The 71479-nt window shown below is 39.5% G+C and overlaps 4 protein-coding genes and 1 long non-coding RNA gene across 7 annotated transcripts; 2 read left to right on the top strand and 3 right to left on the bottom strand.

Annotated features, from left to right (window-relative positions):
* Positions 1-4205: 4205 nt before the first annotated feature.
* Positions 4206-11812, bottom strand: pax1b (paired box 1b). Of its 3 annotated transcripts, none has more exons than XM_018660139.2 (6): positions 11658-11812; positions 9972-10559; positions 8005-8135; positions 6555-6816; positions 4573-4637; positions 4206-4474 (listed from the first exon to the last, which is right to left on the bottom strand). In XM_018660139.2, the coding sequence occupies exons 1-5, from the start codon at positions 11659-11661 to the stop codon at positions 4579-4581; spliced, it is 1044 nt and encodes a 347-aa protein (XP_018515655.1). In that variant the 5' UTR covers positions 11662-11812; the 3' UTR covers positions 4206-4474; positions 4573-4578. The 3 variants fall into 3 exon arrangements, with proteins under 3 accessions (XP_018515655.1, XP_050927615.1, XP_018515656.1); XM_051071658.1 differs by having other exon boundaries at positions 9972-10554; positions 11658-11780; XM_018660140.2 differs by lacking the exon at positions 4573-4637.
* Positions 11813-17510: 5698 nt separating this feature from the next.
* Positions 17511-19794, top strand: nkx2.2b (NK2 homeobox 2b). Its single transcript, XM_018660141.2, has 2 exons — positions 17511-18005; positions 18596-19794. Exons 1-2 carry the CDS (start codon positions 17726-17728, stop codon positions 19129-19131), a joined length of 816 nt encoding a protein of 271 aa, XP_018515657.1. The 5' UTR covers positions 17511-17725; the 3' UTR covers positions 19132-19794.
* Positions 19795-24302: 4508 nt separating this feature from the next.
* On the bottom strand, positions 24303-28948 carry LOC108872470 (uncharacterized). Its single transcript, XR_001959227.2, has 3 exons — positions 28875-28948; positions 27477-27675; positions 24303-25734 (listed from the first exon to the last, which is right to left on the bottom strand). It is a non-coding gene; the product is annotated as an uncharacterized LOC108872470 (long non-coding RNA).
* A 633-nt stretch (positions 28949-29581) lies between these two features.
* Positions 29582-32575, top strand: nkx2.4b (NK2 homeobox 4b). Its single transcript, XM_018660151.2, has 2 exons — positions 29582-30801; positions 31343-32575. Exons 1-2 carry the CDS (start codon positions 30300-30302, stop codon positions 32005-32007), a joined length of 1167 nt encoding a protein of 388 aa, XP_018515667.1. The 5' UTR covers positions 29582-30299; the 3' UTR covers positions 32008-32575.
* A 341-nt stretch (positions 32576-32916) lies between these two features.
* xrn2 (5'-3' exoribonuclease 2) lies at positions 32917-65736 on the bottom strand. Its single transcript, XM_018660150.2, has 31 exons — positions 65501-65736; positions 64561-64688; positions 64340-64451; positions 63941-64052; positions 63428-63486; positions 63241-63330; positions 63044-63116; positions 62655-62705; positions 62333-62490; positions 62151-62225; positions 61534-61667; positions 60859-60916; positions 60624-60731; positions 60469-60513; positions 59612-59755; positions 59406-59450; positions 57626-57720; positions 55878-56013; positions 51696-51803; positions 51165-51254; positions 50951-51023; positions 50687-50770; positions 49897-49994; positions 48851-48930; positions 48662-48718; positions 47332-47400; positions 46212-46340; positions 43771-43889; positions 37162-37222; positions 34724-34937; positions 32917-33256 (listed from the first exon to the last, which is right to left on the bottom strand). The coding sequence occupies exons 1-31, from the start codon at positions 65573-65575 to the stop codon at positions 33194-33196; spliced, it is 2943 nt and encodes a 980-aa protein (XP_018515666.1). The 5' UTR covers positions 65576-65736; the 3' UTR covers positions 32917-33193.
* Between the last annotated feature and the right edge of the window lie 5743 nt (positions 65737-71479).

Below are 71479 nucleotides of genomic sequence, written 5' to 3'. Positions count from 1 at the left end.
TTTGATGTGCAGAGTAAGTACACAACTATCAGATGATCATCACACGTCGTTTTAATGCTTTGCATTTTAACTATGTCGTGTTATCTGCGTTCTGAGGCTCTTTGCTCGCACAGGCCCACAACAAAAATGCAATAAAATGATCTTTAAAATGATATCTAATGGTTTTTGAACGGGTTTTACACGTTAAGCTGTCAATCACGACTAGTGTGACGTTTAGGGGCATTATGGGTAAACGTCTGTTTACGTCTGTCAGTTTCACCTGTGCAGATTACGTCTTTTAATAACCATAACAAACAAATGTTTTAAATGAACTGCAGAGTCTCTAAAATACCGAATGTATCTCATAAAAGGTTTGTGTTTTATTTGTTTTTCCTACAATATTGATTTGTGCCAACTAAAGCATGAAAACAGATATTTATCTTCATGTTTAAGCAGTTGAAAGCACTTGTTAAATGTTGCAAAGGTCTGAAAAGGCTTGTATTTTTTTTTTTTATATTTGACCAAAACCACAACCTTCTCCTAACCATAACCAAAGTATTTAAGGAGCTAAATCCTAACCAAAAGCAGGATACACAGTAAACCTCAGACTTTGGCCTCCAAGTCCTGAACCTTGTGAGCCTGCCTTTCGCCCTGACCACCTCTGTGTGTGTGGTACAACACCATTGTCTTCTAGGCCTGGAAAAATCTTTTCTGCTGGTCATAAACAGGAGGGATTTATTTAGTGGTGGAGGAAGTATTCAAATGGCTCATTGGTCTAGATTCTTGCTTTGGGTGCGAGAGGTCCTGGGTTCAAATCCTGGATGAGCCTGTGATAAAGGAACTCAGCTCCAATACTGTGAATATACTCCATTAGAAGTAAAAGTCCTGCATTCAAACCCCTAGGAGAGGTAGTGTCAGATAAATGTATTTAAAGTAAAAGTATTCATTATGAGTTGTGTTACTATAAATGATATTTTTAGACCAAGTGCGATCAAAATGTTTTTAGATTGTTTCGGTTGCTGACAAACTGTTGCTTCAATGAAACCATGCAGGAAGTTAAGAGGGGAAAATGTCTCTTTGGTGGAACTGCAAATACAAGACAGGTGGGATGCAAATGAGATGAAATGGGCTAAACAATGGGGGTTCCCACAGTGCAGGTGGATGGATTATCTTCTCACATAACTTCCAAAAAATAACAGAAAAAAATCAAGTAAAGTCACGTTTTAAATGTAAGTCTCACACTAAAGTAAAAGCATTTATGAGAAGGAGTGAACTGTCATTACCTCAGAAGAAAGAAAAAAAAAGTTTTTTTGACAAGTTAATCCGTCATAATTTATAACTGATGTTCACTGGGTTGCAAAACAAAGCAGAGTTGTTGTTTTGCAGTAATTAGCCAGAGAAGCGCTTTGTGCACGGCCACGGTACACTGGTAAAGACTGCAGCCAAGTATTCAGACGAAACCATGCAGCGTTCAGTCACGAATCTGAGAGGTGTTAACAACAATGCAAGATTCATCCGTAATTAAGAACTATAGAGATAACATCAGAGATCATGAGTGATAAGTCAGATATACATCAAGTCCATTGCTGAGAGTGAGAGTCCACCTGAGATTTATCTTTAGATATCACTTTCTGTTGGTTTTGGAAGACCATCACAGTCTCCAGACTTCATGGAACCGGTTTTGGGACGAACTGGACAGATTAAATTTAGTCCAACAAGGAGATTCAGTGATTAATTTTTCTAAAACCTCCAGTTGTTTATTTGTTCTATGCTTTAACGTCAAAGTAAATTGAGACTTTAAACTACATAAAGTTCAATAAGAACTTGAAGAACAGAGGCACATTTATGTACAAGTCTTGCTTTTGTTTTTCTATTTGAGGGACTAGCAGAGACAACTACATGAACAAATATTGTCCTCGACGTTGACAAGAAAGTAAAAGACATTTAAAGTTAATATAACTGTGGTTGTCTATATGAATGACCTCTGATTCAGAGCACAGGTTTTGTGATTTCGGCAGCTTGACTGTGGTTTCATGCTCGGTTGACTTTCTTCTCAGCGGCGCCGCCTGGTCGGTCTGTGTGAGCAATGAGGTAATACAGAGTACGACGGCTTTAACATAGCGAGGGTGAAGGCAAACCGAGCAGAAAGAAACATCATCGTAACAGCTGCCAACAGCCATGAACGCAACAAACGTTTTGTACATTTAAAGGTGCAGAAGTCACAGTTATCATGTACCGATACAACCACTTATATCTTCAAGATTTGTAGATAACGTACACATTTTTTGAGTCCCATTTTATCACAGCAAACTCCAGCTGTTATCCAGCTGTTGGAGTCATTATGCAGAGATCTGTCTGAATGGATGTGGTGGTCAAATGTGATCTGACTGCTGAACATGTCATGTTACAGTGCATCATCTTAAAGGAGGTTTTGTGTAGTTAAGTATTAATCAGACACCTCAGACATTGTTTTACCATCTTTCTCTTTTGGACTTTGTGTTGATTAGGTTTGAATTTCTGTGTGTGACGAGCTTTTCTTTTACTACTCAGACACGATGGCTGTTGCAGCTTGTGATAAATATCCAGTTCTTCTATTTTCTTTTTTGCAAACAAACAGGAAAATGTTAAATGCATTGTAATGGATTGTACGTATGTCTTTACTGTGAAAATGCAATGTACTGTGTTTTAACAGAACTTTGATTAATGTACATTTTGATCAGCAACAGCAGACTCAGCAATCACGTGTTCTAAACACACACACAAAGTTTGACTTCCACTTTACTTATTACTGAACGATGGTAAAAACTACAAACATTTGATCCAGAGGTCAAAGTTGTGACTCCAGGTGTTAGTGAAGCTGAAAGCTGCTGGCTCACTGAGCGACACCAGGCAGATAATAATAAAGACCATGAGGACTTAGCTCGCTTCCTAAATGACTCAAACTCTTCCTAAAGAGGTCGTTTTTAAACAATGAGCTGGTGTTTGTTCTGTCAGTCAGCGTCTCAGCAGCTCTCAGATTGTCCAGGTATTAATGGACGGCCTGTGTTTACTCTGAGCTGTTTGCTGACGGCTCATCTTCATTGGCCTTTTTAACCTGCAGGAAGCTTCACCTGAGCTGCAGTGGCTACAGATAAGGACTGGTTTTCTGCTGCAGTACAAATGTTCCTTAGATCCTTTACAATCATCAGTTAATTGCAGGGGTCATCCCCTAACTAACTGAATACTATTAGGCTTTATTTAATCATAAGCATTATAGAAACATTTAATAAACTGGTCTAAGTGTTAATGTGTTTGTGGACACACATTAGTGGAGGCTGCTGTAAAAACAAAAAATGATTTACAATAGAACAGGAAAAGTTACAATTTCTTGGCAAGTTAATGAGTGAAGTTTGATGTTGAACTCGTTTCTACTAAACTGGTCAGTAAACAGTTGCTAATGCTAATGTTAGCTATGTAGCGATAGCAAAAATTTACATATAGCACCTTCAAAGTAAAGTTTAACCAAAAAAGAAATTTTAAGAAATAAATTACTTTAAATGTGAATCAGAATTTCATCTGTTACATGCAGATGCAGTTTTAATATATTTTGTATATAAAATATAAGAATACATAATATAATATGTGATTATGAGTGAAAACATCACAATTTTTTTTTGATTTCTTGTAATTTGGTTGCAATAAGTTTAAAGGTTTGGACTTTTACTCAACAATATGACAAGACTTTTAATATTATGATGATAACAGGATTACAGGGGGTTAGTCTCTGGATAATATAAATCAGGAGAGATTAAATGGTAGGAAATGTCAGGAGAAAATTTAAAATTTGTGTAGTAATAACACATGCAGTTACAACTGGTGTGTTACTCATACGAGATTTGGTGATACCAGGCTGGAATGACCGTGTTTGTATATTATATTTCTTTTAGTTTTAGTCACAGTTTCAGATCGTCTAACGTGAAGAGCTGCACAGGTTCAAACATAATTTCAAATATTTATATGTTAAAGTATTAAAGACAGTGAACGTTGCTGTGAAATGCATTACATGTGGTTCCAATTTGCTTTTTGAACCTTTAATTATCCAGGGAAGTCTGATTTCTTTGCACTGAGCACTGCTTGTTTGTTTAGGGCCTTGCTCAAGAGCACATCAGCTGTGATACTCTTTCACTTTCCCCACCCAGATTTATCCTGTGTAGAAATATGTTTGCTCATCACCACTGAGATACATGTTCTGTTGCATTATTAAATCTTTATTAAGCACATTCATAGAAAAATATACTCACAGCTCTGCCAATGTATTTTACAAGATGATGCAACTCCCAAAGCAGTTTAAACTTTTTTCTTTTCAGGGCAAAAATATGGAAACAGAAGGAGTTCCAAGGTGAAAACAGACTTTAGTTATTTTAAATCCTCCTTAAAGGAAATAAATGACAAACGTCTTCTGAGTTTCCTCCGTGTCGTCACGAGGCTGAGGATAATCTGTGAGGTTTCGTGTCCTCTGCAGAAAAAAAACAAGAGAGAAAAATTTGTTTTCATGTCAGAATCTGAATCAGTTCAACCAAATGAAACACGTCGCACAACTTGTGTTGGACCTACCATCGGCTAAACGTTTTCAGCTAATCTTCCTTCATCGCGGCGCCATCTCAGGTTGTCTCCAGTTTCTTTACATACAAACCATCAGTTATTCATGTGACTTATAAATTACTGTAAACACCAAACACCACCGTCTTTTCAGAAACGTTTGGGACAGAATACAATATTCCCTCCTGACAATATATTAAAAATGTCATTTAAATAATAAAATAAACAACATTTGAATTGATCATTTTCCTTGATTCATCGACGCTGGAAAATAAAATCTTTGTTTTCTAAACTTTATAACACAGTTTGTAAACGATATACATTAAATGCAATAAATCCTCCTTCATGAAGGTTATAATGTTCAGTTTGTGTTGATTCAACTGTTTGAGGCTGCAGTTTGTGCTGCTGTTGAATTAATACAAAGAGCTGTGTCTGTTGTTTAGTCTCTAATCACTGATTTGAATGTGGTGGACAAAATAATAGGAACACCTGTCCTGACAGTTAAATCAACATCTCAGTAAAATCTTCATGCCAAGTTGTAGCTAAGTGTACCTGATAAACTGACAGCTGAGTTTATTTATTTTACAGCAACGTGTTTATTTAGCACACATGTAACATCAGTGAAGTGATAATTCATTAATTTCCTCACACATTTCACTGGACAGTCAAACCAGCCTGATCACAGACTCTTATTATTTAAATAAGTTTCTCTTCAGCCATGAAAACTGATCCAGGACTGGAGCCAGTCTCATGATTATGAAGCAAAACTACAAACAGATAAATAAATAAATAAATAAAGTCACTTTTGTGGTTTTTATTTGATAAACATGAGCAGGGTTTAATTGCTGCTAAAATATAACAGCAGAATCAAAACATCTAATGTTGTTTTGCTCTAATATTTTTTTCTTATTTTGTCTTTATTTTCTATTAAATGATTTATCTCAGACGAGAGTCGAACTAGGATGCTGTGGTTTTACATCACACACACACACACACACACACACACACGCAGGAACATATTATCTGTTTGTTAGGTGAAGCTGAGCTGTGGTCAAACTGTGATGTTCCTTCCTTGATAAGTTTCATTTAAATATTTATTTTGAGAAATTCAAAGAGGTGAAACTATCAGGTGTTCTGCAAATCTTTAAAGCCAAAGATCAGACAGTGTAAAATAAATGTGAGGCTTTTACGTCATTTAAACCTCGACATGATGAACTTGGACGACGCCACTGATAATCATCTGTTTGTTGATATTTGTCGAGAGCTGGTTGTGTTTGTTGTGTGTTTACGAGCAGCTGTAACGAGGCCTGGAAATCAGATTCAGGATCATTACTTCAAACTTTTCTTTTTCAGTTAAAATTTAAAACTTTTCAGACGCCTGTGAAAACCCCGAAACGTATCATTTCAATTTATCCTGTAAACGTTAACATCCTGTATGTGTGTAACCAAATCAGCCACACGCTCATCTGCTGTGTTTGTAATTATCACTAATCACACAGCAGATATGACGCGTTATATCGTCTGTATTTTATCCTTGTGCAAAGACAAAATCAGTTTTTTTCTCATCTCTTTTCTTCTGTGTAATTCAGGAGCATTTTAATGTTGACCTGACCGACCGGGTCTCTGACAAACACACACATTAGTGGTCGTTGAGCAGAGAAATCGCAGCGTTTGGCAGAAAGTGAAGCATTTTTATAGCTTAAAACGCAGCATGGAGGGACTGAGGCTTTTTAGACGAAAAGTTTTTTAAGATTTGTCATTTTCAGCCAAGCCGCAAAGTCAACTTCCTCCTCAGCCTCCGTTACCCCAGAGGACTAAAATACAACTGTGAATATCAACAGAGGGCTGGGAGGAAAATATGGAGTTTGGGGGCAAAGAAAAACAGATTTCTGTTTATTCGGAGTCAGATAAGACGGGTCAGACTTTCGCTGTCATTTCAGCACAACTCCCCGAGATCACGTTAGTCGCAAACGAGGTAGCGTTTGAATCCATCTTACCTTCTCTCTGTGAAAGTTTGAACGATGTCGTGATGTGAAAATCTGAAGACTCCAGTGGTGCTGCAGAGCCAGGAGGAGCCAGACTCGGGGCCAGACTCGGGGCCAGACTCGGGGCCAGACTCGGGGCCATACTTGGAGCTAGACTCGGGGTCAGACTGGAGGACTGTGGCTGCCAGTGGTGTGCAGTGTAGCTGGCCGCCGGGCCTCCGTACGTACAGTACTGGTTTGGTGCAGAATAGGCACAAGCTGAGACGTAACCAGACTGAGGAGGAGAAGGAAAACAATCAGGTTAATAAACATAAATTAACTCGTTCCAAACACGACTAGTTTGTTTAGTAGAGTTAAAACCCTGAGTTTGACCTGCTGGACAGAGTGTTGGACAGGCTGACCAAAGAAAGACATACATTTAGCTTTCTATTCAATGTTTTTCCTTCTTGTTTCTTTCCAGACTAAAAAGATTTCTCTACATTACAACCTCCTCACCCCTGACTCCGACTATCCAGGTGTCCCAGTATTGTCCAAGAATGTCCTCACTTTACAAACATGTCTTAACTTTCTGAAAATGTCCTCATTTCTAAAATGTTCTGATGCCTTTTCTTGTGAGAAACATCACTGACATGATTCCAAGATCCTTTTTTTAATCTCAAATTAAACCTCAGCCCACAGTTTCCCACCTTCAGAAATTGTCCTCACTTTCCACAAGCTTCAAAGTTGTCCAACACATGTCCTCATTTCTAAAAATGTCTTCACTTGTTTTTCCCCCAAACATCCATATTTTCCACACACTTCCTCACTGTTTCATCACAAATTAAAACTGTCCTCACTCCCGTCTTCAGGTCCTGAATTTCCTGTTTTTGTCCTCACTTTCCAAAATCACCATCATCTTTCCCTGAATGTCCTCGGTTTCCAAAACACACACCTCAGTCTAAAAACAACAGGTCGTCTCACACACACAGAGTCAGTAAAGCTTCCTCAAACACAGGATTACTACAGGCTAACAGCTGCTCTACACCACAGGTAACCATAGCAACCACGAGTTAAACACTTTAAAACACAGCCTTTATTTATTTTTTAATTAATTTTTTTCTGATATATAAAGAAAAACAGGAGGAGTGTGTGTTCTTCAGTGACTCTGTCTTTATAACTGATCCAGAATCAGCTGTTTGTCCCAAAAACAAGCTGGAAAACATTAAGAGCAGTGAGGATGAGGATGATGAAGATGATGGAGCCAATCAGAGCTCTGATTACGTCCAGCGCCACAAAATAAAAACAGAATGAGCAAATGGAAAAATACCAGAGACTGAAGCAAGAACACAAACTCAGACGAGTTTTACTGATTTATTTATTCTGTTGTTAGTCCCTGTTTTTACTGCTGAATTAAAGATCAATAATTTTACTTTTTTATTTTCTGAAACTGAGCGAAGAAGCTTTACTGATGTGTTGTATTTACCTGCTGTGGGTATTTGAAGTCTGGATCGTTGTTGATTTTCTCTGCTGTGTTTATTCCAGAGGGAAACGGTCGACTGGTCATACTGGTCCAGTCCTCCGCTTTGGCCGAGTGTCCATTAGATCCAGGCAGAGCTGAAAAGACAGAGTTTGTTTTAAGAATGAATTATTTTATATTAAGGTCTCTGTGGGAACCAGTCAAAGTGCAGTTATATTCATTCTTTAGATATTTATTCACTTGTTTATTTAAGATACAAATGAAATCTTTATTATAGAAATATAACAAGCTTTTGATTATTTTGATTATTCTGAATATGATTCGATTTAATTTCTTTGGATCAGGTTAAAATAGTTTATTAACTCAGAAGTTTAAGTAAAAAATAAAAGTTTTTAGGAGGGATTTTGGAACAATTAAAATAAACAACAGGTAAATATTTATTTCATCACATAATCTTAAGATTATTGTTTGAGACATAGTTCCAAAAAAACATGAGCATTTTTCTCCTTTTTCTCCGTTTCTGTATTTGATGTGTAAACTGTCAGTTTATGTTTTGTCTATATTATGGTATAAAAAAGAAAAAGAATCAAAATAATAAAAACTGTTGACAGATTTTTTTTTACTTTAGTCAGTTTAACGTCAGATTGAAACAATATGTTTTATTTTGTTCCACAGTTTAATAACAAACAGATGTTTTTACAGATGTGTGTTAAGAATGATCTGCAGCCCTTTAACAGACAAAAAAGAACTTTTAATTAATTTAAAACCTTACTTTTCTCTCTTTAACAAGTGGCTTAAATTGGTTTCAGTGTTAATCTGACCTTCATTCTTTTTAACGACTCTGACGCTCCAAATTTTCCTTTCTTCTATTTCAAAATTAGAAAAAACATTTTTTGATTTTGTTTTTAAATTTCAATTAAGCTGCAGTATCACAGTTTTTAGGACATGGCTGTTTTATTTCTCAGATTAAATTCAAAATAAAGTTATATTGCACTGTGCTGTTTGGAGTAAAACAGGAACATTACAGTGAATAACAGTTAATATGAATCAGTAACCAGGAGTTTCTGGTGAAGAGAATAACTCAGATTTTACTGTGTCGTCCTGTCGTTTATCAGATCATGTGACTTCAGGATCCCTCTCTCATATAAACCAAACTGTGGATGACGATCAGATTAGAATTACAGACCTTTTCAATTCTGCTTTTAGTCAGATTTCAGGACCTGGCTGAATATTACTCCATGATTTCACAGAAAAACAGAGTTAAAAGAACTTCTAAATATATATATATATATATATATATATATATATATATATATATATATATATATATATATATATATATATATATATAATATCATATTCTTTGATATTATGCAGGGCATCAAAATGCTTCACAGAAAGAAAACACAACAAAGAAGAAAAATAACATTGATTAAATGAAAATATTTGTTTTTCATTAATTTATTTCCGATGCCGTATTGATGTTTGTCTGGTTTATATATTTCATATAGCAACACTTTAAGGCTTATTTTCCACATTATATCAAAATAATACAGTCTATATAAAGTAGATTGGTACTTTTCTTTCTGCTTCTAAAAACAGTTATCAACAAGTGTTTATTTTTTTAGGTTGATTCTGGTATTAAATTTAAACTGTAGCATCAACATAAACAATAAATGAATTTCTGTTTACTGAACAGAACTTATCCCTGACAGTGTAAACTTTGGATAAACCTAAATTAATCTAATTATTAAACAATTAACTGAATTAAGTTTTGTTTATTTTTTAAATCGAGGTCCTAATGATTAAAAACGTGTAGCCTGGTTTATTTTTTAATTTTGAATTATTTTTGAATTTTTAAATCTCAGAGCATCAACATTTACCAGCTGCTGTGTTTATGTCATTTATGTGTATTTTATGTTTTCGTTAAAACTGGTTTTTAAAGGTTTTTATTAACGGTTTTCTCCACCGACCTGCCGGGTCCATGAAAGCCCTGATGCCCAGGAAGTTGTGCCAGTTCCGCGGCAGGCCCACGTGCCCAGCGGGCCCGCTCCCGGTCCTGGTCCCGGTGTGGGGCCCGGTGTAGGGGGAGTACGGGTAGACGTGTCCGTACTGGATCGGAGCCGGAGCAGGTTTGTCGTTGTCGGGCTGACCCGGCTGCGACAGAGTCCCGATCTTATTCCTGAGGATGCGGCTGATGGAGCTGACCGACGGCACGTTGTACTTATCGCAGACCCCGTCCGTCAGCAGCCGGTCCCGGATCTCCCAGGCGAAGATCCCCGGGTCCCCCTGCTTGTAGTCCCGGATGCTCTTGACCACGGCCGGGGTGGTGACCCGGGGCTTGCTGCCGCCGATGGCTCCGGGCAGGATGGAGCCGGTCTCGTTGTAGCGGGCCAGGATCTTGGACACGCAGCCGTGGGAGACCCGCAGCTGGCGGCTGATGTCGCAGGGCCGCATCCCGAGCTGCGCCAGTTCCACGATCCGCAGCCGCACCGGGTTCGGCAGCGGCCGGCCGTTAACGAACACCCCGCCGAGCTGGTTCACCTCCCCGTAGCTCTGCTCTGAACACACGGGGTTTACAGCCCGGAAGTACAGGGAGCTCTGTTTATTATGATTTTAACTTAAATAATGAAAAATGTGATGTTTACAGTGAAAGATTAAAAACACTAAATATTTAACTTACAACCAAATAAAACAAAGACAGATGTTTTAACTCGATAAATAATTTAAATTATTAGAATTCATTAAACGAAGAAGAATTATTAGACGAGTGTGAGGTTTAATAAAAATATTGTAGCTTGTAGAAAATAAAATGAAACGTCAGGATTTATAAAATTAAACTTTGTACAGGCTGTAAACTTCTTCTTGTTCTATTATCAGATATTATTTTATTGATATTATTTTTATCAGTTTGTTCCTCATTGACCTTCATTCATGTTGTGTTCTTACATAATTTAAACATTTAGCTAAAGATTGTTCAATAATAATAATAATAATAATAATAATAATAATAATAATAATAATAATACAATTTTACAACTCATTTGTTTATAAGTTAGACCCTGGTCACATTTTCTATCAGTAAGTGGTCAGTAAATATTTTTTAGCTTTTCCTCAGCAGCCTTTTTAACATTAACAAGGCTACTTATAGCATAATAATGATAATAACAATAATTTAAGCATCTTTCAAACATAAAGATGAAGCCCTGCAGGAGAAATACTGAAGTGTAAATTGTAAATTAGAGACAAAGATAAAGAAATGAGTCAAAAAATTAGAAGCAAGCAGCGAGAAGCTTCTGCTGCAAATCTGTGCTGAAATTATGACTTTAAAAATGAGATATATGAAAATGATCTGTTTCCTAAATTATCGTTGGGTTAAGGAGATTATGAGTCCAGATTAACAGGATTTCCTTTAAATGACACAACCAACATGTCGTCTTTTAAACGCTGAGGGATAAATTAACCTAAATGAAGAGTTAACGATGCTGCAGCAGCTGTTTTTCCTGTAGTTTAACTGCTGTTGGTTTAAAGGACTCCAAAACTTCTCCAAACCATCAAGCACCAACTTTTCCAAAACAAATCATCCCAGATAAAGATGAATCTGTCTTCTGCCCTGACATGAATTCACTCTCTCTGCAGTTGAGTTTTTGTCGTCTCACCCATCAGCTGCCGTCCACTGCGTCTCACTGCTCCACCATCCAACGCTACGTCTGCAGCCTGAAGCTCTGAGCCTCCTCTTTCGTCTCCTCCGTCTCCTCTGGGTGGAAATCATGTCATCATTTCCTGTTTGCAGAGCAGGAGGATCATTTTTTTGGCACCCAGATGACCGAGGGTTCCTGAAGGGCTCTTTAAAGCTGCGTTTTCTCTCCTGTGAGGTCGACGTGTTTACACTGAACACATCATCTCTGAACCCTGCCCCTCAGGGCTCAGTCACGCTGCAGTTTTTCCACACATTCAGACGAGACGCCGCCAGAACAATCAACTGTTACTGTTACTGCAGCTGTCTGAGAGGATACACAGAAAAGATCATTTGAATAGAAACCTTCACAGTGTGTAACACCTGAACACCACCTGTCGTCAGAGCGTGAGAACGAGAGCAGGAGAGTAGAAACAGAAAGCTGAGGGAGACAGATGAATGATTAGAAGATGGAAAGAAACAAAATGCCGTCTTTTGTTGAGGTTTCCAGTCTCTTTGTGGTCGTTTGGTGATTCTTTGATGCCACTTTTTGTCTCTTTTGTGTTTTATAACTCACGTCCCTGGATCTGTAGCCAGCAGGTCCATCTGATGATCCATCCATGCACAAGGTTCAGAGCCCAGATCTGAAAACCTGATGACACCAACAGTCAGACAACAAACAAGCAGTTTATTTAGATAAACCTCTTTATTTGGAGGTAAAACAGCAGGTAACTCTTCATTGTACATCAGCACAGATGCAGTAAGAAATACACAGAGTGGGTCTGTGTCATTTTCCCTTCTAAACAAGTCTGACCAGCCCCAGAGGTTTGTTTCATATTTAGGTCACGTGATGACGGGAAGTTTGTTGACTCATGGATGGATTATGAGAAAACGAGCCCTCCACCCCCTCCCATACAGGAATACAACATCCAGACTTTTCAGTCATTTAGCAGCTCTCTGTGGTTGTTTTCGTCTTTTTATTTATGGTTGTTTTGGGATCCTAACGAATGGGATCATGTGATATATCCTCTCAGTTTGTTGCTGAGATGTTCACTTTACTTCCTGGTGACATACCTGGAAATTTATGACCTCAGTTCGAGGTTGGTCTCAGGTTTCTTTACACTGAAAATACTCACTGACTTATTATTTGAAGATGTCTCAGTTTATTTTTAATGCAGCAACGCCCCCTTTTGGTCTTTTCCCTTCATTACAGTTTCCCCCTCACTGGGGACTTTTAAATGTGAAGGAATACATCTTCACACTTTAACACAAAATTTGATCAGTTGATAAATTTCCGGTCGGCTGATTCTAATTAACTGTAATTGTAGTAATTATAATTAAGTGTCTTTTCAGGTTATGTAATCATAATAATAACTGACAGATGGATAAATATTTCTCTGTGAATAAGTGACGCAGGAAACTCACCATTCAGAACTTTTTTAAAATCAGTTTTTCATATAATTATCACCAAATTACACGTAGCTCTTTATGGGAAACATTCACTAAATTTTTAGGAAATTATCAGATAATAACAGACCTGAGTGATTATAGAATATTATATTCATTTTAATAGGAGAGGTTACAAACACATAGAATGTGAAATTCTCGTTTTCAGGCAATTGCACACCTGATCTTTTCAAAATAAATGAGGAACCAAGGCATCACCACAAACATAACCACTCTGATTATGATCAATAATAAAATGTGATGAATAATGAATGGCGTCTGTTTTCTTCAGTCATTATGCAGGAAAATGCATCTGATTTCTGGTCATATTTTGGTCTGTTGGGATATTTTCTTTTATTTCTTTCTCTATATTTTATTTATACTTTTTAAAATAGTCTTTCAGATTCAGAAAGAAGTTATAAAAATCAATAATTACTAACCTGTCTGCATGTCTCTGTGTTTTCTCCACATTAACTGGACCTGTGGTTTCAGTGCTGAGCTGCAGTTCCTCGGTCAGACAGCAGGGGGCAGCCTGAGCTCAGAGATGAACAGGTAACCTGTGTGAACAGGTGGACAAGTTAAAGTTTATTGAAAGCTGCCATCAGGAGTTTTGGGATGCTCTGCCTCTAAAATGTCAGATTAAAGAGTTATAATCTGAGACTTGTCATTTTATTTTTGTGTTTTAAAGAATTTCTGATTTGATCCTCAGTCATGTAAAGTCGTTAATATTTTATAGTTTAATTTCTCCTTCAGAAATCCAAATATAAAGATGCTCTTCCTACTGTGCAGCCTCAGAAGATACTTTTCCCTCCTTTTCTTTTTCAGTCTGGAGCTGTTTTTTATTCATGTGATTCTGTGACTCAGTCAGTGACAATAATTCATGATTTTTCCACCATTAAAAGCAAAGTTAGGGGGAAAATAAAACCTAGAAATCAGAGTTTAAAGGAGTTTTAAAGAATCAAAGAGTCAACTATTCAACCAAACCAACACTTAAAACAAACAGCAGACCTGAAAAACACTGGGTCAATGCAGCTGGATCTGAGTCCCATAAATAACACTTTTATTTTATTTAACCCATCAGTTTTATCTCTCATTTAATCTGTTTTTTAAGGCGTAATGTGAAACTTTTCTGTATTAAAATGTCTAAAAACGACTACAGCTGTGTTATATATGTTGTTGAGTTGTGTGCTTATAATTTTTAAACCATGGTAACACTCCATTTCATTTGGTTGCCTGTCGGTGGCCTCATATCCCCTGTGAACATGTGTCAGTGTTGTTGTTGTCAGAGGCGTTAAATTTATTTTTAAATCAGTTTTAAGCCTCATTTCTTTTCGATCTTGGTGGTTTTTAACTTTATATTTTAACCAGATGAAGGATTTTAGTTGTCAGACGTCTGGATGTGAAGTTATCAGAGAGAGAAGCTGAGTTAACGTTAGCAGCAGCTCAGCTCCACCAGACTGCATCAGAATTTAACCTGCTTTACTCAGTGTTTTTACAGGTTTAAATCATCAGGTCTGTTTGTTTTGGAGAGGAGGAAACCTCTGAGGAGAATTCAATGATGAAGACAACAACTCCCATGATCCCATGCTACTTAACAAAGTCGCCAAACTCTGTCTCTTATTATTTTAATTAAGAGACTCCTAGCAGCAGAAAATGATGTGTTTAATGCGTTTAAATAGTTTGTTATCAACCTTTACAATCATTTTATCGTCATAAAAATGTTCTTTTTGTTCAGTTTCATTTTAATTCCAAACATTTGTTTTCCTCTTAATTTATTTTAAACATCGTTTTATTCTATTCTTTTTATTTTATTTCAGTTATGGTTTTGATTTTTATTCTTGGTATTTTCATATTTATTTATCTTATTTTCTTTAAAATCTCTGTTTTCACATCACATTTAATTTAAATGAATTTTAGTTATGTTGTTTTTAGCTTCTAATTTATTGCATTTTGAAAATTCTTTATTGTTCTCGGCCTGGTTTGGTGTTTTAGGACAAATTTATTAAGATACTTTTTCATGTTTTATTCCGTAATTATTTTAATTTTATTTAAATCTACTCAGAGCAGTTGTGAAGGTGTCGACCAGTGGAAATGTGTTAAACTGTGTGTGTGTGTGTGTGTGTGTGTGTGTGTGTGTGTGTGTGTGTGGTCATGAATATAGAAGACAGTCTATTGAAGGCTGCAGTGTGAATACCATGACAACTCCCAGCAGCCTCACATGTATTCCCAGCAGTGTGTGTGTGTGTGTGTGTGTGTGTGTGTGTGTGTGTGTGTGTGTGTGTGTCAGTCGGACCATTATAAAGTGTTCAGGGGGAATAAATGGGATAAATGTGGAGGCTGTGCGGTCTTTGTGGCCGTCGGCTGCTGGTCGTGTGTTTGTTTGCAGAGTCCGACCACCCAGCAGGATCCAACACACACACACACACACACACACACACACACACACACACACACACACAGCTCAACTCATTGTCACACACATCACACATCCAACTGGAAACCAAAACTCAACCAAACATACAAACCCTGCCTCCTGGAGATGAACCTAAAAACCAGAAAAATCCTAATGGAGTCTGGTTCAGAAGCGATGGGGTCCGTCCTTCTACGACTTAAAACACACACACAAAACACAGAAATCACAAATGAAACATGCACAAATAATGATTATTTTATTACTGATTAATATGTTGCTGACTCTTGATTATCCAATTAATCTGTAAACAGAAAATGTGGTTAAACGTCTTGAGTCTAAAACCCCAAAATATTCAAATTTACTCTGATGTCAGATCAGGAAAAGCATCACATTCTCACATTTATCCTTTAAAAATGACTTGCTGTTGCAGCTCTAACTTCTGCACAGAAACCTCAGAAAAATTCAGCTTACATTATAAAACTGTGACAAAGTTTTTCATTTGATAAATGACTTTAAAGTATTTGTCATGTCACTGATAAACTGTCAGTGATTGAATCTTATCTTAGCTTAGCATAAATACTGGAAACAGAGGGAAACAGCTAGTAACATGTTTATCCTGAAACAGAAGCATAAAAAAGTGACTGTGATACTGAGGGAAACAATGGACCAGAACATCTGTCCCAAAGCCACCACATCCTGGTCCAGTAAACTGGTTTTAGGACTGATAATAAGTCAAAGTTTAAGTGTATAACATGTTGAATATCAGACTTTTTACTCACATAGAAACACAGAACTTCCACTCGTTCTTTTTCCTGTTAGTGATGGTTGTATATGGCTCTGTCGCCACAAATAAATGTATTTTGATCGAAGGGTTTATGGGACATCTATCACTCAGAAAATACTCTGAATCTTCTCATCTGACTCTGAGAAACAGTTTATTTCCCAAAATGTGGTTAAATGTAAAGTTTGTTTTCCCTCGGTGTGTAGTCACAGTGTTTTACAGAGGATTACAGTGGTTCTTCAGATTAACACAACCAGAGAATTATAATAACAAGCAAACAGCTGCTGTAACAGAGTAAAGAGAGAAGAGAGTGGATCAGTAAACACTGAGACTCTTCAGTTAATCCTCGCAACAAACACTGAGCTGCTTCTGTCTCTGCTGTTTGATCCACGATCATCATCATTTCTAAAGGCAGATAAACGACTTTATCAGCTTTTCAAAGCATTTTTCAAAAGTTAATTATATATTTTTATTTTTAGTTCTATTTCTTAATGAATTTTAACGTGAATCTGGGGAGTTCAACAGTTAAAAATGTACTCATGATGGTCACTGTATAAACTGACTCAGGTTTTTAAATGTTAGATTTCATTAGTTTACAACAACAAACAAACAATAATAAAAGCTAGAACCTTTTTCAGCAGTATGGTCATTCCTGGCTTAGAAAAGACTTTAAGATGTTTGATTTAGAAAATCAAAGTAATGACAATAATTTCACTAAATTACAGAACTGGTTTGTTAACATCATCATTAGTCTCATTTTGCTGAATTTTTAATCCTTCATTTACTTTTTTAATTTATGAATTTAGAATATAATGAAGCATTTTATTACAAATGTGTATAAATCAAACCCGCTTTTGTCCCATTTATCTTTCTTATTTATTCTTATTATTTCTGGAACAATGCTCCTTTTATGTTGTATCAATAGATCTCATACAATGAGAAGATTTATTCCAGTGGAAACACTGGAGTTTTCTGTGGTTGCTTGGTTAATGAACAGGAAGCGGATCAGTGACTGATAAATGTAAATGACTCGTTTCCTTCTGTTTAATCCTCCGTCATTAAACATTCATCTCCTCCCTGAACTGATCCCGTTTTTTTTCCTTCACACCTTCATCCACTTGATTCCCGGGACCCGCCTCCTCCGTCCTTTTTAACGGCTACCTCTCTCTCTCTCTCTCTCTCTCTCTTCATGTCTTCCCCTCATGTATTTTTCATGCTGTTAAATCCTCTCCTCGGCTCGCGCAGCTCCGGGCTCCCGCTCCATTTAACGGCATCCATGGACGCGAGCCCTCCACAGTCCGCTGCTCTTTAACGCGCTGCAGCCGGTGAATCATCGCGGCGGACACAAACCCGGAACTTTATTTTTTTTACTCTCCCTCTTTTCTCCTCTCTTTTTCCTCCCTCGTGCGTCATGTCTTCTGGCACCAACACAAAAACTGGATTCTCCGTGCGGGACATCCTGGATCTGCCCGATAAAACGGGGAGATGCGCAGGCAGCGGCAGCGGCGGCGGCTCCGCCACCGAGGAGACGGAGGAGGACGACACGGAGGAGGCCTCCGCGGAGGTTTCGGGCGCGGGAAACTCGCAGAAACTTGGATTTAGCGGCCGGAGTTTGTGCGAGCGCGGCGGCGGCGACGGCGGTGAGAGCCTCGGCAGGTGGAGCCGCGGATCCGGTAACCTGCACTTCTCACGTGAGTAAATCTGTTTTTAAACATAAAAATGTAAAACTTGATTTATGTCTCATTTCTGACTCTCTCCTGCTCGCGCGTAAAGACCGAACCAATACAAACCACATGAATCCCACAAACTATCGATATCTTCTGTAAATATTGGGTAAATCTCTCTTTGATCAGTAAAGTTATAAAAATAACTTCACATCATCAGTTCATTTTCATTTCGCCCAGACAGCCCCGAAAACCCTGTCTCCGTTTATCTCAGCAGTTTACAGGATGTTCTTGTTTCCCATTAATAATAAGTGTAAACTCGTATCTGTTGTAGATGTTTAGTTTCTGTCCTTTTATACCGAGCAGAGCAGGTGGAGAGCAGGTGGAGAGCAGGTAGAGAGCAGGTAGAGAGCAGGTAGAGAGCAGGTGGAGAGCAGGTAGAGAGCAGGTGGAGAGCAGGTAGAGAGCAGGTGGAGAGCTGTACATTCAGACGCACGATGAACTTAAAATCAGTGTTTTTCTGAGGGGAGTTCTGCATGGAGTTTGTAAACAGAGTCGATGATGGAAGTTTACATTGTCCAGAGAGTAATCAGATTACTTGTCATCTCACCCTGCAGTGCACGGTCTCTCCTTAAAGTCCTGCACCGAGCCTAAATCCCCCGAGCTCTCCCCGGACGAGTCCCCGGACTCGGCGGGCGGCGAGGCGCAGAAGAGCCGCGGCAGGAAGCGTCGCGTGCTCTTCTCCAAGGCGCAGACCTTCGAGCTCGAGCGCCGTTTCCGGCAGCAGCGGTACCTGTCCGCCCCGGAGAGGGAGCACCTGGCCGGGCTGATCCGCCTCACCCCGAACCAAGTAAAGATCTGGTTCCAGAACCACCGCTACAAGATGAAGCGAGCCCGGGCCGAGCGCAGCCTCGAGGCGCTGCAGCTGCTGCCGGCGCGCCGGGTCGCCATCCCGATCCTGGTGCGGGACGGGAAGCCCTGCGACCGGATCTTGGCGCAGGACTTGGAGGTGCCCCTCAGGTCCGGCCTGGGCCTGCCTCTGTGTGCCTACTCCCCGCTGCTGCACCCCGCTTACGCCTCGGAGCACCCCGGCCTACCACAGCAGCACCCAGGGGTGCAACAGCTGGCACACATGTACCACTGGACCTGGTGAGTCCAGATCAAGACTCTGACTGAGGGGGGCATTTCTAAATGTACGAAGAAGTCCACGTTATAAAGTCGAGTTCGGCCTTAATATGATTGGTTCTCTCCTCAGAATAAACCCCCATCAAAGGGTAAATTATATTATTCAAAACGTGGGAAAATTACAGCTCTTTTGAATGGAGTTTGGTTCAATTCAAGATTTGTTTCCATCAGAAAAATCGTATTTTCCAGACAGGACAGTTGTCCTGAAACAAGGCAGAATAAAATGTGAAAAAAGTTCAATCTTAAAGTCTTTGGTGGTTTCTGGTTTAGTTTTCTTCTGGTTCAAACGACCAATTCCCCTTAAAAATGACATTTTTCTGCTTCATGAAAAATCTGTTAATTTATTTTTCCTTACAGAACAAACACTTTTCCCCTCAGACGCACAAAACGTGTAGAACTGCACTGCTTCTTTTTAAATATGTGGATAAAAAGACTCAACGCATCATGAAGCAGATCAAACCAAATGTTTGTTTTTCAGAACTTTGTGAGTTTTATTTGTTGGTGTTTTCACTGTGTTTGCTGCAGAAGAGTCACTTTTATTGCGAGAAGATGTTTCCCTGTGTGTTTTATAAATCTATTTATAATGTTGATGTGAGTTGTTTTGTAATAAACTGAATATTTATGACGGTGAATAACAGTGTCAGTGGTTTTATTTCAGCTTTTATCGAAGGTTTTCAGAGCTGGAGTCGCTCTGAAATGAATCTATTAATCTTTACAGAGACACAATCAAGATTTTTTAAATCAATAATAAGCAGAATACACATTTATGTATAGTTTTATGCACATTGAGACTGTCTTCACTTTAACTTTAAAGTAAAAATTCACAGTTTGGCTCTTTAATTAACGAGGTCTCCTGTTTCAAACTTTGCTCTGGTGATTTTGGAGCTGAATAATAGTTTTAATATCCTGTTTTGTCAGAACATAGTGAGTTAAATCTGACAGTAGGCCTTTTAAAGAGAAGGTAGAAGTAATATTTTAGGAATAAATAGATGTTATGACTACAAATTTATAATATTTCTAAAATATTTAAACCAAAAATATTCTAAAAGTTCCATCTTTCTTGAACGGAGTTTGGTATATTTGAGGCTTTATTTGTCATTTGATTTATAAAGGAACTTTTTTTCTTTCTATCAGCTGCTGTCTTCGTCTCTGAACAATAAACATCAGAGTAAAGTGAAGCTTTTAAAGCAGTGGTTCTTTAACAGGAGATCAGGAACCTCAGAGCGGAACCAGGTCAGGACTCATGAGACGATTAAAATAATGACACAAAAAGAGGCTTTTCTATTTTTCCTCTCAAATGTTTGTGGTTTCCTGTAAAATCTTAAAAAATCCTTAAAAAGTCAAAAATAGTAAATGTCTCAGAGGTTGGAAACCTCATGTCTTTGGTTTGTTTAGAAGCATTACGTTATTTCAGGTGGTGATTTGATTAATCCTAACTTTGTTTTCAGGACACGAGAGTTTAGTGATATGATAACATATTTAAAGGTGTCATAATCTAGATTTAAGACCTTTGTTTTTTCATCTTGGAGAATATTTTCAAATTAATTTATGCTGCATCTTGTTTTTAAGGAATAATACAAACAGGTTGAACAGCTGGGAGAGAGGACAGGACGTTAACGGTTCCTCAGTGACTCATTTTCAACCCAAGAAGTTTAAATCTTAAAAGAAAAGTTTATCATTTAGGAAATTATTTTCTTCTTGAGACGAGTTGTTTATTTAATGAATATTTACCTGGTGATAGTGATTCAAAGTGACCATTTAATCCTTAAAAATCTAAAAATATTCATCTAATACTCTATTAAATGTTGCGTCATAAAAGTGGAAATTGTCCTTTATAATAAACATTTCCATCATCAGAAGTTTGTTTTCTTTTGAAACGTCTGGTGGGATTAAAATCATCGTCACTGCAGCAGATGACTTCATTCACTGCAAGAAAACCAGCTATTTACTGTGTTGTGACAAAGGAAAGAAAGACCCCCCCCCGCCTCTCGCTGGGGTCAGAGGTCAGCTCATCTCAGAGGGATGATGTCAGAGCATTGAGACAGTTATAATGTGTCACCTGCTGCTTTAAAAGAAGAGAAGAAGAAGAAAAGGAGGAAGAAAAACACCAAAGCTTTGGAGTTTAAAGGACCAATCTGATGATGTTTTTTTTTCTTTAAGCTCATTTAACATTTTATCAATTCAAGAATAAATCTGATGTTTTATGTTTTTATTATTGTCAGGATTTAATCAGCATTGATTCTGTATTTTATGTGATTTGCAGTAAATTGGCTAAAACCTGTAAAATCATCTCTTTAAACAACTTCTCTCTTGTTTTATATTACTTAATTGTATAATTGCTATATATAATATGTTGTGGTCTCTATCCCATCTCTGTTTATTTATTTAAGTGTAACTTTAGTTGAAATCTTTTCATTTTAACATTATTTAGAATTCATGTATTTTTAACTTTGAAAAAGCTGCAGATGTCAGACTTCATGCAGCCAGCAGGTGGCAGCAAAAGCCTGATCAAAACTTCAACTTTTCAACTTCAAACTTCCATAGTTGTGAGGACTCTCACTGACATCCTAACCCAAATCATCACTCCTAATGTTCTCACTTTGCAAACAGATAAAACACTTCCAGGACCCAAACAGGAGGAAATAGAGCATTTGTTGGGGACTATTTTCAGTGGGGGACTAATCCACATTCAGTGTTGTAGTGAGTATTTGTGGCAGCAGGACGGTGTGTGCGACACTGAGTCAACATAAACTACAGTGTGTGTGTTCATGATGTTCAACAGTGTGGCTCACTGATGTGTTTTAATAGTTTTTGGACGATAATGGCTCAGAGGAATAAGATATATCAGGGGCTGATACACACATTAGACTTGTTAGAATATGACATTTGTTGTTGGTTTTGGTCTTTTCCTGAGATTTGTTGACAGTAAGAAAAACACAGAACCTCACCAAAAGATGTCAGTGCCTGTAAACTGGCAACACACTGCAAAAAAACCCTCAAATATGAATTAAAAGATTTTAGAAATGAGCTTTCATTGGCTTAAAACAAACAAATTTAGCTGCCAGCACAGGCGACATTCACTTGATAGGATTCCTTAAAACAAGCCTGGATCAGCTTCGTGTTTCTAGATAACAACACTTTACACATACCTGTAGGAGGAGAGGGAATCACAGCAGAGGGTCCAGGCTGGATTTAAACCCGGGTCAGTGCAGTGAGGACTCAGCCTTAATGATGTGCTCCTGGTCATTATCTGCACTTAACATGTGAAGACATGAAGAGGATGAGAAATAGTGTTGTCAGACAAAAAACAGCACATATTGAATTTGTTTCATGTATTTCATTAGATTTAGCTGTTTGCAGTGTAAACAGTTTCTCTGACAGGGTGCTAAGTCTCCATCTACTGGTCTGGAGTGTAAATAACCAGATACAACTTCACCCTCAACAGAACAGAACAAATGAGAGGATGACGACCCACAATTCCTTGCGGCAGGAGCGTTAAAAGCGCGGGAGAAACAACAGATTTTCTATTTTAAGCTAGCAAAACAAAAGTCCTTAATGACTCACTGAGCTGAAAATCCATATAGATTTCTGCTCTTTCAGATCCTCTTTGGGAATCATCATGAAGAACAGACACATAGTTTTTTCAGCCATTAATATCACCATGATAACAAACAGCTAAATACATGAATGTGAAAAAAAAACAAAAACATTTTCCCTACTTAAGAAATGTATAAAAAGGCCACAAACATCCTTTACAGGAAACTATATACTTCTGTCTGAATATAATCTACTCTGAACTCTTACTCAGTTCCTACTTTTACATTTTGATGGCTCAGCTTTCTCTATTTGTTGTTTCTCATTGAAAAGATTTACAGGATTTTTTTTTTCATCACTCTGGTGGAAATGGGTAAATAAATACTCAGATCCTTAAGTATCCTGCTGCTTAAATAATGTTTTCACTTCGTGGCCTTTTCTCTAATCTTTGATATTTTATTGATTTAATCTCTCTTTGTTGGAGCTGTTCATCTAAAGCAGGTTAGATTTTGATATTTACTTTATTTTGTTGCTGTAATGGGTCACAAGCCAAAATCCATTGGGTTGCAACTGTGATGGAGAGAGTCCTGTCCTGCAAAAAAAAAAAAAAAAAAGTCCAATATTTCAGATGAGATGAAGCAGAGTAGAAGTATAAAGTGGGAGAAAATGAAAATAATCAAGTAAAGTACAAGTATTTCTGTGTAAATGTATTTAAGATCAGATAAGATCAGATAATCCTTTATCAGTCCCACAATGGGGAAATTTACATCGTTGCAGCAGCATAAGTGATTGAAAAAGTTAGAAAGACATAAATACAAGTAAGGGCAAAAATAAAAACAAGATAAGGTTATAAAAAATATACACAACAGTATAAACATGACAATGTAATAAAAAATATTAACAGAAGAGAAATATACAACTTTATACATAGACAGAAAATGAACTAAATACAGATATTGCACATTTTGAAATGGAATTGCACAAGTGAATTTAGGTACAATTGAATTTAGTTACTCATATATCAAAAGGCATATTCAACAATTTAGATTTTTAAATATTATTATATCCATGAAATGCAATAAACATTAAAGAAAATGAATCTGTTCTGCAGATGTTGAAATCAGTTTGGATTAGTAAAATAAAGACTGACCTCATGATGGCGCTCTGGAGCTCCAGTGTGTCTCAGCAGAGAGCCACACACACACACACACACACACACACACACACACACACACACACACACACACACACAGAGCTGAAGACATGTGAGTGTTTTCCATGTTTCTCATGTTTCTTAATGCGTCTTTAGCAGCCAAGTGGTGCAGAGACGGTGCCTTGACCTCCGTCGACCTGCACACAGACTCACTGAATGATTTCTGAAGACCACTTCTGGACGCGTGACCTCTGACCTTTCCCTGCAAACTGTAACCAGGTCAAGATGGAAGGTTTCTAACCCCCTCCAGTACGCCTGAAATGTGGGAACACAATGTAACCTATAATAATAAACTGACAGTGATCTGATGTGTTGTAGGGAAAAAACAATAGAAAAACAATAGAACAGAAAAATATCACTGGAAGCAACATTAAAAAATAAGATGAATTTACTTTATTATCAATATGAACACTGTTTTAAAATATGAATGAAAACATCTGCAGAATTTAACGCAGTGGTAAAGATAGTTTTTCTCTTGTATTCCATAAAAGATAATGAAGAGATTTGTTATCTTGTACAAACATTTTATCATCTTAATAATAACTAAACAACACAACAAAACATTTCTCTTAAAAGCACCCTTCTACAGAGACGCTGCAGCGCCAAAACAATATATTATTTGTTGTCACTACAAAATAGTAATGTGCACAAGTTGGAAATAAGTTAGTTAAACATTTTGTGTTTTTATGCTGTCATGGTTTGATTGGTTTGATTAGTGTTTATTTTGTTCATTTTGTCTTCCTGCATGTCAGTGTTTTGTTTGTTTCAATCTGTGTTTTTGTTTGTTTTCTTGATGGATATGTGAAAAATACTGTGTTTTATCATGTATAAACAACAACAAACTGATCTTTGGTGATTTTGGGGAACAAGTTATTATCTTGTGAGCAACTGATACAGATTTGCAGTCATGATCAGTAGTATATATTGTGCAGTATATATACGGTTGAAAACATTAAAATATTTACATCAGTCCTCAGTCTCCTGCTTCTTGTTTTCCTGTAGCTTTTTTGGCTGAATATGTTTATAATCAGTTTTTGCATTTGTGCAGTTTGTGTTGCTGTTGTGTTGCATTATTCAGAGGTGTTTCTATTATTTTGTCCACCCACCGCAGACTAAACACAGTGCAGAAAGTGAACTTTATAACCTTCATGAGGGTAGCGAGGTGTTCCTAATAAACTGACAACTGAGTGAATATTAAAGCTGCTTTGAAATGTCCAGCTTCAGCGCCCCCCAGTGGTCGTATCAGAAAACACACTGTGGAAACTAAGTCAGGGACACTGAAGGGTTTTAAACAGAAAACTACACCAGTATTCATGTGGATGGTCTCATTTTTCTACAGGAAAACACAAAAAGTTTTAGACAACAATCACACGACAATTCAGTAAACAAGCACAATAATCCTGTTCACTCTCATCCAGATAATTTGGTCTTTAAAGTGCGCTCTTATTTTGAAATAAAGGGAAAATGAGTACAGAGTTAAAACACTAATGTCCTTTTTAAGAACAGGGCAAATGTGCAGACTGGGAAAACAAGTAAAACACTGTATTTGTCCTTTATTTCAGCTGTGAGTTTCAGCTCAGAAAGAAAGAAAGAAAGAAAGGGGACACAGGTTGTTTTAGCTTCCAGGAGTTGTGACATTAAATGTGGATTTTTCTATGTTTCAGGAGCCAGGTGGTCTGGACGTACCCTCCTCCCCCTTCCTCCCTCCTGGTTGGAGTGGGGCTGCCTTTTTCAAGAGGCGTTCAGGGGCCCCAGCTGCTTGGCCTAATGCTCCTCCAGAGAGCCAAGGATTAAACTGAGGGGAGACGGACAGAGAGGCAGAGTCTGCAGAGGGGAAATGAAAGGAAACGATGAGGCAGGAAATGTAAGAGAGGGAGGGAGGAGAGAGAGAAAAAAAGATGCATACAAATAGAGGTTGTAGTAAGTGTCTCCCCCACCTCCCCCACCTTCGACATGAGTCAACGCCACAGGTGGTTTGGCTCAGATCATGTGAGAACCAGGGTTTCAAGGAAAGAAAGAAACTGAAAAAAATAAAGATGTGTTGCAGGTTGAAGGTAAAATAAAATCTAGAAAGTGCAAAAAAAAGAAAAAAGAAAAAATGCTGTTTATTAAAACAGCCAATCAGAGCTCTGCAGGTGTGATTAGCAACAGCTGCAGGTAGCGACCTATAGCTACATCCATCCATAAAAAATAGAGACTGAAAAAGTGTTTCTAAAGTTTAGTCCACCTGATTTATATCAGTGATACAGACTAAATGTTAGCAACACGTCTCAGTGTAACAACTCAATTCAACAACAACACAAACTGAGTCCCAATAAACCATCGTGGCAGATGTACTGCTCTATCTATAACATGGTGTGTTCCATTACATCGGAGGTCGGAACTCGGAGTGACGTCACTTCCGAGTAAACGGCAGTCAGAAAAACATGGAGCGCTTTCTTCAAAACGATCTGCTGCACCTGTAGAACACCTCAGCTGTTAACAGCAGATTTTAATGTAAACACTTCAGAATGTTCTTTAAGAGCCGTTAAGTCGTGAACCGTTTCAAACGTATCCTGAACTAGCCATTGTCATCGCTAACTATTATTAGCAATATCAGTTGATAACAACACTGCGCTGCTTTTTCACAAACAGTGTAGAAACACGGATAAAAACTGAACAGTACCGTGTGTGTGACTGACTTAATGTGGAACTAATATGACAGAACTGATAAAACAGGAAAATTAGCAGAGTGTTCACTACTATTGATACGAGTGGCAGCCATCTTGAATTTCTATGTTGGGGTTGCTCCGACTTTCCGAGTTGGAATTCTGACTTCAGGGTGCGTTCAGTTGAAATTTCTGACTACCGACTATAACTGGAACACACCATTAGACTGCTTTAGCTTTAGCCACAGGTGGAGGAAGTATTCAGATACTTTACTTTGGTAAAAGTACCACTACACTCGTCAGGTGATTTATAGGAGAGAAAAAAAATAAAGTTCAGATTCATAAATCTGTTTCCAGTGTTCAGACTTTTCCTGTAATCTTTGATTTCTGATGAAACGATGGATCATTTACTGGAATAAAAACACAAGAAAGATTTAGAGAATTAAACAAAAACCTCCAGTCACTGAAGGAGACGAGGAAATATAGAAAAATATGCTTTTATTTAGAACATCTTCAGTAAACTTCAGAAACTGAAACACTAAGCTTCTGGTTTTTATTCTGGAATAAAAAAAAATAAAGTTCTGATATATAATCTAGTTAAAAGAACTTCTGAAATCCAGTTTGCAGGTGTTTTATCTGGAGCAGCTGCAGCTTTTTAAATAAAATCAAATTCAAATTCAAATTCAGGAAGTGTCCTCATGTGATGTTTAAATTCTGTCAAATTGTAGGGAAATTGTAAATTCCTCTTCATGGCTGCGACAAAAATCTTCCTCCTGGTGTTGCTGCAGATTAACACTCGGACCTGGTTTGACAAAGTCTCTGTGAGTTTGTGCTTCCGAGGAACTAACATGAAAAAAGATTTTTTATTTTATTTTTTATTTTCTTGATTAGAAACCTGGAAGAAGAGCGTTCACTCACCTTCTCAGACTGATGACATTCGTCTTTACAGAGGGAAGTTAAACAGCTTCAGACTGACGGAGCCTTTGAGCAGGAAGAAAGACTCTCTCTGCTGCATATTTCATAATGGTTCAGATTTTATTTTAAATTCTCCTACAGAAAAAAAACATACTGGATCCAGGTCCAGGTTCTTGGTGTTCTGGTCCATGAGGATCTGAGGCTTTGAAAGAGAAAAGAAATGAAAATGTCAGTATGGGCGTTTTTAAAAACAGGATAAACCAAATCTGAATAAACAAAGACTCTAAAATAAAAAATAAAAATAAACAGGGTACAAGGAAAGCTAGGATTTTAGAAATACTGACGTCCATGAACGCCTCCAAAATCTGCCCATAACACAAAAACATCTCTGAATTTTTGTCTTTATTCAGTTCAGTTCTGTAAACTGTATTTTAAATCATCATCATTTAAATCAAAGTGTTCTCCACACTGAGGAGGAAACGTCAATTATTTGTTGTCTCAGCCTGAAAGTTCAGATTTAAATCAGAAACAGTGTGAGCTTTATAATGGTAGAAATCAACAATAAATAAATAAAAACACTACGAGCAGCCGGGATGAGAGGATGAACAGAAACATTATGACAGTGCAGGAGGATAAAGCTGTTAGCTGTCATTAATTAAAGTCAGAGCCAATTTAAATCTTGAACCTTTAAATAACTCAACATTAAAAGTTACAGAAACATCATTAACTGGTGTTTAATTTCAGAATAACACAGACACATGAAGTTAAAACAACTGTCATTAAACTTGAACATATAGATACTGCAGCAGAGTTCCTGTGTCCAGGTAAAGACAGTTAAAAGGCCTCAGCTGTAATTAATTCACCTCCAACTGGTGATAAACACAATGAGAATATTTGATATTTAAACAGGAGCTCAGACACTTTATTAAGTCTGTAGGCTATAACACACTGCAGTGACATGTAGACTGTATTTAAGTTAAAACGCTCTCAGTATAAAAGATGATATTTTGACCATAAACTAACACAGATACATGAGATTCAGTGTTTTAGAATGAAAACACTTTAAACTCATGATTATCCACATTATAACACAAACATCAGTAAAGTTCTAAAGTTATTAAGCAGGAGTCTGATTCACGTTAAACTCAGACAGGAGATAAGAGACATGTTTATATTAACGCGTCCTTTACAGGTAAAATATTGACCTTAAACTCATCACACACTAACACACACATCAGATAGAATATTAGCGCGTTATCAACTGTTGACAAAGTTTCTGATCAACGAAACTCAGCATCAGAAACTGTAAAGCACGTGAAGCCACAGCTTTCATCTTTACACTTTAGAAAATTAAACTGCAGCTGTTTCACATCTGTAAACACCTGCAGACTGTTTCTGTACCTGTCCCCTCTGGGCCTGCAGCAGCACGAAGCCCCGGTCCGGGTCCGGGTCCGGGTCCCTCCTGCAGCTGAGCGGTTCACCGGAGAGAAACAACGAAGACTCGTTTTTAATCCGAGGACGTGAAGTGACGTGACGCCGCGGGTCAGCAGGTGATTGGCTGCTCGGACTGTTCACCGCGAGGACTGAACCGAACCGAACTGAACCGGACTGAACTGAACCGGACTACAAGCATTTTATAAAGTTAAATAAAGTTCAGTCAAATTAAACTAATAACTAAAGTTAAAGCAGTGAATCTGTTTATAATGAATTTAAATTGTTTTTAATAAACTGAAGCTTCAGTTAGAATCAAACAAACAATAATGAATTATAAAAAATGAATCATTAGTAAAGTGAGTGTGTCACGTGCTTCAGTAAAAGATTAGAACAGAAGTAAATTAAAGACAAACTGAGTCAGCAGGAAACAAAGGCTGATTAAAGTCTCATTGTCTTCTCTGAAAAACTGAAGTTTGCTGCAAATTTTCACTTTAAAAAAGAAAATAAAAACTGTTGAAGACTTTTCTTTAAATAAATGAATAAATATAAAAAACATTAATTAATTAATTATCTTTTGGTTTTAGGCAGGAAATCAGTTTTTATCTGAACTTTGGTTTCAAAGTGAAAATAACTTCACTCCGTTTCTCTGCAGGAAACTTAAATAAATGAAACGATGTTTGAACTAAAAGTCTGGAGCTGGACTCAAGCAGCAGTTCAGATCGATTCGTGCGTAATTGGAAAAATGAAACTGAGACAAGAGACCTGCGTGCGCGCGCGCACACACACAAACACACACTGACACGAGCACGAGAGGCAACAAAAAGCAGGTGAAGCTGTGAAGGTGAGTCCAGACGGCAGGTGTGGAGAAGCTGTGGCAACTTAAAGCGAAGTTTAATCTGCGTCTACTTCAAATGAAATATTAACTCTTACAGAGAGCTGATCGATTAATCTCTGATCATTATTGACAATATATAGCTGTGTGGTAATGTTAGGGAACTGTAATCTGACTTTAACAAAGTAAATCATCGGAGTTTGGAGGAATGTGGAGTTTGTGTTTTCGTCTCCGGGTCAGACTCGTAAAAACCAAACAGCAGCAGCAGCAGAAGAAAACAGGTCCAAACCATTTTCTCCACTTACCTCTGTAATGTCAATTGCCATTGTTGGCGGCTGTGTCCGCGTCGCTCCGCCCCTCCATGTGTTGGAGTCTGAGTCCGGCGGGATAAGGGCAACTCGTCTCCTCCTGCAGCCGATCAGCTGGACTTCTTCCCAGGGAGGCAGAGGAAGCAAGAAGCCGGAGGGAGGGAGGGGGACGCAGGCAGAGAGCCGCCGGACGAACCCGCTCACATCCAGGAACAGGCAGCAGGAGCAGAGGGCGCGCGGGGTGGCCGCACCATGTCCTTGAGCCCAAAGCACTCCACTCCCTTCTCAGTGACAGACATCTTGAGCCCGATGGAGGACAGCTACCGGAGGTTCGGAGGCATGGATCCCGCCGCGGGGAGCCTCGGGTCCCCGCTGGGCGCCTACCGGCAGCCGCAGGTCTCCCAGCCCGGTATGCATCCTCATCAGCAGCCGCAGGCGCAGCCGCAGCAGCATCAGCCGCCTCATCTCCACCACCATCACCACCACCATCACCATCACCACCTGTCCTCCTCCTCTTCATCCTCATCCTCCTCCTCTTCCTCAGCCTCGGCCGCCGCGCTGGGACCCGCCGGGCCCTATCACGTGCCCCACGGGGTGCCGCAGTTCTCCGGGGCCGTCGGCGGCTTCTGCAACGGCGGCATCGGGAACGTGGGAGACCTGCCGTCCTACCAGGAGACGGTGAGGAGCGGAGGGGCGGCGGCAGCGGCGGCGGCGGCGGCGTGGTACAGCAACCCGGAGCCGAGATATCCGACAAGTAAGAGGAAGTTTCCAACTTGAAACGTTTCTTTTTACTGTGAGAAAAGTTTGTGCAGATGTGACCTGGACAGTCAGAGCTCTGTGAAATGAAATGTGTTTGATTCACAACAATGAGACGACAGCAGCCGTTTACATTTGATCTACATCTCCATTAACAGGATTATTATCCTCCTCTGTACGAACGTACAACAAATAGTTTATAATAATCGAAATGTGTCTGAGGCACAAAACTTTATTTTTTCTGATCCTCTAGTGATTTAATATTTGAAATGTGAATTAACAGGCCTGTTAGATCCAAAACCATCTCGTTATTTCGCTTTTTTGTGCTTGTAAAAGAAATAACTTCTCGTTCTGTTACATTTTGGGGATAATTATATTTTTAATTCGATGTTTTCTGTTGTTTTTTTCTTTCTAAATCTCCCTCTCTCTCTCTCTCTCTCTCTCTCTCTCTCTGAATGAATTGTTTTCTTGGCTGAAATGTTTCCAGCTCAGTTTTATTTTTCTTCCGCCGAACACACACTAATTCTTTTCCCTCTAAGTTTCCAGATTCATGGGCCCCTCCGCCGGGATGAACATGTCCGGGATGGTGGGCGGTCTGGCCGGGATGGACTCCACCGCCAAGTCCATGGTGACGCTGCACGCGGCGCCGCGCAGGAAGCGGCGGGTGCTCTTCTCTCAGGCGCAGGTGTACGAGCTGGAGCGGCGCTTTAAGCAGCAGAAGTACCTGTCGGCCCCGGAGAGGGAGCACCTGGCAGGGCTGATCCACCTCACCCCGAACCAGGTCAAGATCTGGTTCCAGAACCACCGCTACAAACTGAAGCGGCAGGCCAAGGACAAGGCCACGCAGCAGCTGCAGCAGGACGGAAGCGGAGGAGGTGGAGGAGGAGGTGGAGGAGGAGGCCTCCGCCGCTCCTCCTCCGTGTCCCCGGTCCTCTCCAAGAACGGTAAGAGCTGCCGGACCAGCTCCGGCGACTGCAACCAGACCGGGAACCGGCAGAGCAGCTCGGAGGAGGCCATGACGGCCCCGCAGCAGCATCAGCAGCAGGTGAACCAGCTGTCGTCCACGGAGGAGCTGGAGGATCTGTCTCCCAGTCCGCCGCTGGGACTCCACGGTCAGATCAACATGACGCAAACGGACGCGGCGCTCATTGAGTACACCAACAGCATGATCGGCTCCAATTTACTGTACGGGAGAACTTGGTAGGGGCACGAGGAGGCGGGCTTGGATTCTTTGGAGAAGCGGCTGGAGGACTAGCTCCAGGTTCTCTCCTCTCCGTACCGTGCGTAAAGTTCCGGTTCCTTTACGCACACAGGGACTCAAAAGACACTCGGTGGTTTTGAGCAACACGGTGCAAAAATAAACTGTATATTAGAGGCGTGAACCTGGTCTGAATGTTGAATTATTTTCTCCCCTCGAAACGAAATATTTGTTCAGTCTTTGTTTTTGTAAGTGACAGATGTGACCGCTGCTGCGTCACGAGACAAAACCGTGAAATCTAATGTGAGGAGATTCAGGCCGAGGCACGTGCACTGCGCCTCTTTCATCTCTACAATAAATTCAACTATTGTAGGTTTATATATGAAGTTAATAAAAAGTGAAGCAATAGAAACCGGTTTAAAACAGAAACAAACAGGTGATTTATCCCGGGAGGAACGACGCAGCTCTTTCTCGATTTGGAAATATTTTCGTTGAAAGTAAGTCATGAAATATTCTTTGTTAAGCTGATTTTAATTTGTTTCCAGTACTGAATAAATGATATTTTCATTTTGAACATTTCACCGTTTTTTGTCGTGAAGCCTGAAGCAAAAGATTTTTTTTCTGTTTTTAAAATGGAATCTGAAGCAGTGAGAAAAAAAAAACATTGAAGAAGCTGCGGTTTAAATATGAAATGTTGATATATAAACGGCGGTTTGCTGTAATTTTTACACCTGAAAATAATCTGAAATATTCACCAGAAAACCTCAGATATTCCTGCAGTAAAACCTGCTGCAGTTAAATGTGAAAATCAGTGTTTTTCCTTTAAATCTAAATAAAAATTTAAATGGAAATGAAACCGTTTATTTTGAAAAGGCATTTCCTTTCCCTGAATAGAAGATAATTCCTGAACAAATGTCCTACATCAGTCTTCTTTTATTTCACCTGTTCGATTTCTCTTAAATTAAACACAGCAGGAAACTTTTTGTCGGTGACTCACTTGTATTTTACAAGTTTTACAGACTGTTCCTCTTAAAAATCACAAGTTACATAATAAGTTTTTTTTAGTAAGTTGGATAAAAAGGAAAAAAAAAAATCCATTGTACAAGAAGACAATAAAATGAAAAAAGATGACGCTTCACCTAAAAATCTCGGCCCTCTCTCTGGCCCCTGAAAGTCCAACATTACTGTGAGTTTAGTTCCAGTTGTATCTCCTGGAGGGAGGAGGAGGAGGGTAACCTCTGCCGGAGCTGTAGCCCTGAAACAAACAAACAAACAAACAAACAATTAATTATAAAACTGCTCCACATTTAAAAATATAAAAGCTTTTCATCCAGGTTTGTCACTAAATGTATCTGCATTTTAAAATCCAAACATTTAAATCTGCAGAGAAAGAGTCTGAACTTTAATCGATCCTCAAGTTCATCCTGATGTTAGATAAACAAACAAACAAAAACTAAATAACTGAGGATGTTTGTTGTTGTTTTATTCATCTAAAGTTTTCAAGCCGTTCGTGTGTTGGATGAGTTTTGTGAAGCTCAGGTCTTAAAAACCTACAGGAATAAACTCCAACACATTCTTCTTCTTCTTCTTTTATTTTTGGAAAATGTGTTGAGAAGCAGTTTTATTAAAGGGTTGATTCACTCAAAATACAAAATAAATAAGCAAAAAAAACCAAACATTTTCTACCAAAGAAACGGTCCTAGTGGATAATTCTGCTTCTACAGAGACGTGCTGCTGTTCAGGTTTTTAAAAACCTGTAAAGATAAAACTCAAACAGAAACTGATTGAGAGAAGTTCTTCTTTGAATTTGTGTGAACTGACCCTTTAATGTGTCTCCACCTCTGCTTCATTACAAACTAAAAACTTTTTTTTTCTGTTTTATCAAAATAAAACAAACAGAACTGAAACGTGATTTTTCCTCAGTTCAGTCTGAAGCTTTGATTCAGTTTAATGAAACAAAGTCTCTGTTTCCTGTTACTGAGGCAGGAAGTCTGTCAGAAAACTTCAGTTTAAAAGTTTTTAAAAGCTGATTTAAAATAATCTGCAGTTCAATATTAAAAAAACTAAAGAATCAGAATAAAGTAGAAGAGGTTTGTCTGGTTCTGTCAGAATTTGTTCAGATTAAAGAAAACTCATCATAAAGACCTGACGTGGATCAGAGCTGATTAATCGCCAATAATCTTTGATAATTGTTGTATCGTTAAAGTTGTTTGTGAAGTAAAAATGCCAAATATTTGTTGGTTCCAGTTTCTCAAATGTGAGAATTTGCTGAATTTTTTTGTTGTAAATTCACAATCTGAAAACTTCACACAAACAATAAATAAACTGATAAAAATACGCAGCGTAAATCTCAGACTAATAAACACAACTTTACATTAACCTGTTAATAAACCTCATTAAAATTTAAGATTGGTTCTTTTTTCACATTTCAAATGACAAGATTGCGTCCAAGGAAAGAAGATCGAATGAATATTCAGATTTTCAGCAGCCAATCAGATTTTTTTGTTTTTGTTCGCTCAGCTCCGAACAGGAAGTTGATTCCAGTCGTTCGACTGTTAGAAAGTTTTCTTAAGGAGAAGACGAGTGAAAGACTAAAATAAAAATTATTTCCGAATGTTCGGATCAGGACTGAAACTTTAGCTCCGCCCACAGTTCGTCCAAACTGCGATTTTTGTTTTTTTTGTTTTTCCTGTGAAGATCGCAGCATCACTGACAGATTTACCTGATGCTGTTGCCCCCGGTTGTCTCTGCGATCGTCCCTGCGATCGTGCCAGTCGTCTCTACGGTGATCGTAGCGCTGCTGGTAGCCGCCTCCTCCTCCTCCTCCTCCTCCTCCTCCTCCTCGGCCACGGCTCATGTTCTGCTGGTACGCTGACTGCTGCGACTGCATGGTCCGATCCCAGCCGTGACCTCCACGTCCATACTGCTGCTGCTGCCTGCAGACACCGACACATCAGACCTGTTACAGCTCCTGACGAAGCTCGGTTTTAAAATTAACGGATTTTAAAAGTGGATTTTTTGGCAGAAGCACCTGCACTCAGAGAGAAAACTGAAAATCTGTTAAATGTAGTTAATACAAAGCACAAAATAATACTGTATTACCTGACACTTTTCAGGTGTGAAGTTTGCACAGGTTAATTCACAAGAACGAGTCCATTAGAAACATGTTGACATAATCACCTTTTAATTAATTCTGGAGCTTTTTATACAGAGGCTTCACACTTTATCTGGACAGAGTGAAACAACAGATAAAGAGTGAATCAACTCTTTAAATACAGAAATAAAAAGCTCTGCCTGATTTACTAGAAAGTTTACAATTCTCTGGTGTCGAGACTTTACTCCAGTTTTTGTGCAAAGATACGTCAGTTTGAGTCGAATAAATGTGATTTCTCATGGGACAAGAAACTTCAGTGTTTAAAGAAAACGAGACAAGAGCTGAAACAATAAATCAACTGACAGAATAATAATATAAACTATTTAGATAATGATTAAGTGTTTCAGACATTTTTCAAACAAAAACAATGAAAAATCTGTCGTTTTCTGATCATGTTTTTTCTATGTCCTGTAGATCTGCAGCTAATAATGATTATTATACTATTATTTCTATTATTATTTTCCTGACTGTTTAATTAGTGGTTTGGTCAGTGATGTGAATGAAAAGTGACGTGTTCAAAAGCTTTTTTTTCCTCTGATAAATAAAATAAATAAATAAAATATCCACATATAAAAAGCAAAAAAAAGTTTTTTTAAATGACTCCGGACGATTAATCGTTTAGCTGATTATTCTTCTGTCAATCGACTTATCAGTTAATTGACTAATCGTTGCTCTGGTATTTTACATCTGTGTTAATTAAAGATTTTTTTTTTTTTTTTTAACTGTTGGTCAAACAAAATGACTCCCGAAGACGTCACAGTTTCATTTCCTGTTTCACAAACTGAACAAATAATCGGAAAAATAATCGATAATAAAAATAACTTATCAGCCCTGAAAATAACTTTTTCAGTCTAACTTCAGACTTTTATTCACTTTATTCCACATTAACTCATTTATTCCCCTGATGTTTCATTTATTAAACAAAAATGAAAATAAGTTTGATTTCGCCGCTTTAACTTCACATTTATGGCGTTTTATTCAAACTGATAAAACGCTGGACTTCCTGATCCAGAGGGAGAAGTGGCCTTTGACTCTGCTTTGAAGTGACCTCCCTAAAATCCCCATCGACTTGCGTTTGCCGAGGGATCGAGCTCTCAAAGAGATAAAACGTCCTCTCCTCACAGACGACTGAGCATCCGTGCACATGAAAGAACGCCGAGTATGAAATGAACCATATTCACATATGGCCGGGATTCGCCCTCGTCTCCGGAGCCGAGCCGGCACGCCGCGGCCCTCCAAACCGCCGCCAGACAATGTGTCAATGCAGCAGCGATATTAAAAGTCTCTTCTCAGTAACAATGAAGACAGAGGGAACTGAGAGCAGCAGCCCCATCCCTCATTACTGAACCATGTCACACTCAGGCCAGAGCTGGACTTAACTGAGCTCTGGAATCCATAATCCCCGGCTCTCCAAGTTCCTCCTGCATTTCATTTGGTCCGCTCCTGAGTAGTTAAAGAAACTGTTTTCAGTTGCTGCTAATAACCACTGACCTGAGGTGACACGGAGCCACAATGGGCCTGGAAAGTTGAACCGGAGAACCTGATGATTAGGGGACTCTGGAGAGGCCCGGAGCCAGAATCAATAGCCCGGTCTGAGCGGATTCTGCGGTGGCGGCGGCGCAGGGAAAACGACGCAGCCTCGACAGCATTAGTGATGCCTCATTAAGTTGCACAAACCTCCTCGAGAGAAATTTGTTTTAGAACGACGGGGAAAAATCTTAATTCAGCAGCGGCGGCGGCAGCAAAGCCCCTCGACAGAGGACGGTGTAGAAAAGGATGGAAATGTGTGTGTGTGCTACAATAACCACAGACCAGAGGCCTTGACACGTTTAATTCACAGGAGTGTAAAAAGGAAACGAGCAGGGGGAAGTTTGAGGGAGTTTTCCTGCAAAAAGCAAATTTATAATGTAAAAAAGTAAAAGCAGTGATGGGTTAAATCCTGTTTTTTAAATCTCACACCAGCGCAGGAGAAGCTGAACTTCCCTCGCAGGTTTAGATTCACTCACCTTGGATACTGGGGCTGGTGGAAGGAGGGAGGCGCTCCCAGCAAACTGTTCTGCCTGGAATCTGCAGAGGACAAAAGACCACATGTTCAGAAGAGGTTCTGCTGAGTTTAAAGTTAAAGAAGCAGGAGGGCTCGGTCTCTGCGTCGTAGATTTTACCTAAATATTTTACTGCAGAGGTGGAGGAGGAGGTTGGCTCGTTTCCCTCCGTGTTTCACCTCAGACTTTAAGGAGATTCAGTTTAAATAGAGAAATATTTCACATTCAGAGTCGACTTTGTTTGAGTTAAACTGAGATGAAACCTGAGGAAATCCTCCAGTTTGACTGTTTAGAAGCTGAAACCACAGGGGTTTGACTTTAAACGTGGAGACTAATTAACCTAATTCATGTCGGCTTTAACCTCCGGGACTAAAAAAAAAAAAAAAAAGCGAGAAAGAAAAGTATATTTCATTTTTTTGTCATGGATACAGAACGAATCAGTTGTCATGATAAAATTAAGTTCTTTCAAACGTGGAGTCGCAGCGGGCTGTGGAGGATGGAGGAGGAGGAGGAGGAGGAGGAGGAGGAGAGGGGAGAGAGCAGGAGCTCCACATTTGCATTTTTTGTTCAGAAAATGAAATAAGCATTCAGCCGGCAGCATTGTGGACGCCTCAAGTACCGCGGTTCCATCGCTGCAAGCCCTTCACAAAGACACACTTAAAATAAAAAAAAAAAGAGGAGCGAGCAGCTTCTTCCAGATTCACTGTTGCCAAGGCGATGACCAGCTGCGAGCTGCGGACTTGTTTGTTTATAGGGGCAGGCCTGCTGAGTGGCTCGGCTCAGGGGGGGTGAAGGGGGCCGTGAAAAGGACCCCGAGGCTCATGTTTACAAACCTGGGAAGGAACCGGTGTAAAAAAAACAAAAATAGGATTCGACTGAATAAAAATAAAATAAAATCAGACAGATACTGATGTGAAGTGAAGTGATATTCATCATCAGGTGACATCAAATATCAAAATAATATTCTATGTATTTACATCTGGGGCTGTTCAGAGCTGAAAGAATGAGTCAATTAATCGATTATTATGATAATCAATTAATGGAACAAACAAAAATTCTATCAACACTGACTGTGTTTCTTCCTTCACAGTAAACTGAATATCTTTCAGACTGATTTCTAAATTATAAATGTTTAACTTTATTAACGTCTGATGCTCAATAACAACAGATACAGTAGTTGGACACAAAAATCAGATTTAGTTTTTTTTTCTACTATAGGACCAGCAGTGTTATTTTTAGACCAGTGAAACACTTGGTAAGAAAACAACCTGTGAATTTACTTCAAATGTTGTTGTTCAATTAAATACAAATAAATTGGGATGTAATTATTTTACACACACAGTTCAGTGGTGGGTTATTTTACCACAGGTGTGATCCCTCGATCATGATTGGACCGAAACAGTCATGTGATACAGGAAGTTAGAAGACAATAAAGTGGACGTTTGTGTCGTGGTTTAGGTCTCAGTTTCAGAGTTTCTAAAAAACAAAACAAACAAACAAGGGACCTCGGTGGTGTTAGACTGATAATCGATACTGGATCAAAGACTGAAGCATTTTAAACGGATGAAACGGAGCAACGAGCTGAAATAATCTGTTTATGACCTGATAACATGAAGTCAAGTAGGAAATATTTCCCCAGTTTCTCTGTAAAAAGTCCTAAAAACACACAATTAGCAGCCAGCAGGCGGACTGCTGTCGCCACATTATCATTCAGTTTTTGTCTTTCAGTTTTCATGTTTGATTATCTCCTCCACCAACAAACTTGAAGTGGACCACCCAGTTGGGCTCCAATTATAACTCCACAACGTTCTGGTCTTCTTTTCCTCATCATCTCAAAAGAGAGAATTACAAGTGGACACCTGTCAATCTCCTTAATTAACAATGATCTGAAAGTGTATAGACCTCCAGTCTGCGCCCGGACAAAAGCCAACAAAGGATTACGCTTTAAATCCTTAAAACACGCTGTGTCCACTGTATCACTGCAGGGATTACAACCGCGCTAAACAACTAAACGTCTCTCTCCACCTCTTTTCAATTAGTTCAGCGACTATTTGACTCAGGTCTGAGGACTGAGGCAGGACAGTAACTCTTCTGTCTGTCGGACAAAGACGACGGACAGACTCCCAGAACTTCACCCGCTCCCACTCCCCTACATTTATTAAATTTAAAATTTACTCAAATTTATATTTAAATCTGGAAGTGTCAAACAAAGAAAGGACACATTTCGTCCCAGGAGTGGTTTGTTATTCGGTAAGATTCAGTGCTGAGGTACCAGCCCTCCTGAAATATGACATAATATTATCAGTGAAATTATCTACACTCAGTGGCCACTTTATTAGGGACACCTGTGAAATCTAATGTAAGACACTGAGAGCTGTTTCTAATATTCTGTCCACCCCGTTTACAAAGTTTAACAAAATTTAGAAACACATTTTCAGTATAAAGCAGCGCACCTCTGACTGATAATTAATAATTAACACAATAAAAACTGGACATTTGATGAAGGAGAATATGTGGCAGAGCTGTTGTACTGGATTGTAGAGGTGTACCTAATAAAGTGACTCATTGTTAGTTTGATGGTTCAATTACAGCATCGTTAATTTAGGAAGCAGGATGATTTAATGGTCCAGTGCTCTGACGGGACAGAAAACGTTTCTCTGAAGCTGCAGATTAAATCAGAGAAATTATTCTCAGTAAATAAATTGGTAACACTTTGTAACCAGGCTACACGTATTCACCATTAACTAGCTGCGTATTAGCATGAATACTCGCTCTTCATTAGTCATTATAAATCACTTATTAATCTCTTAATCTCTCTGCATGATCATATTCTACAGCTACTAGTCCTTTAACTAAGAGTTTTCCCTCATTAAAGTGTCCAAAATGAATCTAAATTCATTCCCTGTTCTAAAGAATAACTAACTGAAAACTAACGAGTTGAGTTAATGAGAGAATTACTTTTCTAGTGTTACTACTACCTTATAAGAATATTAGGATCATAACTCATGCACAGTAACTTCCTTACTGTCAATAAGCAGTAATTAAGGAGGTTACTGAGGGAAAACTCTTAGTTAATGGACCAGCAGCTGCAGAATATGAGCCAATATTCATGCTAATAAGCAGCTAGTTATTGATGAGTAAGTGAATCTGAAGTGTTACTAATGTCTTGTTTTACAGGACTTGTTTGAGAGCAGAATAAGAAGCGTGATGCCCGAGGCCTCGTGTGTTTGGTGACTCCTTGTTGGTCGAGCAGCCATTACTACAGTTGTTACTCTGAAGTGTCTGTGGCTGCTGCATCCAACCGTTACTTTGCTGCCCTGGTTAAAATTTGGTGTCACTGTGTGTCAAGACAATAATGGCCACCAGCAGAGACCCCCCCACCCCGTTATTAAACACCAGCTGGTCCGGCTGCGGCGCACAAAGCCCCGCGGCGTGTTTCAGAGGCGGCGTGTTGACACATCACCGCAGGAGGTAGCTGCGCCGTCAAAGGGAGAAGTTAACTTTGGTTTCAACCCTCTTCAGAGCGCATCACACAGCCAATCAAACGGCATCCTGCTTTTATCAGAGGGAGCTACTGTGTCCAGCGGAGCCACTCGACAGTCTCATTACTGCCCCCCCCGGTCTCCCACAACGCTAATCAGCAACCAACCACCCCCCCAAAAAAAATAACAAAAGCCCAGAGCAGCAAAGCAAAGCCTGTGGTGATTACTGGCCGAGCAGAGGATTGGCCCTGAGAAAGTGTTATCTGGACAAAAGCGAGCCTCTGGCCTCCTGCTGCAGAATAAGGCCTACTTGTCTGGATAATCACATTCCTGGAGTCGCCAATATTATAGCTGCTCCACGTTAAATCCAGTTTTTACCATCAGTCCTGCTGGAATCAGAAAATTCCCTGAGTCACTGAAGCTTTAAATAAACAGAAAGTCCAGAGATGAATCTTATCTTAGACCAAACCGAGCATCTAACTGCTGCTGCTCGTGGAGAAAGTCAAAGGTTTAGATCTTTAAATCAGCAGAAATCAAATATAATATAAACACCAGCTTCAACACTGATGCATTTCTGTTCCAGGTGCTTCAGCTGATAAAATAAAAATCATCCTCTGTCACCAGAAAACCTGAGAATCACAGCCGAGTCGTGCTAAAAAAACACTGCTTATTAAAAATATCAATTTCCCCGTCGACGATATAAAAAATTACAAAGCGAGTGAGATCAAAAAAAGAAAGTCCTGGACCACTAATTGGCAAGTTTAACATTAAGAACGAGCGGCAGAGGCCAGGGAAGGTGCAGCCGCAATCCGGAGGAGCCAAAAACCTCCATTTGCATCAAGTGCCACCAGAATAGCCACGACTCCCCCGCACGCCATCAGTGGGCAGGAGAGATTATTCATCTACTTGCAAATTGGCACATCAAAGTCAAACTGGAGAAGAGCTGGCAGAGGAGCGCTGAGGCTGAGGCCGAGCGCACACAGCGTGATTAGGACGAAAGAGATTCAGCCTCCGTGTGCGACGAGCAGTTCGATCATAACAGGGAACTTTTTAATCACATTACAGATATTTGTGTCTTAAAGAGCGACTGGTGCCTGCTCCTCCTCTGGGATGTTCAGGACTGTTTTTTATTCACATTTTCTACACTGAACGACTCATCGATTATTTAAGAAAATGCAGACGATTCTGCATCGATGCAGAATCATCTGCATCAACTCATTTACTTCATTTACTCGATGCAGAATCATCTGCATCAATGCAGTGCCTCACTGATTTTCATTGATTGTCATTGATTTTCTGGCCTCGGCTGGACAAAAAAGTTTTAACGTTCAAAATGACCTCCTGTTAGCGACACATGAGACGTAGCCTCGTTAGCGGTTTTCACCCTGAGAAGCTAACGGCTGCTGCTGTAAAGGAAATGATCCCTGGACTGACAGATTATCTAATCAGACAGAGCTGCTGTCTCATGTCTGTGATGATCTACATTCAGGACGTGTTCGTTCTCAGAGCAGGACACAGTTGCTAGAAGCTGAAGCACTGCAGAAGGATCAGTTTGGGTTTTGACACAATTATATACAAACGCTCATTCCTACTGTGAACTCTTCTGGTGAGAAACACCGAGAGTTGATGAAACATTATTTTGCCAAATCAAATATCAGCGATCAATAACTCCCACATTAATTCTCACTCTTAGATAAAAAGCAAAACACTCCACTGCGCATCAGAACCAGCAGAAAGAAAGGATCAGCTTTTGTTTAGTTGATACTGATCATTAAGACTCTAAACATGATTACGTCCCAAGATAATAAACTTTATGAACCGATGAGGAGACGAAACAGATTCATTCAAAGACACTGAAAGAGTTATTTCAAACACTATGAATTCAGGAGCGCTCACACATCTTGTGAAGTTTGTTAAAGTCATATATTTATATTTCTGTATTCATTTACTTGTACAACAACAATCTCTATCCACCTTCTACTTTCTGTGTAAATGTTCCTGTGTCCATCAACGAGGAATTCAGAAAAGTCTAAAACTAAAACATAACAGACGAGTGGATGAACAATTTTAAGAGTTTGAGACATTTGGTGCAGCACAATGTAATTTCACTTTATTCATGTTTCTGTTAAAGAACTTTCTGGTTGTTGAAAAGCACCAAATCAAAATCAAAACTGTTGAATATTTTTGCCTTTTCTCAATCTCTGATTAAAGGAAACCACAACACTTTGAATAACTCATGAACACAAGAGCTTCATGGTGACCTCTCTTTTCACGATAGAGAGAAGAAGAGGGAGGAGAAATCGTGTGCCAAAAAGAAAGTTTTGAATTTAAGAGGATTGGTTTTTTAAGGAGGGATTCAATAACAGACAGTTCCTCCATGACCTCGGAAACAGTTTGACAAGGTCCACTCAGTTTTTTACTAAACTTCCAGTTACATCAAAGGTCTTTGTCTAATTCCCTTAAAGTTTGTTCAGAGTCTCTTGAACTGAGATGACGTCAACGGTTTCTGTCACCACATCAGGCTGAAACATCAAGATGGCGACCGTTCGAGGAAACCTCAGAGATTCAGCTACAGACGAGAAGTCTGTCGTACATCAGAACGGTGAGTGTAGCTAGGAGGGATTGGATTCCTTGACTGATCAGTAAAATTAGCAATCAATTATCAATTAATCGTTATTTTTTATACTATAAAAATACCTATGGTAGAAAGTAGGCAACTAAAGATTGTGTTTCTCCTAACACTTTACAAACAGAAGTAAAACAACAAAGATCTGCGGCCTCATAAAGGCTCAGTCAAACCCAACAAATGAACAAATCAAAGCGATGACGCTCGACAGAAACACAACTGAGAGGCTTTTACATCACGATGTTTACAGTGAGCTGGAAATGTCCCCACAACAAACTTCTCCTTCTGTTTCTGCGACAGCACGAAAGGCAGCTCAGTTTAACCTGTTAAACTTTAACAGCGCCTCCTGCTGGTCGCTGAAAATCACTCACTTCAAGACACACGACACGACCTCGCTGATACAAACGTGTGGCACTGTGTGTGTGTGTGTGTGTGTGTGTGTGTGTGTGTGTGTGTGTGTCTTACGTGGGAAAGGCTGGTGTCCGCCGCTGTGTGGAGGACGGTAGTTTCCATGCTGGTAGTTGCTCGGCGGTGGCGTGTTGCTGTACTGTCCTCCTCCGTGCTGGTTTCTGTTCAGACTGTGACTGTAGGAGGAGAAGAAGTCAGCAAAACATCCCGTCATCTTTGTGTTTACCTCCCTAAAAACTCCAGGTGGTCAGGGAGGAAAAGTGTGTGTTCAGGCTGCGACGTGCTGCTTCATTTACAGGTGAGAGATAAAATACAAGCCAGAGAGTTCTGTTTGAATATTTGTGAGTTTGAAGGCAGACCAGATCAGAACACTAAAGACGACTCCAGAAAAGGAGAGAGTCCAGAGCTGGTGCTGTGTGGAGAGAGATCAATCTACTGGTCTGTTTCTATGAGCAAATCTACTGTGTTTTTAAAAGATAACTCTGGTATTTTTGAACTTGGGCTTTATTTTCCCACGTTTCCAAGTCATAGAGACAAAAATCTTGGATAGTTCCTGCAGCGATTGCCCTTTTTATTACTTTTCATATCAATACCAGACTCCATTGACAAAAACAGGAATTTCACTGAGCAGAACACAGGAGCTGCTGAGATACTACTACCTCCATCTGTTTGTGTTTTTGTGTGGTACTTTTACTTATGTAAAGTATCTGATTACTTCTTCCACCACTGAAAGTCACACAGTAACACAAACACACTAACAGATGGAGGCAGTGGTATTCCAGTTCTGCTCAGTTAAATCCCTGTTTTTGTCAATGGAGTCTGGTAGAGATATATAGAGATGTTTGTGGTTAAACTAAAAGGATCTTCCTCTTTAATAAAAAGCTCTGTCTCTGTAGGAATCCTATCATAATATTGTCAGACACTTATTCCAAAGGTTTTAATCATTTACACCAAAAAACAGGAGGTATCCTTGAGGATATTCAAGACTTTTTAAGGACCTGGAGGGACACCACAGAGATCAGGGGCTGGAGCGTCTCTTAGAGGTAATAAAATAACTGCGGAAACCATAAACTACATTAAAATGTTTAAAACCCAAAGGATATCTGCGTGAATATATATCTGATTAGATGATTTTTCAGTGGCTGTAATCAGACTGATGCCCTGACTCTCTGTCCATCATTGGACTTCAAACTAGAAGTCACTTGATTTAAAAATCAAAGCAGCAACAACAACAAAAAAATCCTTTTTTTTTCTGCTCACCATCCTCTGAGCACCTGCCTGTTTGGCCCCATCAAGGCACATAACTGCCTGAATTACTGAATTGACTTAGTTTAGCAGGAAAAAAATAAAAAATGGAATACATTGTGTTTCTTCAAATCCGTGCATAATTAATTCCCAAACACGCTACAGTCGGACCGAGCCAGATGTTCAATTATTCACATTTCCTTAATGATAATATCAATGTGTGGAGGAGAGAGCTTAGATCATAATCAAGGATGGCTGGTTAATGGGGACCGTTAGAGGGGGAGATACAAACATTTAAACACTTTTTCCATTTTAAAATACTGGACTCTTCTCCCACAAATCTGAATACTGAGTCACTGCAGAATCAGCAGTCATTGTTTAACACAGCTCGCTATGAAATTATATCATCACACGGCGATGTCTCAGAGGCAGCTGTGTGTTTGTCGTGTTTCAGAGGTTTTCTGATTGTTAAATCCAAAGTGCAAAATGGAAAAATGACCAGTGTAAGAGCAAAGGAATTTACTCTGACTTTCAATATGTAACGTGATGTGACGAGGAGTAAATTTAAATTCTGTTTTTCGTGTTGTGGATCTTTCCAGACCTATGAATGTTTTAGACGAAACAAACTAAAATGTTGCTAATATAAATATATAATATAAACATAAACTTATTCACTGTATAAGTGAACCTGTTCACTTTACAGACTAGTTGAGGTGAGAGTTTTTGTCACCTGATGGCCACCGTAGACTGTACGAGTGACGGGTATTGAGCTGGTTGCAATCTGCGTTTTCATGGCTGGACCCTAAAACCTACACACTGCTCCTTTAAAGAGGAAGATCCTTTTAGTTTATGATGTTTCTGGTTAAACTAAAAGGATCTTCCTCTTTAATAAAAAGAAGTTTAGTGGACGTAGTTTAACGTTGACATTTGCCCTAGATAACACTGCAGCAGCTGTTTGTGGTGGGTACACTGTTAAATACTGCACTGACTCCAAAGATTTTTGTCTCTCATTAAAGATTAAAAAATAACGGAGTTATCCCTGACAGTTCTTGACCTCGTTACTGGTTAGAAATAAGTTGTGAGTGTTTTATTTTTACACTAAATGTTCTCATGCTGTGGGAAAACTTCTCATCTGACTGTCACAGAGATTCTTCTACAACAGTAATTTAATGAATAACACTCTGCAGATGCACAGATGCAACTCTTCTATTGTTGCAATGGCTGCTTTAGTAAACAGTAGTAGAGTAACTTACCCCAGAGCCCTGAAGCCAGACTGGTCCAGGTGAGCCTGCTGCCTGTTTGGGTTGAAGCCCAGCTGAGGTCTCCACGGTTCCCTGTTCCCTTTCTCCCAGTCACCTGGTTTCAGGACCTTGTTAGGAATCCTGGAAAAAACAACAACAAATAAACAGAGTTAGAGCTGCTGTGTGAAAATACCTTTTCTGGTGTACGTAACAGGGAGGAGAGCGCTGTCCTCTCTAGGTTTGATAAACTGAAGGCTGGTGGTGAATTATTCAGTGATTAATAAATTAACATACATTTTTAAATGGAGGAAAACTGTCCCCAACAAATGCACTGTTTCCTCCTGTGTGAATAACATTTGCTAAAAACAAATAAAAAGAGCAACGGTTTCAGGAAATTACAAGTTTTTTTAAAGCAACACATTGTAAATTTTGCTGAGCAGCAGCGCCCTCTGCAGCCATGAGTGGTAATTAATGTTGCTGGGCTACAAGCTACAAACAATTACAAAGTTTTCATGAGCAGAAAACACGGCTGAACAGTGTATATTACCCACGATCCCCGGGTTCTGGAGCAGGAAGCGCTGTGGCTATAACGAACACACCAAACTGTTCATAACTGATGTTTCCGTCAGTTTCCTGGATCTCAGAGATGAACTCTGGTTTTTAATGACTCTAAGTCTCTTTAACTGATCTACAGTTCAGCATCACTCTGAACTCTCTGGGTCTGATTCCAGCAGTTTAAGCTGCTGACTATGACTCAGTCAGAGGGAGATCGAACCTGAAAAACCACAGTTACACAGAGAAACAACAGGTGTTCGACAGAGGCTCCATTCTCCGTTATAAGTCAGTGAACCATCACTATAACTCTGAAGCTGTTTAAGGTAAAACAGTTGCATGATGTTGCTTTAAAAATGAAAATATAAAGTCATAAAGTCATAAAGTCTTCAGACAAACACATATTCGGTTTTGTAGGATTTGTCGAAAACCACTAAAACATAAAATATCACCTAACTTATCTTCTAATAATGAGAAGTACAAAATGAAAAGAACTCAACACCTGAATATAAAGTGCCTTTAATAATGTTTAGAAAAGCATCTCTGAGGTAGGTAAAGCTGAACAAAGAAAAACTCTCACTTGGCTCCAGGTAGAAGGACCGCCTTGAACACAAAGCCATCTGCATAGTGGGGATCCTTGAACTTCACTCTGGAAAATGGAGGAAAATCATTTTCAAAGAGTCAAGAGTTCCATTAGCTCACGTTTTAAAAAAAACAACCTCTCCTTCAACACAGAGATCTTCTGATGTTTAACATGGAGGATTATTCTGTGATCAAGTGTCGTCATTTTCTTCTCAACCTGGCTCGTCTGCTTCACTCTGTCATTTCCTACCTGTTCCTGAAAATCTTTCACTCGCAGAGAACGGCTGGACACTTATTATTGTAATGAAAGGTGGCTGTACAACGGAGACTCAGCTCCGCGCTGCACTGAAGCTAAAATTAATCTGCTTTGGAGCTGCACTGTAAAAACAGTGAATCACCGGGACAGACAAAATATGCAGGAAAGCAAGAAAAAACATCAAGGTATTGTTTACATAAATTACATGCATGTGTATCTGCGCGAATCATTAACTGTCAACTGAAATCACTGCGCTGTTTAAACTGCATATGAGGGTGTGTTGTGTTTATACTCATCTAAAATGGCCTGTGCTTCAAACTGCAGGTTTTATTTACACTATGTTTCCATTCACAACAGATATTCTTTTTGAATGGAGCAAGTACCAGTGTGACTACGATTTTCTACAGTGTTGTTTGCAGCCTTATTATGTTGCTAAGCTAGCGAGTGTTTTCCAGTCCGTGTGCAGTGAGTTTTTCAGAGTTTATCTGCCTTAAAACTGTTGGTTAGTTCAGTTTGTGAAGCTGCTGTAACATGATCTAATTAAATTAAAGGAATTAAATTCATGTTCACGTTCATATTCATATTAGCTGTAGAGTCTGATCTGTGATGACAAGCCTCCTGCTGCTCCTACGATCCTGCTCAACCCCTGCTTGCATTAAAAAAATAATCCACAGATAAATTAGCACTTACAATAATGAGCTGCAGCCACAATAAGACTGAAATATAAAGGATCTTCTGCATGTCTGCTGCTTGTAATTGACAGGTTTCCCCTTTTTGTGTTCACATCCTCTCATATTTGACATTAGCTTGATCTTTGTTGTTGTGTTTTACATCATCTGAACACTTCTCTAAAACCCATTCTTTAAACCAGTCAGAAAAAACATATGCAGAGTCAGAATTCAAGGAGAAAATAAGCACGACTGTTAATACCTGTACAGGAACAGACAGAAGATCCAGCCTGTCAATATCAGAGTAAACTAAAAACCAATCATCCTTTTAAAACTTTGTTTGGCCAAAAGATTTCATTCCCTCAGTTTTCAGACAGTTAATGCTGATGATGGATGGTTCTTACCCGATCGCACTGTTCTGTGAAATGTCACGCAGCATCGGGATGGGCGACCTCACCGGCCTGAAGAACAAACGTCAAACAAAGATGAATAAATGAGGTTAAAGTCGGAGTCGTCGCGCTGCACCCGGCTCTCCTTCAGTTGAGTGTTTGGACAAATTGTACAATAGTGAGAATAAAGCGGGCGTTCCTTACTTATCTGGTAGAATAGGGTCGTCATCAAGATTTAATGTACCTTGGATTCCATGGCACAGCTCTACAGGGATCTCAGTGCCCTGAAGGAGACAAAGCCACCGTCTGTGTCAAAAACTGAGCAGTGATTTCATTCAGGGAACCGAGCAAGGTTCCCCAGAGGATGAACCCTTCCATCTGTGTATGAAAGAATTCAACAGTGTGCCTACATGGGAGGTATTTCTGTCTCACACACGTTTTAAATGTACTTTGTAAATGTATTTTAATGCTTTTAGTCTATTTTCTTCCATTTTACATAGCAAAGACAAAATGATGACAAGATGACCTACGCTCAGTACTGCACCTGAATGCATCCTGTGCAGACAGAAACAGGACTGCAGGCTGTGTAGACAATGTGTTTTTGTCACATTCTTGTTCCTCAGAGGGTGAACCTTTTTCCATTGTAACGACCCACTGAGAGATTCTGAGGACAAGCCTCCTGCTGCTCCTACGACCCTGCTCAGCCCCTGATGTTATACTTTGAAAGTATCAGTACTGCTTCTACTATTACTGATACTATACTATTAGTAGTTATTTTCATTCATACTCCCTACATGCACAGTAGCTGTATTTTACTTCACTGTTCATTAAGAAATGTTCACCCGGTGAGTAAAATAAACATCAAATGCGCTGGTTTTACAAATGTACAATCAACAACGTGACGAAATCCGATTCAGACTCGACACCTGCGAACCTACAGGACACATCTGCAGCAGACTGACGCAGCGAGTAATGCAAATCTTTTCTCTAGATATCGAAGTCTGATTCACAGAAAAAGACTGTTATTACAGACAAGTATTGAGCTGTGGAAGCAGCTGACTGTGTGCGTGCACATTAAACCACAGCTGACACAGTTATTATACGACAAGAAACTTCTTTCTACGTGGTCAAATTTACAGTTAAACTTCTCAGATGCTGCATGTCGTCTGAGCTCCTGTTTCTCCTGAATACATCAGCGAAATCTGAACTCGTATTGGATCTAATGAGTCTGGGAGTTTGAGTTTTGTTACCTCTTGAGTCTCTGCACGGTAAAGTTCATGGATGAAGTCGGACAGCGGGTGAGATTTGCCAACAAACATGATGTCGCTGCCCAGGCTGTTTCTCTTCACTGCAACAGAGAACAGGGAGGAAAAACCAGTGAATACTGGGAAGATACTGGACTGAGTGATAAGAGGAAAGGAAAGGAAGGGAAAGGAAAGGAAAGGAAGGGAAGGGAAAGGAAAGGAAAGGAAAGGAAAGGAAAGGAAAGGAGTGGGTTGATGAATAAGAAGAGAAGAGACTAAAACAAAACAACAGACTAGAGATGTCAGAAGAAGAGGGAGGGGACCAGAATGAGGGACCATAAACTGTATATTTGGATTTTATAAGAGAGAGAAAACTGTCAGAAAATCAGGACGTTTACAATGAATTTCTTAACTACGTTTACAGCAGCTGGTTCAACAAATTATATTTAATGGCTAAGTTGTGAGCTGTCTTGAACCTTCATTTAAAGTTCAGACAGATCTTTGTCTCATTAACTTTAACAGTTTTTTAACATAATTACAGGGGAAACTAAAACGTGTCGTGGCACCAAAACTGGAAATAACAGCAACTGCAGCTCAAGTTTTGCTGTTATTAAAACATAAACACTGGAGTTCAGGTGCAAACATGTTCTGACAGATCAGATAAAGACTTGTTTAAAACACGTGGACGATCGCCAAACGTCATGATTCACAGACCAGTTTTAAATCACTGACATTCACAAACAGAAAAGCTCAGATGAACTCCTCACTGCTGCTGCAGGTGCTGAGTTGTGCTCACCTTCCTCAGGTGTGAGGTCGGGGTAGACGTCAGCCAGCGCCGCCCTCAACCGACGTTCATCCACAAAAGGCAACAAGGCCACACCTTCAGAAAGAAGCGCACACACAGAATAACTGCACTCAAAATGACTTCAGAGTCATGTGTGTCTGAAAACTAAAATACAAGTAAAAATTACAATCCTGTCAGTCTGGATTTGAACCTTTAGCCCGGTTTTAGCTTTGTACATCTCCTGAAGAGGCTGTAATAACGCAGCCTAACGCTCACCTTGCCAAGCGTATTTCTTGCCGTTGAGATCAATTGCAAAGTCGTCGGGGTAGAAGTCAATGATGGAAGAAACCTAAATTAAAAAAGGAGTTTGATACAGTAAATAAAATAAAAAGTTTTAAACAGATGTGGTATTAGACAGTCTTGCAGATTTATTTTTTATTTGCAGGAATCTGGATCTCTGTGCACCTCTGTCTGGACTCTGAAAACTTACCGGGCTGGTCATGAGGTTCCGCCACGTCTGGGGCAGGAAGTTACCGCTGGCAGCAGGAAACACTCCCATCAGCTGCTCCAGGGGCTTAAACTGCACAACACACACACAGACACACAAACACAAGTCATTTACACACTCATATCTACTCTGACTCTGAACAATCAACAGTGTGGTCAGAATTAATCAACTAATTAATGTCTTCATTCAGCCAACAGCAGATTATCTTTCATACAAGTATTATTGGGTTTTCTGCTTATTTTTATAATCAGAAAATACAATTTAAACTGTGCAAACTTAAGTCTGAGTGGTCAGTATCGACACAAACTGACCTGAAGTCAGGTGAGTAAGCTGGGATTTCACAGGTGCAACATATTCAACATACTTCAATAACAAAAACAAACAAAAAAACCCACAACTGTTCTTTGTGGCAGAGGTGATTGAAAAGATGAGACGGACAAAGAGGGAAAAATCAAAGACAGAGGAAAGAGGAGGAGGCAGAGAGGAGAGAGAGAAGTTTCAGTCTGTTCTTACTGGTTTGGTCTCCTTCTCAAACTCTGTGAACATGTCTTTGATGTCTTTGAAGTCGGAGGCGAACGGGGCGTAGTGGAACGGGAAGTACCACTTCCAGGAGGCGCAGCCCTGCAAATCAACACAGAAACAATCACTGACTTTAATACGACTTCACATGTCGGAGGAAATACAAACCAATACTACAACACCTGAATGTCTGCAGCCGGTCCAGAGAAACACAGAATATTAACAGTATATTAACAGTATTCTCATTATCAGTTCATCTATCCCTTAATTTATCCATTGAATGGCAGAAAATTTGAATCAGCAATTATTTTAATAACCGATTTATCATTTAAATTCATTTTCAAGAAGAAAAACCAAAAAAACTGATTGTTCCAGCTTCTCAAAAAAAGGATTTGCTGCTTTTCTTTGTTTAAAGTTACTGTAAATAAAATAGCTTTTTGTTTTCCGACTGTGCGACAAATATTTTTGAATTGTTTTCTGATGTTTTACGCACCAATCACTCGAGAAAATACTGAGCAGAGTAACTGATGAAGAACAATTAAACCATTACTGAGATGCCATATGAATTACTTTACATAAGACGAAGCAGAGCAGTGAGTTCTGCAACTTCTACAACTACAACTTCACCTGGTTTCAAGGTGTGTGGACAAAAGAGGAAGCCTGAAGAGGCAGACACTCGAGTGGCGCAAAGTTTATTGTCAGACCGACGTGTTTCTGCTTGTGGCCTTCAGCAGAGTCGCCATAAAACACTCCATGATGAACATTTGAAAAGAACAGGGATGTTATCTTTATATGTGATGAAGAAAAAGAGAAGAACAGTGCAGTTACAGAGGAGTAATAAGTTGGCCTGAGTTCAGTACAGAGAGTAAAAGTGTGTTTCATCTGTGTGCAGCATGAGATGAAGTTGGTTTGATTCAGATTCTTGCAGCAGGTCAGAAATGTATTTTAGTTTTTTTCCTTGTAAAAACCTTTTAGTCTCAAAAGAAATATGAATTAATCAACTGATGAACTGTTTTCTCTTTAAAATGAAAAATGATGATCAACATTGACCAGGAAAACTCAAAGATATTCAATTTACAATGATATGAAACTGAAAAGCAGCAAATCTTCACATCTGAGGAGCTGAAACCAGAGTTTGGTGTTTTTGTCAATAAAAGAGAAATGAGGATCAATTAATCAGCAAAACTGTGACTGATTCTGTTCAATTTAATTTCAGATTTAACACTGACCTCATGCTCTTCCAGAACATTTTCTTTTATTTTTTAATTCTTTTATTGCAATAAATCACAAACTGCAAAATATCCTGTTTATTTCCATATCTTTAAAGTGATTATTATTTTCAGTTTTTGTATTGTAACAGAAGCAGTTTCAGTCTGTGATGTTCTGATGAGACTATTTGATTATTTATTGGTGAATGAAACATTTTCATTTGAAGCGTTAGACGGGAGCTAATTTGGGACAAACTGAGAGAAAAAAAGACGACGATGAGAAAATGGAAAGAAAAAAGCTTTTCTTTGCCCTTTTTCCTCCACAAACGTTCCTGTGCAGCACAAAGCTTAAAATCCAATCTGACATTTAAAAACCTCAACGAGCCTGAATCCTGATCAGACCGTGTGTTAGAAACTCTGAGTCCTGCTCCAGCTCTAAAATTAATTTTCCCTCTGTCGCTGCAAAAATCTATCGAGATACATGAGAGAGACTCTGCTGTGATTCTCCGACACCTGAGAGGCTCGTACCTCAGCTCTGTGGTGTCTCAGTGTTTCTGTAGGAGAGAAACAAATGTCCAGCACTGGGAACACTTATCCTTACTGAGCAAACACACCAAAGAACGACCTTCACTTCCCACAATCCACCTCTGAGGTGGTCCTCTGATAAATCCACCGATCTTCACATCTCCGCCAATCTCGTTTCAAAGCCCACCACTCTATTATTAAAGATGGTCATTCAAATGATAATACGGGACTTTACCATGATAAAAGGTGGAGGAGGCTGAGATCTCCACATTCAAATAATCGCGCAGATCATTTATGGTAATATGACGACACGTTTTGTCTCGAGGAGAAACTCATTTGTGACTGTGGCCGGCGAGGTCAAAGACCACAAACCATGGCGACAAAACAAATTACATTTACTGTCCTGTTTCAAAACAACTGAGAGAAATAAACAGGTAAAAAGGTCGATGTCGTCTCATCAGTTTAATCAGGTCTGCTTTTATTAATTCTGTTTTTAAAATAGGAGAGAATTGTGGGGAAAAAAAGAGTGAAAAGGTGACGGACAAACAAATGTCCAAACAAAAATGATATTAATTTATATTAATCAAATCAATAACAAAAAAATCAGACCGCTTACATTTGAAGTAACGACTGTGTTCAGTTTAAAATCACATCAATCGGCTTCTACAAACCAAATATCTCAAAATAAATTAAAAACACATTTACATGTTACATTAATTGTCTGATTTTATTATTAAATGATATCTAGGATGTTAATTAAAAGGAAAAGATGTTTCGATGCTTGTTTGACAGTTACGTCCCAATAAGCTTAAATTTCGACGCCTGTAAATTAAAAGCTCAGTTCAGATTATGTTCTGTGAACTTTTTTCATTTCAGTCTGGTTTCCTTTTGAACATATATTTGCTTATAGCTGAGAGATTATTGTGAAAGAAAAGCTGAGGTGTTTCTAATATTCTGTCCACCTCATTAATATCAGTGGGGGTTTGACTCTAGTTTCAACTCAAACTGAACATTATAACTTGTTCCTAATAAACTGACAACTGAGTGTAAGTAAACACATTTCACTGTTCTAGAAAAGATCGACCAAAAGGAAAATGAGAAAATGAACCACAGCCTACACATGGCACATGTTCACTGAAAAAACCTCCTCTAGTTGTGGGTATTTCTCGTTCAGCTCCAAATTCACGACGCAGTGAGCTCGTCTACTGCTGATTTTTAAAGAAAATAAAAGTAGATTTAAGGGCGAGCTGCTGCAAACAGGGTTACACAGCTAAAAACACAAAGGATGTGAAAAACTGTGACACGGAACAAAGTGTGAAACCCCGTCTTTTGTGTTTTGGATAAACCCAGCTCTCCCGTCCCGGATCATTTGGCGAGGTGTGCGTGATCATAACTCTGTGGCGGCGGACAGAAGCGTGAATGTGTGGCAGCAGAGAGCAGACACGTCCCCGTCCGCCGAGGGGCCCGGTAATGAATTCATCCAGAACGGCCCCCTGAGACGGGCTTTGGATTGGCGAGCGTGTGGAGTCAACACAGAGCGAGCGAACGCAGAGAGGGGACAATCAGCCCGAACAAATCCCCCCGGCTCAGCCTGAGACGCCCCGGCTCTTCTATAGAGGGCCCACAGCTGATTATTTCATTTCCAGATAAAGATCAATATTTTACAACAGTAAAATGATTTAGTGCATAATCACACTGCAAACAATGAGTGGAGACATCAGAGGGAGCTGTACAGAGGAATATCTGTCTGAGCCACTCACAGCTGAAGACTTCTTGACTTTTAAGATAAAGAAAGAAAAACCTGTCGCTCTGTTAAAAACGTTTCTGTGTAAAGTTTCTTTATGTTCTCATCGACATCCATCTGTGGTGTCTCACTATTTAATGTTTCTCAAAGCGTATATGTAGACTATAGGAATGTAACAGTGTTACAGCGTTCATAATAGACAGGTCAATGAAACTAGAGCTGCATGATTCCAGAAAAAAATGATTTTTTTGTTTAAAAATTAGATCACGATTGTCTCTCACAAATTTTTTCATTATGTTTTCTTCACTCAGACGTTGTTAGTTTTTTTAATCTGCCTCAGAGTTCAGATCGCTGCAGGAGCAACAGGCTGTAAACTTCACAGACCAGATCTTAAAATGACCAAACCATAAAACTACCTGTGGAGTTAGATACATGATGAAAACAGGGCAGCGTGAGTTCAGTGTCAGGTGAGTTCTACCTGCACAGAGCTCTGAATCGAGATTATGATTTTAATAGATTCTGTTTCTCACTGAAGACATGAAACTTAAAAACCAGGTAAAAAAAATAAGTCTATTTGTTGGGGACTATTTTCAGCAGTGGATTGATCCACATTTGTTGCTGCAGTGAGTATTTAGAGACGGCGTGTGAGGGGCTGAGTTACATTAAAGTACAGAGTAATGAAGGAACATGTGACCTTACCTGGTAATAGTAGCGCAGCACCCAGCACAGGCCCTCCACATACGACTTCACCACCTTCTTCCTGAAATCTTCATCCGTCACTTCCACGTCAAACTTGGTCTTGTAGTATCTCTGCTTCCAGCCCTCCTCCCACAACCTGCAGCACACGGAGACATGGTGTTACTTTACTGAACAAAACAAGTCCGAGGACGGAGCTCGTTTTCTTCACAGACACACAGTCCTGTTATAAAATGTGCTAAATATACTATGATAAAGAAAGTTGTTAAACTCTTCAGTTTGAAGCCTTTCAGTGCAGAACAAACGTAGTTAGTATTTTTTAACTTTTTCTCAGAAAGAGGTTGATTTTTCTGAGACTTCAAGCTGCAATTAAAGGCATCACAATCACACCGACTGACAGAGGATCTGGGTCAAAGGATCCTGGTAGTTGGTCGTCTGCCTCCTCCTCCTCACTTACATCCACAGCAGGAGCTCAAACTGCTCCACCAACATCTTAAAACATGTCCACAGCCAGCGAAGCTTCAGCTCCTGTACATTCACAGGTGAGTATTTAGCACTTTCATTTGAGTCGTGCTGCATGTGAAAGAGATGGGCATGATTAACCCAAGAATTTAGTCAAGCACGTGGAATTTAATCGATCTGAGGTTGTGTCGTGCGTCTTGAAGCGATATGATTTTCACTACATGGCAGCGACCAGCAGGAGGCGCTGTTAAAGTTTAACAGAGAAAACTGAGATGACGTAGAAATCGAAGGAGACGTTTGGTGTGGGAACATTTCCAGCTCAGAAATAACAAAGCTCATTGTGAACATGATGTGTTTCTGTTTTGTGTCTAAAATCCTCTCGGTTGAGTTTGTGTCGAGCGTCGTAGCTTTGGTTTGTTAGTTTGTTTGGTTCGACTCGGAGCATCGGGTCTTTGTTGTTTTACCTTCTGTTAGTTCAACAGAAACACATTTTCTTTAGCAGCCTGATAGATGAACGTTTGATAATCATTAATTTTACTGATGATAAATCGAGGAAACTTCTTCAAATGCCCATCTTTAGAAAAGACAGTTCAGTTTTCGGTGGGCGACTGTTGAGCTGTTAAATATTCTGTGATTTCTGGATGTGAATGAATCTAAACGATTCGTTAAAATCATCAGTTTTCAGGATGCTGCTCTGTTCATCCATAAGAAGAGAAAAAAAACTGAATTAACTTCCTCACTGCTGCTGGAACTGTTTAATGGCTTTGACTCCTTGGTAGATTTGGGGCGGCGATGGCGTTCTGCACACATAATCAAGGCCGTCCGGCATCTGTGTGGTGGATCCTCGGAGCGGCCCGCGGGGAGCACCGACTCCTGAGAGGAAAGCCTCCATGAATACCAATTTAGCCCGATGGATTTAGCAGCTTTGACGAGTGCGTCACAGAGGAATTTACTCGAATATTCCTGCTTTCCATATTAATCACGTGCAGAGGGGTGAGTGTGTGTCTAAGTGTGTGTGTGGCAGCGAGTTAAACAGCTTGTGCTGCAGCGTGGTGGCATTAATGAGTCTGCTTCTGTTTGTTAACGCTGCCTTCACTGACTGAGGCTCGGTTGTAAAGATGCACACACATCCTCATGATGAGAGCGAAGTGGAGAAGTGAAGTCAGAGAACGAACACAACGCTCAGCAAAGACAGTTTCAGAGCAGACTGTGTGTGACTGAGACCAACTTATCTGTTCAGCTTCTGCCCTCCACTCTGACCCCTCCCACCCAAACCTGTGAGGATTTACCTGACGTTATCTTCAGGCTCCGGTTCGCTGTCGCTGTCCTCGGCTTTCCTCTTCACCCCCCTGCTGTCGGAGCTGTCGCTGGGTCCTGCAGACGACTGGGCAGGGCCACAAAAACCCAGGATAAAAAGAAATAAAGGAAATATACAGATTAGAAGAAGGAAAAAAAAGCTGAAAAAGAATCAACAGTTCTGACACACATAACTTCAAGAACAACTCAGAATTTAAATTTTCTTCCACTGTGTCAGATGAAAGAGAAAAGATGAGCAAAAATAGATCCTTACATTTGATTTTAAAGAGTTAAAACTATGAGTTTCTCCATTTTCAGAAACAATAAATCACAACTGAGACAGATGAAGATCCAACAAACAATCCAGAGAGGAAGGAAAACATGAGAAATAAGATTAAATTTAAAGAGAATTTATATTTTAGTTTATTGTCTGATTTATTTCATGATTACATTTAGTTTTTCTTATTATTTGTCTCCAGTTATTTACATCACTGTAAATAATTAAAAATGTCTCATTTTACTGTAAAATATTTGAATTTCATTTTAAATCTCACTTGTACAAAGAGCTGTTTGGTGTCTCGCCTTTCTGTGAGTTTGTTGTGATCATTTAAACCAGTTGGTGCTTTCTTCAAAAAAAAAAAAAATCTACAGATAATTTCACTGGTACTATTTTTGAGAATATTGATAGTGGTGCAACCACTAATATTTCTGCTTATGGAAAAATTCAGCAATTGTTTTCTTGATAAATCAATTAAATAAAATTATAAAACAGTTCAGTTCATTATCATATAAAACAAAGAAAAGCAGAATATCCTCACAACTAAAACTGAACCTCACTTGAAACCTTCACTTGAAAAGTGACACAAACGATTCACTGATTATCAAAATAGTTGCAATTATTTTTCTATTGAGTGACTAATTAATCAGCTAATAAATTTCATACATTAATACATAAATAAACTCTGCACCTCGTCTGGTAAAGCTGCTGCATAAATGCACATTTATGAAAATTTCTATGTTTGAAAGAATCTGATGGAGGGAAGAAAAAAACCCAGCGCCTTGACTATTTAACCTTCACGCTCTGTTCATTCATGTGCTAATGTATGGCCTGCTATTGTTGCCCGCTGTACCTAAATCTGCACACGGGCAGGAAATTTAACAGCCTCAGAGACAAGTTAAATAGAAACACAACCATGAACTGAAGCGAAGGCAGCGTCCACATTCACACACGCTGCATATCCATAAGAAAAGGTGACAGCCTCTAAAATGAAACCTCATCAGTATATGAACATTTCTCAGGGACAGTGATTAAGTTTTCATAGTTTTCTGAAGGAAAGATGAACTGTCACTGCTGGCTCATAATAAACAGAGAAAAATCACACCGTCTAAAAGGTTCCTGAAGTCGACATGAACTGAACTGTTTTAAAGGTTTAAACGTCCCACAGGCCAGAATGGTTCTTACCTAAACCGACCAGAATTGGACGGTGCCGGATTATACAAGGCTCTAGTTATCCCCAAGTTAGTCGAGTATTTAGTATATTATAGTATAATTGCTTTTAAACAGTCCAAACAACCTTCAGTGTCTATTTCACGGCAGATCCACAACATGTAACTTCTAATACTGATAATTAGAACCATGAAATGTTCACACTTTTCACTTTAACCACTGAATATTTGACCTATTTAAGCTTTGTAGTTGTATATGTGTCTGTATGTATGAGAAAAGACAGATCTGACAGTCATTATTCAGCTTTCATTTCACTAAGAACTCACATTGCCTCCGTTCCTGATCATGGCTTTCAGAGACTGAGCAGCATCCTGGAGGAAAACAAAAAAATTATCAGGATATGAGCAAAGGAAAGGGTGTAAAACTACAAATAATGTTATTATAAACTGTAGATCAGACACATAAAACTTTCCAACTTTCTGTCTGAACCCAAAAGATCTGAAAACTGTCACAGTTTAAAATCCTGTCGTACCTTGTTGTGTTGCTCCCTGGACTGCATCCTCATGTCGTAGGCCTGGTGCCGGGCGTTTTGGACGGGTTCAGGTCGGTCTCTTCTCCCCAGGGCGTGAGGGGCGAACTGGCCTGTGGTCAGGTAGGCCGGACCCTGCTGCTCTGCCTGAAGCGACACAGAGAGAGAAAATAAAAACAGTGAATATTCAGCGTACAGGCGACGACATCAGGATCAGTGTTTGTACCATTACTCAAAGATAATCATCTGTCAGTGTTGATCATATCTGGTGACAGTGACAACAAACACTCACAGATTTGTGAAGAATCTAAAGCTCTTCCTCGACGACTGCCTGATCAAAATTGTGTATAAAATCCTGAGTTTAATATATTTTGTGAGGTCACAGTGAACTTGACCTTTGACCACCAAAATTTAATCTGTTCATCTTTGAGTCCAAGTGAAAATTTGCACCAACTTAGAGACTGAGTTCTGGAGAATGGGATGGACAGACGGACAAACTCTGTCCTCAGTTCTGCTCCTATATGAGATATTTAAAAGATACGAGTGAAATAAAAGCTGGTCACCACAAGCTTTAAATAAATAATGCATCTGAAATATGTTTAAAATTCCAAGAGTTAAATAATAATCCAAATTTATAAGTGATCCAAGTTTAATGTCAAAGTACGCAGCGTTAAAATGTTTGTTTTAATGAGTTCAGTCCTAATGGGAGAGGATTTTCATACTTGAATTTAACAGGATGAAGAAACTTTATCTTCATCACAATAAGACTGAAGATGAGGAGGTTGTAGATTTAAGATTAATACTGAAGTATCTGTTCATTGACTTTGTGCAGTTCTGACAGTTTCATCACTGTTACTCACCTTCATCCTTTTTCGTTTCTCTTTCATTCGTCTCTTGAAGCTTTCCTACAGGAAACAAAGTGGAGTCACACCATCGTTAAGACTCACTGAAAACACAAACACTTGAATTGTCTGCAGTCGCCTGAATGTGTCTTTATAAAACAGTGAAATCTCACATCGTCCTCTTTGCGCTTCTTGAAGATGTTGTCCTCGGCCACGCCCACGGCCTGCATGATCATCTCGACCCGCTCCAGGTTGACGTAGCCGTTCTGCGTCAGGTAGCCCTACAGAGAAAAACACAGGCCAGGTCACATTACACACCACCTTTAAAGGCTTCCTACATTTCCCATCATGCATTTTCTCTATCTCCAGAGACGTGAGCCTGGTGCTCAGATCAGCGATGATACTCACTCCGGTTTTGTGCACGACATCTTTGTAGATGTTGACCAGTCGATCTATGGCTCCCTCTCTGTGAGACAAACAGCACCAGTGAATAATTCAAGACGAGTCATTCAGTGTCAATTTAAATGATAATCAGGATGGGACACCGAACACTCGGCCAAACAGCGATTTATCTTTGACAGTAGTGGGAGATTTGGCTGCCTCAGCAGCTCTGGCAGGTAACCAACAGACATTTGGAGCCTTGTTTCATCGTTACACAAACAAAGTAGTGAAAGAGAACGGGGGTGTGACCCTCTCCAGCAGATCTCAGGCTGATCAGTGTTGGAGGTGACAGTGAAGTGGTGGCAGGATTACGATCGCTGTGAAAGTGAGTAATCAGGCTGTCTTCTATACAGACAGCAGAGAAAACACCTGCGCTATCTGAAGCGACACAATGCAACTGTCCTGCAATTAACCCTGTTTTTGTGAAGCTTAAAGAAAAGCAAAGTCTCCTGCAAAGAGACGCTGGAAAAACCTGAGTCGACAGCAGAGGAAAAAAAAATCCTCCAACTGCATAAGAACACTTGTCATACCTCAATATGTTTTAAAGGTCGTGCATTTAGAGCACTGAGAGCGGTTTCTGAGTGACAACCACCACCACTTTCTGAGACATGCAAACCAGCTTTCAGCAGAAAAAGGTCGCACCTGATTTCTAAGGACGGCAGATGAGGTAGGAAGTCATTTCCAACAAAGAAGCACATGAAAACCCAGTCGTCGACGCTCCTCTCAAAGTCGAAGGGAAAGGGCAGGCTGGCCATGGTCAGCTCTCTCGCGAGGTACTAAAAACACACAGAATTATCTGGATAATCACAAAATGACAATTTCTCATATTTTCAAGGAAAACCAACTGAGAAATATGAAACGATGATACATTTTCAGTTGCATTTACAAATTTCAGGGTGAGGGTGATATTTTAAAGACAGTTTATCAGAGCACTGATAAATTGTTATGAATAAATGTAAGAAGAATTCAAAACATGAGAAAGAAGCTTTGTCATATTTTACTTCAAATAAACCAATTTGTTTTCTGTTTTTAATGAAAATTAAATTAAAAGAAAAGGTAACATGATTTACTCCCTGAAGCTTCTGCAGAATCCAACTAGTTGTATCTGAGGTCAGTCTGAGTCTCAACACTTCGTCTTCCAATTCAGGACAAACTTTATATGTTTTTCATTCTGGTTTAAACAACAGGACAAACTGCTGCTCACGTATTTCATCTGTGCTAAGACATCAGCAAAGTAAGAGTAAAACAAAGGAACCGACCTCCCGCAGCACACACAGTCTGATGAATATGAACTCCTGCTCAGCCGCCGGCATCGTGTCTGCAAACTCATCGTGCTGAAAGAGAGAAAGGAAAATCTTAATCTTTTACTCTTTGTTCTGACTGTGTAAATGCATGTGTGTGATAACTGTGAAGATGCAAAGGTCCAACACGTCTGTCTCACCTGTCCCTGCTTCTCTCTGGCCGTCCCCTGACAGTCTTTGATTTCGTGACCCATCTGTCCGCAGAGCGCGCAGGGCCGCGGTTTGTTGGGTTTAAACTCCTCTCTGATGATGGTGAAGTTCGGCTCGTGTGTGGCCAGGCCCAGCATGATCAGGTCAGCTGATCAGTCCCAACACGAAGAGAGAGAGATGGTGGAAATGAAGACAATATTTTATGACCTAAAAAGGTGGCTGTAACTGGCAGATTAGATCAGGTGAATGGCTTCTATCTGCTGCACTTCTCTGATTCTTATCAAACCTTTCAGAGAGAGTTTAAAGTCTTACCATCAGCTCCACACAGGCAGTGATGGGTGTTGGGGTCGTGGTTGGGTTGAGCTGTCGGACAGAATCACAAACGTTTGAGTGAGTGTGTTTTCAGGAGGATCAGACTCGACTCGTGTTCATCACAGTGCACATCCCATAACTCGGGCCCAGAGACCAAAGTGCCAACGTGAAATTCAACAACACTTTCATCTGAGTTCATCAGTCTGTCGAGTCAGACTGAATCCTTCCTGCTGATGTTGGTTTGTAAAGTTTTTAGAAAGTCATGTACAGTTTTATGTTAACTTTTATAGGTCTTGGTTCATTGTGTATCCTTCTATGTTATATTTGTGCTTTAATAAATGACAGACAAACATTAATGTTTCACGTTTATCAGAGTACGGCAGCTGTACCTCTTTGTCTCCTGACAAAGTCCATAATCTTGTGTTCACCTTCACCTGGAACGCTGGCATCAGACAAGAACACCTGCGACAAAAACAACACAGTTAGAGACCGAGCTCTTTCTACATCAACACACAACCGGGGAGGAACGTGTCCACCTCAAAATGAAAACATACCATCGAGTAAAAAAGTAGTTTATCAAACTCACAGTGACATTCCTCCATCCTGGGTCATTGCTGAGTCTGTCTGCGACATAGTATCGAAGACAATGTGCCAGGTTGTCCATGAACTCTGTTCCCTGGAGACAGAAGAAGATAAATCCTGTAATTTTCTTCTTACATATGAATTTAAAAAAGCTTCACTTATTTAAAAACATGAACGCAGCACACACTTACTGGAGTGATGCAGTTGCTGTCGAACCTCTCCTTAATCTCCTCAGGTGGAAGATAACCTCCTGGAGAAAACACACACCAAGTGTCAGATTACAGAGAGTGAGGATTAAATACAACATATGGAGACAGTTGCAACAGTAAATCATAAAAATGATTCATGCTTTCATCAAGCTTCTCCTACCGAGCCGTAAATGAGCCTCTGTCTGATAAATTCAGGGCTTCACATTTCACCTACTTTAGCTCATTAAGAACATCGTGTCTCAGACAAGAGTAAACTATACATCAGAGTTATGAAACAACTGGACACTGGGTATAATCACTGCAAACATGGATGTGAAAGAACAGCTTTTAAAATAAAAAAGAAGCTGCTGCAGGTCTAAAGCCTGGACCTGTTAATGTTTCATAGGAGCTTCAGTCCTGGAGCTCAGAGAAAATAATGTTCTTCCAAGGTAAAGTTATCGTGCTGTTCTCTATGAGGTTTGTCCACAGTATGTAAAGTGAATAAGACACACACACCTCTCTGGATGATCTCCTCCCTCATGCGATTTTTCTCCTCCACCAGCTCCACGCCTTCTTTGGAGGCACGAAAACGCCGAGAGCGCTGCTGGTTCATTTTGGCCCGAGGAGCCTGGTGAGAGTAACACAGGGAGTTATTTCCTCTGTACAGAAGGTGAGCTCAGGTTGGACATCAAAGCAGTTTTCCTCCATGTTGACTGAGATAACACTGGATTACTTCAATTTACTGGGATGAATGAATGAGAATAAGATTAGGGAATGAAATTTACATTTACTCAGATGCTGCAAACTAACAACAACAGTCTTTGATTAGACGACTGATGGGACAGATAAAAATCTAGTATGTCTGAGATCATGTTTCATCCAGGCGGCAGGTTTCTGTTTCTGAAGGTTACTCACCACTCCATCGATGGCCATGTAGAGAACTCTCCTGGGCCGCACGATATTAAACAGGCGGTCAATGTACTCGAAAATGGCGACCATCATCTCATCTTCATTTTTGGGAGCTGGTCTGTGAAAATAAAGTTGAGAGTGTGGTCATGTTTGCTCGTGTCAGACATATTTGCTGGCTGTCAGAAAACCTTGTGATATTATTAAAAGCAAGTCTTGAATGTCCTTACTTATCCTCTGGATGTGTACATGGGTGAATGATCCCATTCATGTCCAGATACAAATTGTCAAATTCCACCTCATTTGGGTTCGGCTTGGTTGTGTCGACAGGGATACGAACTCCATTACATTCTTTGCCCTGAGGAGGTAAAAACAAAACACACACACATCATTTTATCTGAGGATATCCCAGACGTTTCCACCACAGATCTGGATGCATTTTGACTCATGATCAATTTTTAAGCCGAAAGTTTGGGCTGTTGAAATTAGAAAATGTCGCCTTAAGGCTGTGGGAAATGTAAACTTTGTAAGGAAGGATTAAACTGAGGAATTAATCAGCAGATTCATTAATAATGTAAAAATGAATAGTAAATACCTGAACAACACACATGGTCACTGCTGCAGCTCTTTTCCCGCCGATTTTAAATGTGATAGTTTCATATTAATTTGTTGATTTTCATGATGTTAGCTGAAGTAATCTTTACCTTACACGTCTTGTATAAAGACATGATTCACGGGACAATAAGAAAGTTCCGTCAAAATGTTCTGAAAACATGGAGACTGTTAAACTTCGTTCTTAACTGCTAACGGTTGTGTTGTGTTTCATACACGTTACGTGGACTACTAAGGTTTTGGTTTAACTCATAATTCCACATTACTTTAACTTAACCGCCTTAAATAGGAAGTTTCTGTTGCTAGCCTAAAGTTAGAGGCCGGTTTGTTTACACGGAGAAGTCCACAAACTTCCGTTGTTATCGTAAAATAATGTTTAACGAACCTTCAACACAAACAAAGTCACCGACGAAGCGGCATCAAGTGTAGGAGAGACACCTCATTCAGCGTTTCCAGAAACAATGTGTATTTAAAAGGCTAGCCGCAGTTAAACCCTCCGACATAATAACATAAACGTGTAAACTGCCTCCGTTGCTAGCTAACATGCTAGCCACTTACCTTCTCCTCCACACAGTGCACAATGATTGACGGATATTTTCGGCTAAGCCAACGGAAAAACGCCGGGACTCCCATCTCCGGTGAAAAATCTTTTCTCTGTCCGCTTATAAAAATGTAAAGTCGTACGAAACGGTTAAAACAGCTGAATTAAAACACGAGACTTGTTGTAGGTAAGTGGAAACAACTCGGCTACATGCTGTTGGCCATGGCCATTGTGTACTTCTTCCGGTTCACGTCGGCTTTTTCCGGAACATTTCAGATGGCGGCGTAAACCCACAGCGACACCAACGACCACAAACGGTACTGCAGGCAACAAACGGTTTCACAGCCCCACACCCACTGCAAACTCTCTATTTATTTTTATAAAATAATGAAGCTTATTATTTTTTATTAACTTATTATTTCCACACAGAAAAGCATCTAAAACAAATCTTACAGCATCAAAAGCGCATTAAGCATAATTATTTAATATCTTATTTCATATTTTAGGTATTTAAGCTTGAATAAAAGAGACAGAAACTGCTTAAGTAAAAGAAAAAAAACAGAGATGCAGTAATCAGATAATATTTTGGAAGATATGCGAGGGATGAATAGGAAACGTGAATGTTTTCTCTCCCATGCAAACCAGACTGAATCAAGCCAAATTTTCATTTTTAAACCAGAAATAAATGAATAAACAAGTGAAACTCTCCACTTCAGCAGCTGCTGTTTGATTTTTTCACAGAAACAGAAGCTATTGAAAGGAAATCAGCAGATGATGAGCTATTTCAGTGAAACTAAATGAACTGAAAAGGGAAATTAAAATGGCAGATTCTATATAACGTATGAAAAAATGACATTAATGTGCAGAGGAAAATGTATTAAATTTAACTACAGAAAAACAGAAATAAATAAATGATGATGAGAAAAACCATCCAATGAATAAGTGCCACTTTCTTAACTCTTAACATTTTGGTTTTATTGATTATCAGCATGTTAAAGACTGAAATTTAACTGCTGTATTGAACAATAAATGTGTTAAATGTGTGATGGTTGCAGCTCTGATTCGTGTGCATGTTCCCTGTGATTGTATCAGATCTCCATCATTCACAGTCTGATCTTACATAATGTTCCTTTAATGGGGACTCTCTGAGCAGATGCCCTCTCACTTCCCAACCCTGCAGCACCACATTTAAGGTGAATTAGATTTTTTTTTCTCCCTCTGGTTCATGCAGCAAGGTGGTGATGGTGGTGGTGGTGGTGGGGAAAAAGGGCCATTAGCCTCCCCTCTTCAGTCAGGGCGGATCTGACATCAACACTGCAGTATTATTACTGCAAAGAGCTGCTGATGGAAAACACTTGGCCTGCTCCGACGGGCCATTTCCATAAACATTTACGCTAGAGTTGCAGGTAATAGGATGAAGCCATCATTTCAGTGTTTGTGGAGGGAAACGGAGGAGATGAAGGGAAATGTGATGCAAATCACAGCTCTAACACAAACCTCCCACAGCCTGAACCTCTCTCAGTCTGAACCCCTCTCAGCCTGCGGGGGTTACAGCTCAGGAATGTGGCCTGAAAACACACGATGCATTCACTGATTTCATGTAAACATACACACTGATTCTGGGCTTGGATAGATTTACATAAAGCAAAAAAAAAGAAAGAGGGAAATTAATTTGAACAAAAAGAAACGTTGAGCAGTTTCAGTTTGAAGATTTAAAGAGTCAAAGCTCATGTTTTTTATTTTATTTATTTCATCAAACAGGATGAAATCAGATGAAAACAGGCAGGTTGAGTCATTTTCTCAGCCTGTGTGTGAGAAGATTTTAATCCCAGTAGGTTTTCTGACTTAATTTTAACCAAACAGGCAGAGACTGGAAGAGGAAGAGCGCCCTCACCTGGTGGATCATCACCATTAAAACCAGTGTGAAACTTCACAGCAGCTGCCTACATCCATATGTGAATATCAGTGTTTTAAATCAGTGAAAACAGCAGAGAGAAACAATGAGAAACACATCAAAGCTCTCTGCTTTTACTCTCAGCAGAAATTTAATCAAACTGTAAACTCACTGTGATGAACTGGCACTGAAATCATGCTTCTGAGTTAAGTTATGTTTTTACATGTTTCATGTAAATAGAAATGTTTCTTTCAGTTTATACAAACTCATGATGAGTTCTTGTTCAGCAGCCATCAGGTAAAGTTAATCCAGTGTGCCCTGATTCTTCATAAAATATGAAGAAAGAAGTAAAAAAAACAGTCAAGATGGAGGCTCCAGATGCTGATTTTAACACTTTAACACTAATTATATTAATTATTATTATAATATTAATATTCATTACTGAAGCCTGAATGTGATCAGGGAGAAAACGTCAGGTAATTTCAGTGAACCACTGTTTCACTGTTGGCACCACGATGTGTTCACTGAGTCTGGAAATTAGATTTCTGGCTGCAGTTAGTTCCTGTTGTGACCAATCAAACTTTGTTATAATCTCAGAAACTTCCCAGAGTTATAAACCAGTTTGTATCCAGTTTACAGTGCACAGTAAATCTGTATGTGGACGAACAGTTTCACTTCACCCACAGTTCAATCATTGTTTCAAAACTGTAAACGAAAAATCTAGTCATGCACAGTTCATATATCGCTCTGGGGTTAAGTGGACATCTATCAGGTCTAATTACTCCGGTCAGGCCTGAAGAAGAACAATAACATCTGTGTAAATCATTTATTTCTTTGTTTATTTAGCAGTGACCACACAGACAAACAGTGATATAAGCAGCACATCAGATATACAGGACGTGTATCTGAAGCTAATTTGCTGCCTCAGTCGCTGCTCAGACTTTTAACTCTCACTTAAAACAACTAAACAAATAAGTTGATGGAACAGAATCTGGATAAAACAATAAAAACAACAGGAGGCCTCTGCTCATTTAGACTGCAGATAATCCTGTCCACACACACACACACACACACAGTGGTAATGCCTCATCTCAATAGTCACCCTGCAGGAATAAAACTAGAAGCAGAGAGAAAAAAGTTTCTGAGGAAAGAAAGATGCTGCAGCTCTCGCTTAAGAATTCAAATAACATTTAATCTCTGCCTTCAGAAACACAGCCAGGAGCTGATTTGTGCATTTGCGTGTTAAATTCACCAACTATAGAAGCTACGTGTGAAGATATGGATCATCTGATTAATAGAAGTTTAATAAAAGTCGAGGAGAATGGATCAATTTTTCCGTCGTGTTAGTCCAATTCAAACTGTACTGTAGTCTCATGCTAACAAACACACTGGCTAAACGCATTAGCGCTCCTTCCTCCTCGCGCCCTTTCATTAGCTGATCCCTTTAGCCTGCACATGAAAAGCTCAGCAGGAATTCACATGGTATAATGCAGCAATTTGTGTCTCCAAGGTTGTGATGTGTCCTCGGTGGCTCGCAGAATGTCTTCACATCTGAGCCTCTTTGAGTTGGCCTCTGCCCATTGTGCCGCAGGAATAAAGACCCGCCGGGTTTCAGTTTTTTATCCCTCCAGTGAAACACACACACACACACACACACACACACACACACTCATATTTCCCTACTCATTTGTTCTGCCTTTTAGCTGAATTTAACACTGTGATGCGTCTTTGTGGAAATGCTTTCACGTACCTCAGTGTGATTGGTGTCATTTAGTTTTTTGCTTGCTTGAGTCATCATTTGTTTGGAAAACTCAAATCATTCATTAACTAATTAGCTAAATGCTCTTATTATTACCAACGTACAACTTTTAAGACACAGTTTCAGTTCAGTCTCTCAGTCTCTGTTTTCAGTGACAAAGCTCTGACAAAACCCACCTGTCTTCTACCTGCTCATCAACAAACAGCAGATAGATTCAGTTAGAGTCCACCTGGTGAACATAGTGAAGCATTTAGCAGCTAAAGAAACCGATATTTCCCTCAGGGAAACAAAGCTAAAAGAGAGGGAATACTGAGCTTAGATCCATCAAGTGACCAGAAACATGGCTAAAGAAAAAATGAGACATTTTCTCCATGTCAGATCAGCGTGTACAGTAAATAAGAAGCTAACATGTTCACCGTATTCAGGATTTTGTATGGTGGCCCTGAAGGTCAAAGCACAACAACAATTCACAAAACATAACATGTCACAAAACAGAACGATGCTTCAGAAACAAAACAACAATTCACAAAACGTGAACTTTTACAAAACACAAGATCATTTCAGAAAACATGATCATTAATATTACACTGACATCAATCATGAAAATGTGTTTTCTGAATTGTTCATTTGTTTTCTGAAATGCTGTTTTGTTTTCTGTCTTATAATGGTAGACTTCAGCACAGCGCCTCTGTGTTTCTATCCAGCGCCTGATATTGTGATATTTCGTAAAAGAAGGGAAAACAATCACTTCCTGGTGGTGCTAAAGGAAAAGGTTGGGGATCACTGAAGTTATTGAGATTTATTTTTGAAAGTTTCATCTAACAGTTGTTGAGATATTTCAGTTTGGATCAAACCGAACAACCGAGAGTTACTGTACATCACCATCCACAGAGCCACGACAGCAGCATGGCTAATGTTCAGGCTCATTGAATTATTTATGCATTTGTTTGTTTGTTAAACTGTCTGTCTGTTTGTTTACTCATGTTATTAAATGAGTAAAAATGCTCTTGATCTCCATTATGGACATTCGGGGTCATGTTGATGGAGCAGTTTTTTTTTTTTTTTTTGCGCTCACAGTCACAAACCCAAACAGTAATAGGATCAGTGGTGAATCTGCCGGCGGCGACTAATTGAAAAGGCCGCTCCGCAGCAGTGATGCTCTGAAACACTCTTGGCAGAGGTAAAGCGGTTTAATTGAGCTAAATTTGTCTCAATTAAGGCGCTCACTTAAAAGCGAGAGACGGCCCTGGCAGCGGGCCTGGTGAGATGCAGCGGTGAGGGGTCCTTACCTGCACATTAGAGGAGAAGGCATTTTAATAACAACACAGACCGTCCTCCCCTCCTCCCCCTCCTCCCTGTTAGCATCGCGCTGGAGTGGGACTCAATTATTGTTAATGGAAGTTCACCGCACATTTTCAAATGGGAGCCCTTGTCTGCTGCAGACGGGCCGATCTGAGCGCTGAGTTTCAGTTACACAAACATTTCATCCAATGCAGGAATAATCTCACTGCTTATGCTGAGCTGTTGCAGAGTTTCTGACACACCAGGCAACTTAGTTTCTCAAAACGAAGTGCAGCAACAAATCCAGCAACCGGGGGACGACTGAGTGGTGGTGCATGCTACTCTGAAGCATTGTTGATGATTGCACAGAACAATCGCACAAAATCTGGCTCATAATATACCTGAAAATATTTGTAATTCTGATGGTGAATCTCTGCAGAGACATAATCAGAATTCACATGCTAAAGTTAACACGACAAAAACAGTAAATATAAATCAGAAAGCAACAAAAGTCATAAAAACAGGTTGATTTATAGTGATTTATAATATGTAAAGAGTGCCTTTGTAGCTGTATATTGATGCTAAACATTTTGTACTAATCACCTGTGCTGTGTTGGAGAAGCTAGTTTAAGATAGCAACTAGTGAAGCTACAAGCTACACCTCACTGGAAGAAGCCACTACACTTTTAAAGTAACAGGCTACACAGTTTAACCTCCTGAGACTCAGCGTCCTCATACGGGGATGTTACTGTTGTCGCCGTTAGCTGACACTTTATTGTGCAATAGTGTTAACAAAAACAAGATGGCGGCGATCTCTGTCAACACATTCTACAACCGTGATTGAGATAAAAGTCTCACAGATAGAAAACCAGATCAGACTTAATGGACATTCACAGTTTAAGACTCTGGAGGAAGGAAAATTTATAGAGTTACAAAATGTTGACTAATCATAAGACTTTCAGATGTGTTGTACTTTGTTTGTTCCCATCCTCAACAGGACCTCAAACTATTCAACAAACCTAAAGAATCCTGAAGAATATGTCCGCCACCGGCCGCGGTGGA

This window comes from Lates calcarifer, linkage group LG7_1, assembly GCF_001640805.2.
Source record: "Lates calcarifer isolate ASB-BC8 linkage group LG7_1, TLL_Latcal_v3, whole genome shotgun sequence".
In the NCBI taxonomy this organism is placed as follows: Eukaryota; Metazoa; Chordata; class Actinopteri; family Centropomidae; genus Lates; species Lates calcarifer.
Note: the sequence above shows the minus strand (reverse complement) of the source record. Positions and strands in the feature narration are given on the sequence as shown.

Coding starts and splice junctions, on each gene's coding strand:
- pax1b (XM_018660139.2), bottom strand. Junction 8,136..9,971: donor GGCTTTCATGGACCCGGCAG/GTCGGTGGAGAA, acceptor CTGTCTTTTCAG/CTCTGCCTGGATCTAATGGA. Junction 4,638..6,554: donor CAAACTTTCACAGAGAGAAG/GTAAGATGGATT, acceptor TTGTATGTAAAG/AAACTGGAGACAACCTGAGA.
- nkx2.2b (XM_018660141.2), top strand. CDS start 17,726: ATGTCTTCTGGCACCAACACAAAAACTGGATTCTCCGTGCGGGACATC. Junction 18,006..18,595: donor CGGTAACCTGCACTTCTCAC/GTGAGTAAATCT, acceptor CTCACCCTGCAG/TGCACGGTCTCTCCTTAAAG.
- nkx2.4b (XM_018660151.2), top strand. CDS start 30,300: ATGTCCTTGAGCCCAAAGCACTCCACTCCCTTCTCAGTGACAGACATC. Junction 30,802..31,342: donor GGAGCCGAGATATCCGACAA/GTAAGAGGAAGT, acceptor TTTCCCTCTAAG/TTTCCAGATTCATGGGCCCC.
- xrn2 (XM_018660150.2), bottom strand. CDS start 65,575: ATGGGAGTCCCGGCGTTTTTCCGTTGGCTTAGCCGAAAATATCCGTCA. Junction 63,487..63,940: donor GGAGGAGATCATCCAGAGAG/GTGTGTGTGTCT, acceptor TGTTTTCTCCAG/GAGGTTATCTTCCACCTGAG. Junction 50,771..50,950: donor CAAGAAATACGCTTGGCAAG/GTGAGCGTTAGG, acceptor TTCTTTCTGAAG/GTGTGGCCTTGTTGCCTTTT.